This window comes from Oreochromis niloticus, linkage group LG1, assembly GCF_001858045.2.
Source record: "Oreochromis niloticus isolate F11D_XX linkage group LG1, O_niloticus_UMD_NMBU, whole genome shotgun sequence".
Taxonomy (NCBI): domain Eukaryota; kingdom Metazoa; phylum Chordata; class Actinopteri; order Cichliformes; family Cichlidae; genus Oreochromis; species Oreochromis niloticus.
Window position 1 is genome coordinate 30,167,380 of NC_031965.2, and position 54,566 is coordinate 30,221,945.

General features: G+C 37.5%; 3 protein-coding genes and 1 long non-coding RNA gene across 5 annotated transcripts; 2 read left to right on the plus strand and 2 right to left on the minus strand.

The window, feature by feature from the left end:
* The first annotated feature begins 3,809 nt into the window (after nt 1–3,809).
* On the plus strand, nt 3,810–8,095 carry LOC100710716 (ribonuclease P protein subunit p25-like). Its single transcript, XM_025907508.1, has 2 exons — nt 3,810–4,162; nt 4,460–8,095. The coding sequence occupies exon 2, from the start codon at nt 4,652–4,654 to the stop codon at nt 5,480–5,482; it is 831 nt and encodes a 276-aa protein (XP_025763293.1). The 5' UTR covers nt 3,810–4,162; nt 4,460–4,651; the 3' UTR covers nt 5,483–8,095.
* Nucleotides 8,096–12,963: 4,868 nt separating this feature from the next.
* LOC109202560 (uncharacterized) lies at nt 12,964–14,840 on the minus strand. Its single transcript, XR_002062484.2, has 2 exons — nt 14,761–14,840; nt 12,964–13,058 (listed from the first exon to the last, which is right to left on the minus strand). It is a non-coding gene; the product is annotated as an uncharacterized LOC109202560 (long non-coding RNA).
* A 463-nt stretch (nt 14,841–15,303) lies between these two features.
* Nucleotides 15,304–24,165, plus strand: dpep2 (dipeptidase 2). Its single transcript, XM_013275573.3, has 11 exons — nt 15,304–15,438; nt 15,871–16,054; nt 16,153–16,279; nt 16,393–16,522; nt 17,955–18,105; nt 18,588–18,657; nt 19,270–19,446; nt 20,473–20,557; nt 20,649–20,724; nt 21,762–21,897; nt 22,006–24,165. The coding sequence occupies exons 2-11, from the start codon at nt 15,888–15,890 to the stop codon at nt 22,207–22,209; spliced, it is 1,323 nt and encodes a 440-aa protein (XP_013131027.1). The 5' UTR covers nt 15,304–15,438; nt 15,871–15,887; the 3' UTR covers nt 22,210–24,165.
* slc12a4 (solute carrier family 12 member 4) lies at nt 23,840–41,452 on the minus strand. Of its 2 annotated transcripts, XM_003437531.5 has the most exons (24): nt 41,169–41,452; nt 33,472–33,569; nt 33,253–33,384; nt 32,766–32,912; nt 32,337–32,391; nt 31,896–32,026; nt 31,495–31,736; nt 31,132–31,346; nt 30,703–30,867; nt 30,137–30,235; nt 29,957–30,014; nt 29,650–29,824; nt 29,208–29,326; nt 28,898–28,996; nt 28,640–28,759; nt 28,347–28,451; nt 27,204–27,372; nt 26,334–26,529; nt 25,895–26,064; nt 25,510–25,641; nt 25,060–25,167; nt 24,745–24,932; nt 24,436–24,569; nt 23,840–24,337 (listed from the first exon to the last, which is right to left on the minus strand). In XM_003437531.5, exons 1-24 carry the CDS (start codon nt 41,302–41,304, stop codon nt 24,246–24,248), a joined length of 3,285 nt encoding a protein of 1,094 aa, XP_003437579.1. In that variant the 5' UTR covers nt 41,305–41,452; the 3' UTR covers nt 23,840–24,245. The 2 variants fall into 2 exon arrangements, with proteins under 2 accessions (XP_003437579.1, XP_025763288.1); XM_025907503.1 differs by lacking the exons at nt 33,472–33,569; nt 41,169–41,452 and adding an exon at nt 33,009–33,074 and having other exon boundaries at nt 33,253–33,376.
* Between the last annotated feature and the right edge of the window lie 13,114 nt (nt 41,453–54,566).

Genomic DNA, 54,566 nt, shown 5'->3' on the forward strand with positions numbered 1-54,566 from the left:
TTTTTAGACAAAAAGAAACACTACCACACATCATCAACCCAAGCAATGTTTGGTACTGATGTTGACGACTCAGGTGCCATTCTTCATACATTGTCCATTCCAAATGTTTTGTATACATGTATACAGTAAGCAGCACTAGAATCCTAAATTAAAATCTACTTCCTCTGAGGCATCTATTTGCGTTTTGCATTAGTTTCAACATGGCCAATTAATTCTTGATATAATTGATCTTTTTTCCATGAAATCCATTAACTTTTACCCGGAGGCCACACAAAACAGAAGTACCAAACACAAGTGCTATTTTCAACTGCTGTTGCCAATTTAAATTGGAGACAGTGCTGTTAATCAAACTGTGGGCAACAGTACACCTAAAAGCATAGAGCAATAGGGTTCAGCTCCACCCAGTTCCATTAAATGTTGGGAAAAAAAGCAGCTGTTTATATCATGGTGGTATTTCAAAAGCATCTAAACATTTATTTGGTGACATGATAGCTTTGCAATGCTGTTTAGTTGATGAAGCTGAAGACACCCCTTTTTTGTTGACAGGCCTCATAAATCAAATGTCGCCATGCCTGCTTTTTGCCTAGCATATGTTATATGTTTGTTCATATTTTAATGCTTTGTTTCTAAACTTGACAATAAGTATATATATATATATATATATATATATATATGTAAACTTCTGTTCATTCCACCGCTGTTTCTATCTTTTTCATGGTCTTCCCTCCAGTCTCTCATGTTCCTCTTTCATAACTGTCTTCAGTGGAAGTTTTCTGCCAGTGTGTGAGACACATCTGCATTGCAGTACCAAGGGGAAAGCGATGACTGGAGTAGAAGAAATGTACATATGAATAGCTTTAGTCCAAGGTGTAAAGAGGAAAAAAGACAGAATAAGGAAGCATGACCTGTCATTTACAAAAATAATGGATGCATGAGAGAAAGGAAAATATCACTTCACACATCATTTGGTATCCCAGTTTACTTTTTTCTCTTCTTTTTTTTTCTTTGACACAAAAACATGCCCATTTAAACGTCCAAAATCTAATACAAACACAACCATTTGCATCTCAAAGTGCTGTCATAGGGAAATCACAGACGGGGTCATCCACCCCCACCTCCCTGCGAGCCTCTGTGCCTCCCTATTATTAATGGCATCATCATTTTTCCTCTACTCACTCTATTTCCCTTCTGATAGTGGGGCCTGCTTCATCGTGTTCTGCCATGTTTCTGTAATTGCTCCAGCAGCCTGCCTTATGCTGAGCATATAGTTTTTGTGTGTGTGTATGTGTGTGCCTGTGTGTCTATCCAGTGGGTGTGTGGCTGTCTGTAAGTGTGTACATATGCATGAGTGTGTGTTGCTCTGTCCCCCCACCAGGGCTGGCTGTGAGTTTGTGGGGCAGAACCAAGCCGCGGGCGAGCTCCACACAGAGTGAAATGACAGCCTCCAGGCCACCATTGGTTGATGACCGTGAAAACACTTGCGGTTAACGTAAAGTGAGCGACCGGCTGTCACAGCGAGACACTGCGCTTATGTGCAGCCCTGACAACAGCACAACAAGCTTCTCTACAACTAGACTCTGCAGTGCTGTAACAAACAACAAAGAGACAGCCCTACAATTTGTAACAGCAACCGACTTAGACACCTGAAGTACATAGGAAAGTGGGAGAATCGCAGGACACAAGCGCTACCATTTGTCACAGTCTTTGTTTATCTTTACTTAAATTCTGTTGGGCAGGAGAAAAAGCTGAGGGTGGTTGTTCAAACGAAGACAGCGAGGCTAGAGTGCAGGGGAGAATTCCTGGACTGTCACAGATGCCAGCCAAGGTCACATAAAGTGAGGAGTAAGTGCTTGGAGAGCTACAGGGGCAGAGGCCAGCTCTGTGGAGGAGGTGTGAAGGAGTGAGTGACCAAGCATGAACATCGCCTCTACCCATCATTAAATGAAGCCACTTAAAGGAAAAATGCTCTGCTCAAAAAGGTCAATACACAACACTTTTGCAAAGCTCTGATGGTTTTATTTAGCCATCCAGAGAAGACGGTTTTTTTTCTTCGATGGAGACGAAAATGTTTTTAATATGTGTCTGAAGACACTGCTCAGAACCCTGCCTTTTTACTCAGAAGCTGAGTTGCTTAATCTATCACATTCCCACCATAAAATGGGTTCCTAAAGCTAAACTGAGAAGCAATAAATGATATGCCAACAACGTGTAGTAAGGAGGGATGATTATAGAGCTGCTTTTATCATCAATTTTAACCTCTCTGTGGTTAAATCAGACTTCTTTTACCCCATGCCCTCTTGCATTTCTTTCGTGCCTCATCTCATTCTCACTGAACATGGACATGTGCGCACACACACAAACACAGTTTATTATGCAGTAACATTACCAGATCCCCTTAGGCAGCTGTGCATCTCTGTATGACTGATGAGGGTAATTTCTCCCAAACAACAGAATGATCACTTTGGTGGTGAGCGCTACAGACCCTCCCTCCTCCCTCCGTCTTCCCTCTCTCCCATCTTTTTTTTTTTTTTTTTTTAGGTTACAAAAAAGGCAAGAAAGATATTTGCTACCGTGCCTCCTGTATTGTCTGGAATGGTTACAAAGATAAACAGCTCTACCACCTTATGGGATTTTTTTTTAAAGTCAATAATCTAATTCCATGGATACAATCAAACTATTGATACTTCAGTGACGATTCATATCCATGTAATAGAAGATACTTTGAAGTTGGATTGGGGGGTGTGGTGGTGGTAGTGTAGGTGGTGGTGGTGGTGAGGGGGTGGGGGTTGGGTGTTCCTTATTTTTTCCTTGATTACCATAGGGATCTAATATAATACACATGCCATTGTGAATTAGCCTCACCATAAAGCCTGTGTGAGTCGCAGTGAGTTTATACTGCCTGTGTACTACTGTGCACCATGGAATACACTGAGCTGAAAGTAGTTAGGACTTGTCTGGCTCTCTCTCTGCCTCATAGGTTCAGCCTCAGTGGGCTGTCTTCACCTATTCTTTCATCTGTCAGTCACACACAAAAACAAATCCACCTGTCGACCGGTAGACTGGGCTGAACAGGGCTATACTACAGATGTCTGGGCTTGACTTAGTGGAAGCGAGCAGGCCAGCGCCCTCCACTGGTGATAAAAAGCCCATTAAGATGCTTATTTCCTCACCTGTCGGGTCCATCACCTCACCTCTACATATAGTAGAGAGTAATGAAGACAGTGATCATTAATACAGCACTCTGAAGATAAAAGTCATGCTTCTATGCATTTTGTGATCTTTGTGTCCTTGATCGCAAGGATTATCCAGGGTTGCGACAATATAACAATCCATGCGTTAAGAGACAGGCATTCTTACCGCACGACCTGATTGCCTCGACAATGAAGCTATTAATGGTGCATTATGTAAATAGTAATGGTCACAAACATCTAATAGGATAAAGGCTAAGTACAGTGCAATTTAATGCTGCTGACTTTCAGTAGCTCTTTGAAGGATGTTTTCAATTATAACAGAGCTAATTTAATTCATTGTTTCGAAGCTGAAAATGCATTTTTAAAGGTTGACTGAGTCTCTATTTCAGAACTCAGGTTTAATCAGTCATGTACATTGAACACTGGAACGTCCTCTAAAGAGATTGACAAAGTTGCCGGGGATCTGCATTCTAGGTTTTAAAGGGACACAGTAGCCGTCTCCCTTCTCTTTTTCCTCAGATGGCAGGCTTCAGTTGTGGAGGGGAGGGTGTTCGTCTAAAAGATGAAAAGACCTGTGCCTTTAAGAGGGCTGTCTCCCCTTTCCCTCATGCTCCCCCTCAGCCACACAGACACTCCTCCTGTGAGCATTTGTGAGGCAGCTTCTGTCCCTTATGTCTCTTTGTGGGGAACAGAACAGACTTCCCAGAGCATCACTGAAGACAAGACAGAACTCTAGGGACGACACCCCAGTTGCAGACATCTGTGTAACCCTGGCCTCATCTACAGTGGATGTCAAAATGAGATCACGGAGAGGAGACACAGACCTACTCAAGCTGGAGTAAAACATCCAGAGGTCCAAAACAGGACGTGGAACTTAAGAGGTGGACATCCCCAGATGTCAATTTTGAGTTGAACGTGACACGACCAGCACATCAAAATCAACAGCGCTGGATTGGATCGCTAAAGAAAAGGTGGAGTCCTAATTTGAGCTTTCAGGTTCTCTTTAGAAAAGTTTTGCTGAAGAATCAACAGAGAACTCTATTTTATTTTTTACTGCTATTCAAGAAGAAAATAACCCACCGTATGAAATACATACAAATTAAAGAAAGTGGATAACTTAGCTTTATATATTGATTTTTTATTCATCTTCAGAACACTTTCCAAACAGTTGTCTGTGGTATGAAATTTAGATGCTCTTTAAAGAACATCTTTAAATGTCCCAGCACTGCTCTTAATTTACCAGCAACACATTTATCTTGTTTCTGCAGCTCTTTCTTGGAGAGCATTAAATAATTTTTTGATAGCGCTCTTGAGGAGGAGGTAATATGAAGTCTTGAAACTTTACAGCTGTTCACTGAAGAGAGAAAGAGAAGTGCCACATGCATAAGAAAATTATGTTAAGCTGTGGGAAAAGTGTGTGCCTGGACTAACAGTACGGTGGATCACTGAGGACTGCACAAATGTTCACAGCGTGTGGTGTGGTCAGTGGCCAGAACCAGTACCTGACCAGAGATGGCATGAAGCCCCACCCAGGACTGGAGTTGAACATACCAATCCAAATGGAGAATGGGGTAACTTCAAGCATGTGCCCTGTTTATCAAAGCCAAGCCTGTAACAATGCTGGACAGCCAGGTGGGGTTAATAATGTTTCTAGGCCAGTCAAACCAGCACCACTCCCAGTCCCTCCTCCTGCACTCAAATTAGGGCAAGAAGGATTCAAAAAAGTGTGCCGAACTGAGGAGGACAGTCCCTGCCCCTTCCCAGGGCTAGCTTCTGGGGTGTTGGAGATGCGCGTTAAGGAAGGAAGCAAGATTCGCAATTTAATGGGATTTGCCATGGCACGGATGCAAGGAGAGAAGGGAGTAAGTGGGGTAAATGTGAGTGGTGGTGGGCTCAGACAAGTGGTTTTTACCGGGTCAGGTCGTGCCGTCACGAAGACCATCACCTGTGCCGAGATCATGAAGCGAAAAGTGGGCTGTTTGCACCAGCTGACCAAACTCCGGTATAAGGTGGTAAAAGAAGTGTGGGAGAGTACTGAAGGAGGGACATCCGAGATGACAGTGCACAGGACTGTGCCCTCCATCAGCATCCTTCTTTCCAAAGATCCTCTGGATCCCCAAGAACCAGGCTACCAGCCTCCAGAGACTCTCAGTGCATTGTGGGAAGAAAGAGAGGGTACCGAACCTGCAACAGCATCCAAGCGATCCCTTGGACCTTTGCCATACACCAGTTTCCCTGACTGTAAGAGAGTGTGTTTAGGGGAAGGAGTCTCAGTCCTTCCTCCTCACTGACTGGCCCAACTGGTGTCACAGTGGAGAGGATTGAATCAGAGGCGTTCATTTGGCACTGCACTCCACTCAAGCACAATGCTGAGACAATCAGAACATTCACTCAGACAGAACAGTGCTTTCTCAGAAGAACTGACTACCAATTCCATCCTCCAGAGGTCAGTTTGACTGGGACCTAAAAGGCTGCCTCTGGACATACAGCATTTACAGGACGTCTTTTGTGGTACGTCCAACATGGTCTCTCACATCCAGAAAACTTTGATGATGTGTGCTACCATGCTAATATATGACATCTAGAAAAAATATTACATCCTATTTCACACTGACAAAAAGCCATGAATTTCATAGGTTCTAGGTTACTGCTTTCAGTAAACTATTAACAACCTGTGGACAAAATCATTTGTTTGCCTTATGTTACAGTCATCTCGGCAACTATTTTCCCCATGCTTTTAAATTTAACCTTTCCGAATATAAAACGTAGATCCGAGTAGACACACACACGTACGCACATGTGCACACACACATACACGCACACACACAACCAAAGCCACTGGTGACATGACAAATGCACAGCATACACATTTTATTTGTCTGAGTATTAACTCTCATGAAAACAAAATTAAATAAATGCTTTTTTTCAGTGGGAATTTTCATTTGTATTTCATCTTTCTTACTCAAACATCATTGAATTTGCAAAGCTGCGATTGAACAGAAAATCACAGTGCGCTGTTCTTTTGATAAGAATAACAGCAGTGAAATTTGTCTGCAGAAAAAGCTGATTTAATGACAAAGCTGTTGATAAGGCGCAGTCCTAAACCAACCCAGCCTGACAGAAATGCCTAGGGCAGAAATACAGGCACAGATTATCATTAAGATAGCAATATAACATCACACAACACAGTGGAGAAAAGGATTAAAACTAGGTTTGACAGAGCTTCACACTACACTGTTCCTGCAAAATATTAAATCAAACCAACTAGCTGCTCTCCTTCCCGTTTCAGCCTATAGGCCTAACCACCCACTATATCAATTGTAGTCTACCTCTTCGGGTATATTCTTACATTTCATAAGCAAAATAATATGCTATAAAATATGGTATAAAAGGAGCTAAGCTTTCAAAGTAACACTATGCACTTGGAGTTGACAGACATAGCAAATAAAATGGCTGTATACTTTTTCCATTTTTTTATGCATTGCCTCCCTGCATTTTCACGCCATTTAGATACCATTTTAGTTGCAAAAGCGGTACCTCTAAGTAATTGCAGAAGCTTAACTGGATGCTGCAGACGCTTTTGGTGCTTGGATCAAAATTCCACCCTCTGCAGACTCCATAGCAGTACGAAAAAACAACAACCGAGGGCATATGTAATGAATTTTATGGATTAAAGATTTCTTTAAAAGTTGTTCTGAGCAACACAAACAAAATAAACCTTCCGGTGAATTAATCAGTCCAAATACTTAAGACCTTTTCCATTTAATCACCCATATGTTCCACGCATAATAACTTAGATAAGTGGAACCTTGTCTTAATGCCGATCTTAATGAAAATCTGCAAATGCAAATGTCGACCCCCTAAAGTAGATTAATCAAAGTGACTCCTAATTGGAGGGGGCATTGTTGGTGGATTTTAAAAGAGGAGAAAAAAAGGAAAGTCAGATCTACGGCATTTGCTTTCAAACTCACTGGACAAAGAAAGAAAAATGCTAGTATTTCATATAGCAGTCATACAGCACTTTAACAGTCTATGACGGACATAGTGATTAACCTCCCTCTCGATCCCATTAAATGAATCAGAGCACAGCAGAGCACCCAAGGTTGAATACAAAATGCTGTGACTGCAATACAGGACATATGTAGCAAACTGTGTGTCCTCAAGACTGCAGGAAGGTTATCATTCCAGGTCATTGTTATCACAGAGTTAACAGCTTTCATCCAAGAGCCTATGGGACAGTCAGTCTACGATCCAGGTTGAACAGATAATGCCACTATAAGTACATTTCAAATCGACCCGCATCTGTTATTAAGCACTAAGAATTCTGGGCCAAGTGTGAAATGCAGTGGGGGTAATTAGGGATAATGGCAAAGCGTACCTGACTGAGAGAACAGATAAAACATCCTGACAAAAGCATCATCCCAGCGCTAAATCCAATGAGGCTGGCATGAAATAGTATGGTGAAGGAGTCAACAAAGTGCATTACAGGAATGTGGACAAGGTTATTCACAAGCTGAGTGTCTGTTTTGCCAGTAATGTTTAGCTGGTGGTTTTCAAGCATGCAGTCAAGGTGAATTTGGAGGAAATACAGGCCTAGGCTTAAATTCTGTTCGTTTAGTTAATGCGCCCCACACACACACATCATACACGGATGCACATGCACCGCATACATATATATTGTTATATATATTGCATTCTCATTTTTTCTGAAGGTCAGAATGTTTTTCTGTGAACAACTCATTAAATACTCACTACATACTTCAATCATAAATGACAAAGGAAAGCATTATTTTAAGGCTGATTACAGTTTTCTGTTATGGTGGACACAACAGTAACCTCCTTTTTGCCAAAGCCAATGACTACATGCACTGAATGTGAATAAATTCATTTTGAAGTTAACATAATGAAAGTGTTGGCACTCCATTTTTTTTCCCTTCTCTGCCGCTGCAGCAGATGAGAGTGAGGTCTCTGGGATGGCGTGGGAGTTCGCTATCTCCCAGCCTCCAGATGGCTCCGTCTTCTCTTATCTAGAAGAATGGGTGCTGCCTCAATTTTTCAACTCGCCTTATCTGGGAATCCTTTAAATTGAATATTTACTGGGCCTATGTTTTCTGCTTGTGTTAGCCCTCTGAAGTCGACATTCCTCTTGCTTGTTGAGACAGGCCAAAAGGTTTTTCTCACTCATACACTCTCTTTGTCTGCCTTGTCAAGTAATGGGCCAGTGATTGATTATGTGATTGCTAGGAAAGAATGGAAGGTTAAGCAGTTAAGCAGAGAGCGCTGGAGACATATTAATGAATGGCCATAGAGGGAATATGTTGAACAATAGAGAAACATACATTACCCAAACATGACATCAGGCACCTCAACTATATGTCAGGGCTAAAGTAGATTAAATTAATCATTTTCCAGACAGTCTATTGTTTTCTGCACAGTGTACACTAGAGGTTAAGAGAACACTTAAGCAGTCATTGAAAACATCTTATTGCCAATTGACTGGCTGTGGTCTATCTGCATAAACAAGCTGTGCCACAGCTACTCCCTGGTAAGTGTCTGGAAATGTCTTTTCAAAACCATTTTGTGAAATGCCTCCATGTTGGATTAATCAGTGCAGCTGAGGATGTAATTGCTGTGCTGAAGTCAAAGCTGTAAGAGCAGATAATGAACACTGACTACAGGGCTGCCAGAATCCAGGGCAAAAGAAATGAGAAGTTTGAAGACCAAAACGTCTTCAACATTTTTTCAAAAGCTGCGACTGAAGATGAAGGCTTGGTGTATTTAAATGTATTTAAACTGATTTTTTTTTTAAATACACGAAAACTAAAACAATCACTCAGAGTTTGGTTTTAGACTTTGTTACAGGAAAATTTAACAAAGTCTAAGATTTTAAGTTTGAAAATCTGGGAAAATTGAGGATTTTCTGGAGCTCTTTTTGCTGTATTCCATAACTGACATGCAGCTGTAAGTGGTATACATTACACTGGTATTCAAATAATTTTCCTATATGAGGGATAGGTTTAGAAATATGAAAAAAATCAACTAATGGCTGCTGCCCTCTAGTGGAGAAGTAAGTTTCAAGTCAACCCGCAGAAAAAAAAAACTTGCTCAAGAGCACCATTATTGATATATCTGACAGACATAAATGGCCCAGTGCACTAGATGATTTCCACAACAAAGCTAAATGGCCACAGAATACAACACCATTATCTGATGAGCTTATTATCTATAATACAGTTTTAAGAATATAACAAAGCATTTACAACAAGCAAATGGGAGCTCTGGGCTATGCTATTTTTTGGATCATTTAATGGCAATCTCAAGGCTGGTATGCTGAAGTCTTGCCTTTTCTCAGAGACAACAACATTTCACCCTTTTATCCTCATTTCCTCCTCTATGCGATAATGAGAGGACTCAATTAGATTAAAGAATTTGAATAAATGAGGTTTCATGGTAACACATTATGCCCCGTATCTTTTCTGAAAGGCCTTGATGAGGAACAAAGAGGCTAGGCTCAGGGACCGATATCTGTGAATTACAGGGGGAAAAAAACAAACAACATTAGCTTTGTACTTTTCCAGTAATGCTCAGAAGAAGATAGAAGAAGGAAATAAACCCTAATGGTAAGCTGGAAACAGTAAGACCCTTTAAATTTTTCCAGGCTTCACCTTTTGATCTCGACTGTGCACATGTACAATATGTTGAAGATGCAGTACTGCAGTTAATATTGTGAGTGAACTGCTCAAAAATACTGGCTATGTTTAGAGATGAAAACATACAATTTATAATTCTTAGCACTCTCTGACTGCATTTAACTGTGAAACTAAATCCTGATTTCCTGTGTGAGAAAAGAAGTACTAAAATGAAATCAGGGTGTTTTTCTTAAAAGACCAAAAAAGAAAAAGAAAAGACCAGGATAATGCGGGCGCAAAATAAAGTGAAAATGCAGTATAATTAGACTGTTACAGTGTCTTTTTCACCATCTTATTTTTTTTAATTCACAGAGGAACAATGAAATTCAACACAAATTCTTACATGGCTTTTTCCCTCTGTGTTTGGCTGAAAATATTTTCTTTGGTTGTTGGTATCGCTGTTTGACACCAATTTAACTTGCACTGCCATTGATTTCTAATATCACAACATTACATGATATTACAGTGACTGCACAGCTTATTGAGTACATAATAGGTTGCATTTCACACAATTTTAGTTAGTATTCTTTGTTTTGTATTTTTCTGTTTTATTTAGTTTATTTTTGCTTGGGAATTGATGGAAACTGCTCCTATCACCCCTCAACTCATCATGGCAGATGGCTGGCATTCCCAGAGAATGGTTCAGGGAGGGGCAGCCTAAGGTTTCTTCTTTCCTACCTCTGTAAAGTCTTTCTGATAGGAAATAATTTGATTATTGAGGTTAATGAATTTTCTCCACATTACAGTAGGGCCTTTACCCTCCTGAATAAAACACTATGAAGCAACCGTTGTTGTAATTTGGATCTGTATAAATAAACCTAAATTGAATTAAACTGAATTGCCGCTACCCAGAAAAACATTTAACATGTCTGCTATTACACTCATGTCTAACCAGTCAAATGAATAATGCAGGAATAAAACATTTTAAATGCCACAATAATGATTTTCAATACATTGCAACATAAATTAAAAGAGTGATCACCTTGTTACATGACTTTCTGAATCTTTGTTTTAAAGATTGCATTTGACACACAGAATTGCCTTTCAGAAACGTCAGAAATCAATAGCAAAAAAGGGTTTACAACATATATTTCTGGTGATCAGAGATATATAAATAAACAAATGAGACCAGTGGAATTTTGTCACTCAACTTATTTTTTTCCCCTCAAGGTCAAAATATTTTTCTGTGACTCCATCTCCACAGAAGATGAGTATAATTATTCAGAAAATCTATTTTCTGACATGATTAACCTAAATGTAGCCCAACCCTTGCACTCATGCTTTCAATGTCATAAAATAAAACAAATGCAGGAATCCGACATGCTAATTAAAAGGATTTGGCTTAAGCTCCCTCATCAAACTGTGAACAAACACTATAAGGTTTTAACAGGATTTCATCAGTTATTTTGCCAATCACATTCCACAGCAAGGTTGACAATATGACTAAATGATTTGGTTATTTGAATTCAAACAGTGTCAGTTGGGGGTCCACTCTGCGCAGTGGGAGGATTGGTAGAGTAATATCAACACGGTTGTGATTACTCCATTGCAACAGTGGGGTGCTCCAATCACAGCCGAATCACTCTACTCATTACAGACTACAAGGCCAAATATCAGTGGGTGGACCACAAAATCAGGCTTTGCATGTTCCCACTGAAATTAATTGAAATTCATTTGTGGCGCCCTGATGCTCCCCATCAACACCAGGCTAATTCACATTTGCACCATTCAACTCAGGTTCATTAAATGCAAGCACATTCCAAGTAAAAAAGCATTACCAAACAGGACTTGCAATCTGGACCTCACCTTTTATGGTGAGGTCCAGATTGTATGGTCAACTGTACGTTATACAGTGTTTTTGAGCATAAATAGATAAACTTACAAAATATAATAATAATAATAAATAATAATAATAATAATCAGTATTATTATTATTATTATTATTATTTTAATCATAATTTGTATAGAAATTGGTAAACAGACCATAGTTTAAAAAAGTGATGTCTTACACACATGCCTAAAGCATCAAGACAAAGACTTCTAAGCACAAATTGAGTTTTCATGTTTACAGATGAAAACATACCATGAAGACAGACCTGGGAACAAATGTTTGGTGGTCCCCAGCCAGCTGGTTTTGATGATCAGGCTGTTTTTACTTTTTCTTTCTTCAGTAAACAGTACATGTATGTAGAACAGTTTCAAAATGAGACATTGTAAGTTACTGAACATGAAATGTAGCCATAACAGCTTCATTAAAATTTTCACTAAATGTAAAAAAAGCAGCCAGTGTTTTTTCATGTTTCAAAGATATTATATTGTAAGTTTTCAGACACAGACACACACACACAGACACACAGACACACACACACACACACACACACACACACACACACAGACACACACACACACCTTGTGTTATCGCTTTCCTTTTCTTTCTTTTAGCGCCTATTAACAATAATGAAGCAGAGCTCAGAGAGCTTTTCAATTATATATATATTTTGGGATATGTTAAATTAGAGAAGGAATAAAAAAATAACAATAATAATAGTAATAATAATAATGAAAGCAAAACAGAAATTTCCCCTGGATATCTTTTTATTCAAATGTGAATAAGAGAAGGCCATCCACTGAGTTCAGGTCATAAGTTCACTGCAACTGCACAAATTTGAGCAACTTTAAAGTTAACTTTAGTGTTTTCATTTCTGGTTGAACCAATTCAGAAATGACCATTTTAATAAAACAACTGCATAGAAACAGATTAAATATCAAGCATTATCTATTTATCTGTGTGACATATACTTACCCCACATGACTCACAATCTACATTAATAGCTCTGTGGGTGCATCACTGGTACAAAACAGGAAGAGATTTCATATCTCCAAAGTGAACCAAGCTAACGCAAAACAAGTAAACTGAAAATGTATCACAATTTCTTCACTAGACTACTCTAAAAATATTTTTCCTCCCTAAAGTAAAGAGCCAAACTTCTATAATCGGTTCAGGCCCTGAATATCATCCCAGGACCCTCATTATATTATTAATAGTAAATATAGGATTACTGTTTGATATAAATGGTCCTTACCTTGAGGTTTTGTGGTGGTGCTTTAATGCAAAACTCCAAATTTGTGTTGCAAATAGTCACTCTCACTCTCTGAGCATGAAAAATCATCCAGCTTCCTGAAAGCAAAATTTGGTTTCAGTTGTCTTAACACTGTAAAGCCTGAAGCTTCTTACAAATTTACAAACATCATGCATGTACATCTTCACAAATATGATACAGTTGGTGTTAAAGGGCTAACATAGACTGTTGTGAACTGAGCCTATTATGATCACAAGGCAGAGTAGGAAATGTGAGTGTGTGTAGGCCCAAATAAGAAAATGAATAATCACTCATTTCAGTCTTAGTGTTTTAAGTTTTAGTTTTCAGGCTTGATGATGCCTCACTCACCACAGGTAATGGGATTAAAGATGCTGTCATTTTCCTTCTACAATTGTGGGGATGCCTGTTCTGAAATAGGCCTGTTACTAATATCCTCTTGTCACCAAATACTTAAGTACTTTTAGTTTTATTTACCACCAAAAAATTCAGATCAAAAATTATTCAACAAAACATATACTTTTTATTTCTTTTTTTACAAATCTTTTAAAATCACTTACTAAAATATTTTGTTGGCTGTTCAGAAACAATGTAACTTTTAACCACTATTGCCTCAACTTAGCTAAACTCGATGATGACCATGGGGTCAGGTTTTTGGGTTTTTTTCCCTCTCCTAGCAACAGGCTTGTCTCAACAGCAGATCTTCTTCTGGCTGCTTCCATTAGGGTTTACCACATTTGTCTCCATCTCATCCCATCTCTAGCATCCTCCTCTGTCTGCATGTCCTCTTTCACTATATCCATGAATCTTCTCTGCGATCTTCCTCGTTTCCTCTTGCCTGACATCTACATATTCTAGTCCAGTATATCTGCTATCCCTCCTCTGCACATGTTCAAACCATCTTAAACAGCCTGAGTTGTCCATCTGATAAACTACTTTCTAATTCTGTCCGTCCTGGTCACCCCCAACAAAAACCTAAACTTCAACTTCTCCAACTCTTTTCGTCAGTTCCACCATCTCCAAACCATACATAACAGCAGGTCTCACTATGTGCTATTCTTTTCACCCCTGATACTCATCTCCACCTGCTCTCTCTTCTTCATCACTCATGTGTACTGTCCATCGCTTTGGCTGGTTGATCCCAGGTATTTAAACTTGTCCAGATTCACTATCTCTACACTTTGCATCTTCACTGTTACACCTGTTACCCTTTCATTTGCACACGTGGTATTTTGTCTTACCTGTACTGACTGTTTTCTTCTTTTCTACAGAGTATACCTCCACCTCTCCAAGTTCTCTTTCATCTGCTACCTAATCTCACTACAGGTCACAATGTTGTGATCGAACATCATAGTCCACAGAGACTCCTGCCTGACCTCATCATCTGCCATCCTGCTTATCACCATTGCAAAGAACAACGGATTCAGAGCCGATTCCCAATGTAATCCATCAGTCTCCTAGCGCACACCGCGCCACTGTCTCGCTGTCCTCATGCATGTCTTGCACCACCCTCACGTTCCTTTCTTGGCACCCTATCTGTTACGTCAGATCCTTAAAATACACAGTACAGCTCATTCTGACCTTCTCAATACTACTCCATCAACACCCTCAAAGCAATCATCGCAAGCAACTGGCAGTATCTCGGCATGAAACTAAACTGCTCGCTGATTGTCACCTCTCTTCTTAACGCAGCTTAATTCAACTTTATCCCTCTGTAGTTACTACAGCTCTGCACATACGCTGTACACTTCTTTTCCCTTCCTTAAGCATTTTCTTACTGACCTGGACTGTGTTAAAGAATCTGGCCAAAAAGTCGACTACCCTCTCCAACCAACGTATTCTTTGCCAAATCAAACACATGGGTCATTAACAATGCGATTTCCTATCTGGCCAGTAGATGGCAACTTCACGTTTTCAGGTTTTATCATGCTTTCAATTCGCATTCGTGAATTTGTAATTCCAAATAAGGCAACGCAGTTTAGCAAATAAATGTATAATTAAAACTGCACATAGTAGTTATGGAACCTATAAATACAACACTATAGAATACGTAAACAAGGAGAAATACAGTTTGTGTAGTTTTCTCACATCTACATTTATTTGTTTGTTTTGCTTTCCCGTTGATAGCAGGTTATACCACCACCAAACTTGGAAGCTGCTACAAGTCAAAAGAGGAGCTGCAGAAGAAAAAGGAGAGAAGAAAGAAGAAAAGCATGATTAGGGTCCTTATAGAGCCCAGTCCTGCAAAATGCAGTTCTTCTACAACATTAAGCGATAAATAATTCATATCAATTAGCAATTTTCCGGTAGTACCTGAATGCACCACAGAGCCAGCTCTCCACCAGTTTTGTAAAGGTTTGTTCTACATTTGTGTGGGGCGGAGAGCTGGAAAGTTGGTACAGTGTGTGTACAGTTGCTAAACAGAGTGGCCATACAGCTCATTTTTCAGCGACCTGGCTGGTAAGTATACTGTTTAAATTTTGCTGTTCCGCGCTATTTATAGTTACAAATGGTTCATTATGAGCATGCACTAATTATCCCGAGCAATGACCTTTTTCATTATTCCGCTTTCAAGCACGCTTAAATGGTACGTTGTTTTTATAGTCTATTTTAATGTGGACTTAAGTTTCAATTTAAAAAAAACAAAACAAAACAGACGATGCCAAAATACTTATTATATTTGTTATCAGAGTTGTAGTTTAATGTATTCCAGAACTCATACATTCGATAAAAAGCAGGAAGTTTATTACGATGATATTTAAAGGTGCCGCTATAATATTTTTGTAACACTCCAAGCTGCGCTGTGATCCTTTCAAAATAAATTACAGATCCAAAATACTCTGTGTGTGCACGTGTTGATCATTCTCATGTTATTCTTCTTTGCCTTATCAGATAACTGTAACGCGTTGATGCGTGTTCTGCGTTCAGATATGTCTTCTTGGAAAAGAGGAAAACGTGCTTCACACAGCTTCTGGAAGCAGTCTATCGAAGCTCTGGTGGTTTTCTCTCTGTGTGTCAAAATATCTGGATGCTCTGACGTAGATGAATTGATGTCCACATATCCACTGATTGATGGGTAAAGTGTGCTTCATACATACAAGATACATAAAAAATCATAAATTAAAATGCCCCTCCATTTTGTGTCACCCACTATCCTGTCTCTCTGTTTGTCAGTCACAATGACCTTGCTCTCCAGCTGAGGATTCGTCACAACAACTGCCTAAGCCAAGTTGACCTTCATAACCTCTCCAAAGTATCCACAGACATATCCCGTTTCAAAGCAGGCCATGTGCAGACACAGGTATTGCAATTTCACAACTGTTCACAGCGCAAGCTGGAAAAAAAAAATCCATCTACATCTGAGATTTATTGGTTAATAAAATGTGTCTTATGTTTTGTGATATGTGGCATCAGATGTTTGCTGTCTACGTACTGTGTGGTGCTCAGCAGAAGGATGCTGTGAGGCTTACTCTGGAACAAATAGATGTGGTGAGACGTATGTGCACAGAGTACCAGGAGTTTGAACTGGTCACATCTGTCCAGGGTATTGTACACTTTTTAATAATAATAATTAACTTTATTTCAATGGCACATTTCTAAACTGAAGTTATAAGGTGTTTTGCAGTATTTACACAAAAAATTGGTTTAAAAACTATTTAAAATGCATTAAAAACCCTTGGTTTTAAGCTTGGACTGTGGAACATGTAGAAGTAATTGATTCTCTGAGCTATTAGACATTAGGACTTCTGAGATAGAAAGTGCAGCTTCACCGTGAAGTGATTTAAAAATAATCACTAAAAATTGGAATCTGTAGTGAATGGGAAGCTAGTGTAAGTCTGCAGGGACTGGAAAGGCATGTTCATCTCACCAAGTGTTGGTGAGTAGTACTGCTGCTGTGTTTTATAGATGGTTCACTCCTTCAAACTTTTAGGCATGTAAACAGTGAGTTGCAGTAATCTAATCAGGAGGAAATGAGGGTGCGGATATAAGGTATGCTCTTATATTATTCATAAGTACTGGTCTGAGTTATGCAACAAATATTTCACAACACAAGACCAGTCTGGGCTTTTGATATTCTGGTTGAAATTAAGTTGTTGATCAGAAATAATCCCCGAAACCTCCTTCAGATGATTTTCGGTCAGTGACTTGTTGTTCAAGATCAGCAGGGCGACTATAAGAATAATGATCAGGACCAGTAAGAAGAACAAGAAATTAAATTTCATCCCATCCTTAATGGCAGTGAGATAGGAATGAATGAAGTCTAGATATTTGTGTTCTCCAGGATTAAATGACTCATTTTAACTGGCAGCCATTGACATAACAATGGTCGGATGCTTGTATATAACTACAAATTACATAATCAAGTGGTAACAAATGTAAACTAAACTAAGTAGGCCCTAGGACTGAGTCGTGGGAGAACCTCGATGAGCTAAAATTAACCACAGTGATTCTAAATACTTTGTTTGATTGGATTAGAACTATTTGGGTGCAGTTCCACCTAGCCCAAGCTCATTTCTGAGTCTGTTGAAGAGAAGGATGAGGTAATATGAACTGTAAAATTTCCAGGGTCCACACTCATTAAAATGTGATTTCTGTAATGTGATGTTTTTCTAAAGCCAGATTGGAATAAATCAGATAAGAACTTCCTACTAACTACTTTCTCAGGAAATTTTGAAACTAGAGGTAATTTGGAGATAGGAAAGTCATTTCCTTAATGTTTTAGATTACTAAATAAATAATCTGATGAATGAAATATATTAAGTAAAATAATAGTATACAGAGTAATAACTCTAAATTCATTGTTTATAAAGTGTTTTGAAATGTAATTTGTTTGTTTGTTTTTAAAAAATACGATGGTTGCGTTAGCTTTCATAGCCATTTCTTTAATCAGATGAAAAGTAGAACTGATAACTGAAGGTAATGATGTCCAATTATGTGTTTGTTTATGTGCTTTGTATGTGTGCCTGTCATTGCAGAGCTAAAAGATTCTAAGGACAATGGTAAGATAGCCTGTTTAATAAGTATCGAAGGAGGCCACTCTATTGACAGCAGCCTTCCTGCCCTGCGGATGTTTTACCAGCTTGGAGTCCGCTCCATGGGTCTCACACATTCTTGTAATACACCCTGGTAATAGGAAAAGACTTTTCAATGACTAACTTTATACAGCACATATTTTACAGTATATCTTGTACTTTGTGCTTAAAAAGTCATATCTCGATCTTTTCTTAAATGTTCATTTAGGTAATAAATTAGGTTTTGAATAGAAATGATATTTTATCAAATATGCAGCATTGGCTCTGTGATGGTCTATTGCTACATAGCAACTTTAAAGCAGGAACTACTAAGCTACATTTAATCTAAGATGTATTTGTTTATAGAATAGGAAAGATAGAAAAGTGAAACATATTTACATTTTCATTTCAACATCCTTTTCTTTTATGCAAATTAACCTGTATATGTCCTCTCTCAGATATCTCACATTGAATATAGCTGTGGGTATCTGAAGCAGTTCCCTTCAGACACCCAAAGTAATTTCAAGTACTTACAAACAGGAGAAGAATAATTTGCAAAACTTGTGACATTAAAATACATATATTGTTTCTGTGCAGGGCTGAATCATCCTCAAATTTTTACCCTGTATATAAGAGAGAGAATAACAGCCTGACATCCTTTGGGAAGGTAATTCTGAGTTTCAGTAACATTAGCCACAGCCGTGTTTCATTATCTCACATTCCACAGAGTAGTATGTCAGTATGCATGCCAGTTTTGCCTGACCCTTTTTAGAAAGCATAAAAACATATGAGTCCTTCCATACTGTATTGAAGAAATAAGAGCAATTCAGTTGTTGACATAAAATTGCATTAACTAAGTAACTATTCTAACTATTATAAAACTATTATTTGTGGTTAACAAACGGAAAACTGCATTATTGCCATTGTTATGTTTGCATTAATAGAGATTGTATAGTTATTGTGCATACTAAATCTTCTCCTGATAGGAGGCTATGGAAAGAGAATCTCTATTAACCCAAACTGGACTTTTGTCATTTAATGACTCCTTGTGTATTATTGGAATATGGTAATATATTATAGGCATCCTATTTAAACATAGAAAACATCTTTATTACTCCTTTTCCATTCAGTTGTCCCTCTCAACAGCAAAGTGCAGGGACACTCTTGATTGTTATCTGTATGAGTGTTTTCTAATAGTTTACATGTAACAACATCCTCTCCTCTGAATAAATGACTTCCTTCCTGATGCTACCAAAATGTTCTTAATTGTGTTTTTGAGGTCGTGGTCGAGGAGATGAACAGACTTGGAATGATAGTGGACCTCTCCCACACCTCATGGAATACATCCTCTGCTGTTCTGAGTCATTCTAAGGCTCCGGTTATTTTTAGCCATTCCTCTTCCTACTCCATATGTAACCACAGCCGCAATGTTCCTGACAATCTGCTACTTGAACTGGTGAGAAATACAACTAAGTAATTCCTTGCCTTCTTAACCGCTTGATTAAACAACTGTCTGATCAGTCACATTGATGATTGGTTCATTTTAATTGTGTCTCTTTATGTGTATATCTAAAGAAGAAAAACTGTCAGACAATTTTTGTAATGGTTAGGTTGTTTGTGTATCAACAGCATAAAACATTTATGAATAGATTTCCACCATTAGAAATTATTCCATTTTCACCCACTAAGTCAGAGTTATTGATTTAAATCCTATGGCTTTATTTGCACAATCAACATTAATGCATTTTTACTCCCTTTATGTCGTTCTGTATTCTCCATGATTTCCTCAGCCATCTTTAGCTCTTGCCATTTCCACTTTACTTGCATACACAAACAGGCACCAGAACTTGATCTCACGGGATGAAATAAGAGTACTATAGTGAGGACCTATTAATGAGAATTTTAAATTGTTTACCCTAACAATGATAGTCATTTTTTTCCCTCTACTTTCAAAAATGCTTATACTGGCTAATGATCAAGAATTCAACCCTGAATGTGATGTTTGACTCTTTCTAAAGCTGTGTATAAGCCTACTGTCAACAGTATCGGGGTAAATTCAGGCTCTTTTTTTAACTGAGAATATTCTTTTCTTCTTTCGATTTATGAATCAAGTTGAAAAATAAATAGTATCAATACTTATCTAATTCGTAGCTATGAGAAAACGTATTTCCTCTTGTTTATTTCTGTGTGATTACTCATACACATAAGCTCAGTAAGTCAGTTAGATAAAGCAATTCTAAAACCCTCTTTACTTCTAGTCATATTGTTTCTCTTTTTGCGATCTGAGTGGCATCTTGATATGCCAGACATAAGCAAACTACTGTATGTATTTAGTGTTTTTGATTTACACTATATTCAAATGAAATGATTAAATTATAACCTTTCTGTAGAGTGTACATATGCATAGATTATTTTAGTCTGTTTGGTGGCATTTAACCCTTTTCTCCATGTCTGGTAATGACACTGTGTGTTTTTGTTTCAGAAAAAGAACCAAGGGTTGATCATGGTGAATCTCCACAACACATTTGTTTCCTGCAGAGATGAGGCTAACATCTCTCATGTGGCTGGTGAGCTGTCCATCTGGAATGGACGTGTTTTAAATCTGGAGTTTGTAATTCTTATATCTCAGTTTATACATTATTCCATTTATTTTTACAGACCATTTTGATTACATTAGGAAGTTGATTGGAGCTGAATCAATAGGAATTGGAGGGGATTATGAAGGTGCTACAAGGTAAGAAATCAATTTGCAATAACCAGATAACACAAATGATTAGCTAAACAGGTCATTTATGTAGTGTGTAGCAAACAGAAAATCCATACAAGTTACCTTAAATCTTCTTTATATTCTATAGTCATGATAAATGAAAAGCTTTTGAGACAAAACAAAGCTAACACTAACAGGCGACATGCTTGTCTGAGGCACTCTCCAGACAGATTATTTCAAAGAGTGTTGTTGAGCCAAATCAATTGTGTGGTTTTTGTTTGCTTGTCATGATATCAGCAATTTAGCTGTCCAGTTGTCAACAGACTGAAGTGGGTTAAAAATCAATAACTTTATACCTCTAATAGACATAAATGGAAGGCCGCTATGCTTTGGTAGATTTTCTGCAAGATGGTGGATATTAGGTTGTTGCTATGCATACAGAGGGGTGACAAATTTAAGGAAAATCAGAATCAGAACTTTTAACCCCTACAGTGAGAGGATGCAGTGACTCTGTTGTGCTGCTGGGTGCAAAGTGCTAACATGTTTGGGTTCACTTGTCCTCTTAAACGGAATTGTCTTAATCAGTATCAGGTTGTTTTGTGACGAAACAAAAGAAAAAAAATCATTATTGAATACTGCAATGAATATAAAAAAGTCATGAATCATACTCCATGGCTTTAACAGTGACCAAATCTCATCATTGCCTTTTAGAGCTTTTGTTCCAGCCTGTTACAGCAAACTTTAAATAAAGGAATATAATAAAGGTTAAAATTCTTCCTGACCCATTGACTTGCAGAGTCGATGCCAAGGCTCTTCTTGCAGAATTTGGCTGCCCAAAATCTTATTAGAACTGTTTTTTCCCCCACACTTGCTTGTATAGACATCTATAAAGCATAAAACAAATCATGTTTCAGTGTTTACTTTTGTAATTACATGTGTGTCAAATGTATGAAGCTAAATGTATTTAGTAACTCCATAAATTTCAGAATGAGGGATTTGTTTCTACAACGGTTCGCCTAAAAATAATAATTTGAGAGTAATTTTGTTTTCATTTTGGTTAAAAGCTTCCCTCATGGGTTAGAGGATGTCTCAAAATACCCTGCCCTAATCCAGGAACTGCTGAGAAGAAACTGGACTGAGAATGAGCTGGCTGGTGTCCTTCGAAATAACTTCTTGCGTGTGTTTGAACAGGTTGAGAGGGTGAGCTAGAGAATACATTTATATAATGAGAATAGGTGGTGAAAGATTCAGGAGTTTAACTATTTTATATGTTGGCATACTCTCTTTCCTCCCTTTATTTTCACCAAGGTCCGTGATCAGTTGAGTTCAAAACTACCAAGTGAGGTCCAGATTCCATTTGAAGAGGCGCACAACCCATGCAGGCTAATCCTTAAACGTCCGGACCCAAGAAGCCCGTCCTCAGATCAGTCCTCTGGAGCAGAAGGTGGATTACCTGCTCTGTTAATCCTTGCCACAGTTCTAATGCTTTCCAGAATATTTTTGATTGAATGAATATTAACAATCTCAGTTCAGCCATATCATTCTTTTGAAGTTGTATAGAAAGGAGTACGTTGTCACAGTGCTACATGTCAGTGGAGATTAGGAGGAAGTTAATGACTTTAATGTCTAACCTCATTTTTGCTATAATTAAAATGCAAACTCCTGTACATACATTAAATCAATTAGATCAGAAGATGTCTGAAAGAGACCTCATGGTCTTTTTTTTTTTTTTTTTTAAATTCACTATTTATTTTGTTATTTAGTTTGCAGAACATTTTTTTCATGATGTCCATAGAAGATTACAAAATATAATAGAATGATAAAACTGATAAATATAACTTTAGAGATTATACTTTGTATCTAGGATTGACTAGTAAGCACCTTTGAAGCTGAGGTTGTCCACTTAAGTTTATAATGTTTCAAGCACTTTAACAAAGTTGTACAGTATATCAGTTTCAAAGCAAATATTTGTTCTATTTACTCTTACAGCATAAGACAATATCATGGTTTACGTCATTCGTGTAGCTTTGTTGCTCACAACCCAATGGCAATAAATTTGATAAGTATCTGCTTTGGTGTGCTCACTTGAGTTGATCTTCGTCTAATCATAGGCTTTGACTTGGTAGTTTTATTGCTTCTTAAAAACGTATAGTTATGAATGAACTAAAATACGACTCTATTAAAGTTCCTATTGAAGTAGTGGATTGTGCCAAAATTACAATAACCAAAAAAAGAGAAACAAAAACAAAAAAACACATATTTAGTTTGCTGCAATTAACAAAGGTTTAAATGGCATAAATAAATTTGAGCCAGGAATGCTGTTCTGACATTGAGTGTTGAGTGTTTAATAATTGCACACTTGTCATACTTTCCATAGACACACCCTCGCCTTTAAAAAAACTATTTAGTCAACACAAAAAATACAGTCGTTCCAGACACTACACCCTGATCTAAAATACTGATTATCTTCAGTTTCTCAGGAAAAACATACACAAAACAAAGTGTAAAAACATATTCAGATTCTAGATTAGATTAATTTAAAGCTGTAATCCTTGTAGAGTTGCAGTCCTAGTTGAATTAGTGATGCCTGTGGTGATATAAACTATCAGGCGCTATGAAACAGGGTGTGTATAAGTAGTCTGAAAATTACAATCCAGTGCAAAAAAAGCAGACTTCCACACTAATAGGTATAGATTTCATACAGATAGCCATTGTTTTATAGAATGGCTTTAGAGTGGCAATTACAGAAAGGTTAACTGTAAATAATATGAGTATAAATGATTTAAAAAAAAAAATTAAACCATAAGGATTCCAACTTTAAATTAAAGCATCTTTTTTATAAACATGTAAGCTTATCAGTATACATGCAACAATTTAAAGGTCATGTTCATGAACACTTTGACTCATGTCTTAAAAAAATACAAATTCTTTCTCATTTTAAAATCTTGCTTTATAATGTCCATCATCCAGATTTACAATCTAGATTGTAAGTCACCTGTACAATACACAAAATATCCGTCGCTTTTTTCGCTACAGTAACATTTTCTTTATTCTCATTGGGGAAATGTTTAGAAAATAAATAAATAAATATTTGTGTTTCCCTAAAATAATCAGAGAACTGTTTCAGAATAATAATCTGGCATCCTATTAATACTGTTCTAACAAAATATGTAGTACTCGGTACATTCCTGCCTATCAAATTGCCAAATATAGCTTTAATATCATGTACAAGAGGTACAGAATCAGTACCTTAAAAAATAGTAACAAATTCCCAAAAGTTTGTTTCTGACAAGTTTAGAAATAAAAGAATATCAATGACAGCTCTCATTTATAAAAGAATGAACAAACAGGATGATATGTATTCAAACGTGTCCCAATATTCTACAAGAATAGAATGAACCTCTTTTTATAATCAAAAGTCCATAAAAAATTATCAAATTTATGCATCTACGCATAATTGTCTGCAAGCAAATTGGTTGCCACCTTTTGAGCAGAGGTGGAATTTATTCTGATGAGGTCAATGCCCTCGTATAGCAGCTCTTATTTAGTCATGAGTAGATAGTAATAACTTCTCGCCCTCCACCTCTCACCAGAAGCACCCTTTCCAAACCTTCAGTCAGCACCTCCAGAAACTCCATGTCTGAGGTACTGTTAAAGAAACTAGACCAATTAAACAAAAACCTACACATTTTGACTACAACCCAAAACAGCATTTTCAATTTCAGTGGCAAAGGATACAGTTCTCATCTCCGTCTGTGTTTCGAGGTGGTCCTGGCATGTTGAGCAGTACTAATCGAGCGTCATGGGATCTGTTTACAATTACTTCGTTCAGCTTCACAGCTGTATGCATTCTCCGCACATTGGACTGATCCCTGGAATGCAGCAATGGAGATAGTTTGATTTGTGCCTCTAAAAAGTTTTCACTCAGACACACAGAGAAGTAATAGATAAAGTTTCAATGTAAGTGCTTTTACTGGTTAAAACTAAAATGGTTTAATCATTCTAGAAGAAGGTGAAGGTAACTTAATCGGACTTAATCGGACTCACGGTTTGAGGCTTATGAGCTCTCTAAAGTTCTCAGGTGCATTGTTTTTGTTCCTCCTCTCAGCCTCACACTTCTCTCGAGTCCATGTCATCTGAACCTTCTCTGGAGGAGCTTCCACAATCTCCTCTTCCTCATCTGAGTACAGACTCCCCATACGCACCAAGGAGTGTCTGTCCTTAACAAGCTGAGCCTGGGGATTCCATAGGAGTCAAATGAGGTTTTATTTTGTCACTCTATTAAGCTGGCTAAACTTGAAAAATGCATACATTTCACAAATATAAATTTCCGGAGTCTAACAAGGTTCAAAACAACCCTACCTCTCTCTGTCTTTCGGCACTGGAAAGCCTCATTTGCCTCAGCATTTGGGACCTCTGCTCCATCATTAATGTTCGTTCATAGGTGTATGCTGAAATGTCACTATCATGCTGAAATGACATTTGGGGAGGGGAAAAAGTAATGTTAATGGATATAGTAAATGCAACATAGAGAGTTTGGAAGTGCAAACAAATTCATTCATGGCGTTCTGTTATCAGAAATATTAAGTTAAGCACTAGTTTGTTCCAGCTTTTCATTTTTCTTCACCTACAGGTTTGTGAGTCTTATAGTAAGCAACGAACTTGATGTTTTCAGTTTAACCTGACATCATACGCAACTGGTTTGAGATTTTTTGTTAAATTACCAAGTCACTAACAGTTTTTCTTTTTTTTATCCAAAGCACAAGTATGCCTTTTCTTTTTTTCAAAATTAGTTGTATAAGTGGGACTCACCATCTCCACCACTTCCACCTCAGCCTCTATTCTCAGCTGATAAAGAAAAGTGGCCAGATCTTTCTTCATCTGGATGCTATTGTCATCCATCTGGGCCACAGTAAAGATGCGCATCTTGCACTTCCTCCAGACCTAAATTACAAATAAAGTCTTGAGATATCACAACGATAATACACTGTGTAATAAATAAATGATTAAAAAAAGAAACCTCAGTTTTAAAGGCAATTCCTAGAACAGCATATATAGTAAAACTTAACAAAGGCGGGTTAAAGAAAAGGAGTTATTTAAATAGATTATTTAATCATGTTGTTGATGAATCAATTAGCTCAGAATTAACATGAATTTTAAAAAAAACCCTCACATATATGTAATGATTTCATCTCACCTTGTGCTGTTTAAGCAAGAAAGGCAGCAGCATTAACATCCCCCCATCATGGACAATCCACCACACATCAATGTTGCCATCTGTGAAACGTTCATGGTTGCTTGGATAGAAGGACACATTTTTGGGCACCATCAGGGCCAGCTGAGCAGCTGTCGTGCAGCGAACCGTGTCTGGGTTTGGATGAAAATGTGCAGGCTAAGATATTTACACAAACACATAATGTAAAGTATACTGGATACAGATAATGCAGACAAATGAATGGCTCACTAGATATATCAATCCAACTGAAACCCATGGTTAAGCATCCGAAATGTATATTTACAAGTTAGACTGGCTTTATTATAGAGGTTTGTAGATTGTCTAAAACATAATCTGGGCAAGCAGCCATCACTGGGAACCCCGCTGAATATGTGATGTTTCATTTTCTTAAGATTCTTACTTATAAAAGTCTTCCAGGCTCGAGGGTCCTCACTCTGTCTCCAGCCATATGGCCATCCCATCACCACAGTGTTGTGCTTCATACCACCCAGACCACATGACTGGATCAAGTGGACAATGCCCTCCCGTACCTTAGATGCAACCACAACCTGGCAGAAACCTTTGACCCGCTCAGTTTCCATTATATTCTTGATAGCCTGGGGAAAAAAAACAAACATGTAGAGAGACTGAATAGTAGTTCTTTATAAAAGAAAAAAAAGTTTTACATTGGTAAACTACACATAGCAGACCTACATAATAATCACTGAAGAAAATACATAATTAGTTATAGAAATGGAATTACAGAGAATGATAATGAAGCTATTCATCAGATAAATTAAATGCTTGTGTTTGCCTCCCTGCACTGTATCCACAGCATCCATCCTAATGAAAAATATATGAATAACCTCAGCATTTAGTGAACAGAAGATGAGTTGTTTCAGTATTTTCTTGCAACATAGCAACAGAAAACTTGGTTCTGTTGTTATATTCTCTGGGGGAGTCATACCAGTCATATCACATTAGGAAAAATCTTACAGCACTGCCCCTTATTTTGTCTGAAATGGCTCATTGGTCGTTAGACCGCTAACAACAAGCAGTTTGCTGCCATACCCTTTGAATAACATCACAAAGGCATTAAAAAATAATAATAAAGCAATCACCGCAGAAGAAATGTGACATAAATTTCACAATTCACGCTGAAGCATTTCTATGCTTCATTGTGTTTTTCACATTACAAAGGCTGTTCATTTGTAACAATCAGCCGCATTCTCAGCAGCACAGTATAATAGAAAACAATAGAGTGCTCCATGCATCCCTTTCAAGCGTCTACCTGCTCAGCTGCTTGCATTTCTCCATAGCTGTCCAGGAAGTTACCGTGGATAACAGAGCCCACAATGGTCAAGCCTTTTCCTGCTTTCAGCTGCGAGGCAAAGGTGAGCAGTCGGGGATATTTTACATGGAGGTCCTCATCTAGTTTCAACAGCACCAACAGTTGAGGTCTGCAATGCGGAAAGTCATAGATTATGTGAGGCAAAATGCATCCTCTCCATTTGCATGTACAAAGTAGTAAATAGCAAATGGAGAAATTCTGATTCAGTGCTGCAACTCTAATCAAAATAAGGACATCACGAATACGCTCATGACTATGAACTATGACTCAACATCAGCAAGGAATGATGAAAGAGTGGGCTGTGACTTTGTACTTATTAATTACAAACTGTAGGATTGTTGTTCAACTACTGAACCACCAGTTTTCCAGTTGTTTAGACCCATATCATATTTGTTTCAGTATGAATTAGGTCCTATTGAAATACTGAACTCTTAGAACTGATTTCCATATTGACCAGAATTATTCAAAATATTACATGAATACCAAAAGTTAGCCCAGTTACCTACATATTTTTGACTTTGCTTATTAGGCTATCATCTTTACATTTAATCTAACTATTGCCTTTATTGAACTGTTTTCTGCAGATAGTGACTTTTTTTTTCCTTTTCAGTGTGACAGGAAGTGCAGACTTAATGTGGTAATATCAGTGTGGCAAGCTAACTTAGCATGACTGCTTGGCAGTTTCAGTATCAACTAAAAACAAGGGGGAAAAAAATAAGCTCTGACCAAAACTTCCATAACACTGGTTGTGCATATACTTTAAACATAACAGTTACTCATTGTGTGTTCAACATGTTAAACATCTGGCAGTAAATTTCACCTCATACTTTTTATGTTCTTGCGGTATACAGAATATGTTGTGCTGTTACAAGGAACCAGTACCAATGTCAGCTATTTGTTTGTGGTCAGTGGATTGCAGGATGTTTGATGCTGCTTTGTTTATTGCGTGTACATTCTTCTCATGAGTAAACACAAATGTGGAAACTTTTATGTCCCAGCATGCAGCTTGTTCCTCGAAAATGGGATCCAAATGTCAGTATCTAAAGAGAAACAGTCAACGCTGGTGTTGAGGCGTAGCTATACCTCCAGTTCTTTGTGTGTGGTGGTCCAGCCTCTAGTCTTAATAGGGCATAGCGTGCAGCGCTAAGAGAGAGTCCTCTTATGCCATCTCCCCACTCCTTCTCTGCTCTGTTTTTTTTTATGAGAGGAAAAAAATCATAGTAATGCGAGACAGATGAAATAATTAGTTGTCAAACAATAATCACTACTTATATGCAAAGGTCACATGGAAAAACAACCACAACAACAAACCACATGAGAATTTGTAGTTGTAGGATAGCAACGTCAAAGCAGTGTAAAGTGGATTCCAGACGTACCCCTGGTACTCAATGTACTTATAGATCATCCCAGCAATGCCCATGGCCACAATGGCATAGTACCAGGAGGAGATGAACATCAGAGCCAGACACATACTCATGCCCAGGAATGACAGAGCCCTGTTAGTACGATACATAAAAGCTGAAATTATGTTTTTGCATGGCAACGTAGGTGCCACTGGTTCTCATGTGTTACCAATAAAACTATATGCAAAACTGGTAAAATGCTAAACATAAATATACAACACCTTTACTTACCAGTGGTAATATTTGAACCTTGGCCTCCAGTTGGGTGTGCGTAAAAGAGTTTGCACTGCACAGGCTAAGTTCACAAAGAGATAGCACATCAAGAAGAACCTGTTAAAAGGGACACAAAATAAAACATGTAAAGTAGATATAGTAGTGCACCACAGAGAGGAAATATGATGCCTGAGATAAGTAAAGTGATAAAAGATTTTAACAAAAAGATAAAAAATATATTTGATGGTTCTGGTGAAAGAGAAAGGCCTGTTTGTGGAATATATGCTCAGTATTTTACAATAGCATAATATCATATATGTGAGCTTACATGGAAAGGATAGGAGCCACCATGTCCAGAGAGGCAATAAGGATCCCCAGCTCAGCGATAAGCCCAGTCAGCAACAGAGCCCACGTAGGCTCCCCATTTGTCTTACCATGACCAAACACCTAAAAAAAAAAAAAAAATTCAAATCATTCGCATAAAGCAATGCAAATGTCTTCTTGCTTCATACTGTTTTATATTCAAACAATCCTGTAAGTAAGATATTACCTGATGCAAATAAGTATTGGGAAGTTATCCCAATTATTCAAATATTTGAGGGGGAAAACAAAAGAAAAACCCCAAAAGAAGGAAAAAAATGAAAATTGGATTAACCTATTTTTTGATTATACTGTATATGTACAGAAGCTATTTCTGTTTTGCAGAGTTACTTTAATTTTTTCCCGTACAGAAATAGCTGTTGAACCACATCAGAGCTGTGCTGTCCTACCCTCAGGAAGGGAATGATGTTGTCCTTTGCAATGGCTTGTAGAAGTCGTGGAGCTCCTGTGAGAGACTGCAGGCCCGCCCCAACAGTAGAGAAGAAAGAGCCAATAACAATGACCCATGGAGATGGCCAGGCAAGAGTTCCTACCACCAAATTTTTTTTAACTGCATCCCCAAACCTGCAAGTACAAGCTGATTGAATAAATGTCTAACTATTATATGTATATTTATTTATTTTCAACTGTGAAACCTTACCATTTGCAGAAAGTGTCGTAATAGTAAAGTGATAATAATTGCAAAAATAAACTTACTTGTCCCTAAGGACTACTCCTTCAATGCATGAGCCAAACAGGACCACAGAACTAAAATCTGATTACCATAAGTTAAGGATCTCAAAGTAAAACCAATGTGTATTGCATACCTGCTTTTCAGTCATCTTTAAATTGCAAAAATAAAGATAGTGAGTTTGTATTCGCCAGAAGTGAGGATACAAACAAGTGAAGTGGTGGTAATGGCTAAGATAGTTCCCACAGGGATAGACTTCTGAGCATCTTTGAGATCACCAGATCTGTTGGAGCCTGCCATGATACCTGCAATAAGAATGGACCACAGATAAAAACAACACACATTTAAAAACTGTTAAACAATGCCCCCTACTGTCTGTAGGAAGCATTGTACCATCTCCACACAATTTGACTATGCATGTGTTTACTTTAGAAATGAGAACATGAAAGGTAGCATAAAATGCATATTAATGCTTTAGACTATAGGTCTAAAGAACTTTCATATAATCACACACTCAAGCTATATCACGGCTAAAGCACTTCTGGATGGATGCAAACTGCATTTCGTTGCCCTGTACCTGTGACATGTGCAATGACAATAAAGTTGAATTCTATTCTATTCTATTCTATTCTATTGTCACAACCATGTCATGTTTGATGAATGTAATGTTTAAAAATGGGTTTTTACCTATCCAGTAGGCTAAAGTTAGTGTCATAAAAGCTTTATATCTTATTCTTAAAGTTAGATTGTCAGCTTTATCATATCGTCCTACCTGTGGCAGATGGAAAGAAGATCCCCACCAGAAGTGTGAATGATGTAGCAATATCTGCTGACACATACATGCCAAAGTTCTCCAGAGCCCCATGGGCATTCACAGACTGTAGCCCCGCCTTCTCTAAGAGCTCTCCTTTCTCTAGGTAGTTTCCCCACATGTTGTCTATAACATGAAAAAAAAAGAGAGATTTGTGTTTAGATGGAACTTAAAATTGGATTTTCATGATCTTCAACGCCTCAGTGCCATTGAAAAAGAAAACTTCCCGATATCACATTTATCTCTTTGTAACGTTAGACTACAGGAGATTACATTAAGAAAACACTGGGGCAGCTTATTTTCTACTAACTTGTATAGTTCATGCCACCTCAAGGGCAGCCTACTCTTAAAATGCAGCATACCAAATACTAATACCTTGTCAATTTTTACCTCTAATAATTCCGCTGCCAAGTCCAGGGATGCCCTGTATCTCTGTCACATTGTTCTGGTTAAAGTAGTCATCACAATGAGCACTGCTCGTGTTCCCTGGTAGGCAAAACTTATCCCACAGCTGGCTGGGCACTGTGATGTTGCCCTTTGTTATAGTTTTAGCACAGACGTCAAAGCGATCTCTGACCAAAGTCCTGTTGCCCAACATGCAGATCCTACAACAAGAACATGGACAAAAGATGAAAATATCAACGCTATACATCAGTATAACATAAAACATATCAGCTGCATTAGTATAACTACATATTAAACTCATACTAATTTTGCACGTCCTGTTAAGACGTTTATTTTACTATGACTTACGGGAATTCGGGTGGATGCGTCACAGATTTGATTGCCCCAGCATAAATAGCGACAATTGAGATAATCACACAGGCCAGAAAAAGAGAGGCCAACTTGTTGACATATTTGACTCCTACAAAAACGACCACAGCCATCAGGCTGAGGCATAAAGAGCCATAAACTCTCATGTTGTTCAGCATGGCACTGTCACTCCTATGGGGCTCTGTGTCATGAAAGATGGCTGCCTGGGGAACCAGATATTTCTAGAAAGGAAAACAAATACAATAAAAATCATAGCAGGATATAAACCCTATACCGTATAAAACCCATGCTATGCAATTAATAAACCATATCTAAACCTATATTTTAGTATACAAATGTGAGCTTGAATGCAACAGGAGAATATCATTTGGCAAACTGACCAAGAAGATTTCGATGGCGCCCAGTATGTACATGGCAGAAGCAAAGGTAGTGCCCAAGTAGAAGCACAGCCCCACAGCTCCTCCAAATTCAGGACCAAGTGAGCGTGAGATCATGAAGTAAGCTCCCCCAGCTATACACAAAAGACATCAACACAAAAATTCACTGGAAATATCTCTCATTTTCTTTTTCTTTTTTGGGGGGGGAACTACACTAAGAGCACATTAAATTTCTTCCTACCACAAATGGAAGAATGCGCACTGAAAAATTCCTCTTTGCCACTTCAGAGCACCCAGCAGATTATATAGCAAATGCCAATGTGCAATTTTAATTAATTGGCAAAATAATCTACACATATTTAAAACTGATAAAAAATAATATAGAATAAAATTAAAGAAACCTTTACAGTGAACTGAAGAGAATAAAGAAGTTCTAAGTGTTACCTGGAACAACTCCATTAGTAGCAATGGCACTCATAGATATGGCTGTCAGCATAGTCTAAAAAACAAAAGAGAAAAGAAAATAAACATATGCAGACACCACGGCAACTTCTCTTTCTTGGGTATAATGTTAACATCTGAAGATCAAACTGATAGCTAAAGAAAAATCCTGGTATTCATCTAGTCCTACAAACATCAGCATATGGAACTTAGAACATGCACAGTATTTGTTGAGACAAGCCAGTGGGGGCATGGTGAGCAGAGAAAACAGTTTAGTTTTGAATAATTGCTGCAGTTTTACGTAATCCAACATCTGAATTTGATTGACTGGTTTAGCAACAAAACATTGGCTAATGTCCCACATCGGTGGGAGAACTAAGCAGGTTTTATTTTGTGTGTATATCTGGGTATAGTGTGCTTGTGCATACTAACACATGAACAGCACATAAGGACAATCAAGAGGGACTGTACGATGCCAGCCATCCCAACAATCCATGTCAGTCGGAGAAAGAGAATAACGCCAAAGATGTTCTGGAGACACGGTAAGTAGACTCCCATCATAGTGCCCATGTTGGGAGACTGAGAGGGGGGGAGAAAGAGAGAGAGAGAGAGAAGAGTATTGAGCATGACATTTCAGGAAACAAGTGTATTGATCATTAGTATTGATTGATGTACTTTTTAAAGGTCATTCAATCATGTTATCAGCTCGTTGCATGTATCCAGGTCTCACACAGCCACAGTCTAAATGCAAAGTGTAGAAAGGCATTAGCAATCAATCAGCAAGCCTTAATAACATGGGCAGAGTGGCAGGGAGAGAGCCACCAGTAGAGTAAAATGTTTCCAAACCTCAAAAGACAGAGTGTACAGATTTTTAAAACAGTGAAGCACAGTGTTCCCTTGCTTTGCCCTGACTACTGACCTTGGGGGTCTTCCTACGTGACGCCTCAGCACTCTCCTCCTCTTCATGCTCTTTGGCGCCCTGGGTGATGTTGGTGTAGTTGACCAAGCGGCTGAGCAGAGAGGAAACCTTCGGCCGGATGTCCAGCTCGTCCTGAAAGAAGATAGGACATGAAGTTAATCTCATCAGAAATTTTAATCTATAATCTGACAGAAATTCTGCAAAGTAAAAATAATAAACCTCAAACAATGCCAGGTTCCTGTCATGAAACTCATTCTTCTTGCTAGCAGCATCAGAACTGTTAAGGAACGGACTATCTTCTTTATGGTTGCCATGTCCTGTTAGAGAAAGGGATAGAAAAGTAACAAAGATGTGGAAAACCAGCAGTTTAGTTTAGGCCTACCAAATGTTTTTCTTGACAGTAAATATGACAAACATTATTCTCATTTACATAAGCAAAGCTAATGACTGATTCACTAATATGAGGTATGATTCCCAAAATGTTTGTAAAGGCTGAAACAATATTGTAGCATCATTACAGCATCTTGTGATGGTAAAGTCAAGAGCTTCTTTAACAAAAAATAAATGAAAGCTATATATAAAATGGACAAAAGACAGTGACGCAGTGAGTCTCAAATACCATAAAAAGTCATTGATGGATTTACACCAAAACAGACATCAATGCTTCAAAGAAAGAACACCTGATGGATTTTTTTTATTAATAATTATCTAGACTATATAAAATATGTGACATTATTACAGAGGGAAAACATTATCAACATTATTGCTTCTACAGGAGCAAAACAATGAAAACAAAAAGAAACAAATAGTAATTCAATTTTTGATTCCATAGCAATTCTTCTTCGCATTTAACTGTCACTGCTAATTTTAATTGAAACATCTTAACACCTTCACATAGCAGTAATCTTTAGAAAGACAATTCATGCAGTAAAATTGCAATGAAAGGCCAAAAGCAGCACAAAATGACAAAGTCCAGGTGATAAATAGGATTATAATTAGATTTCACTCTCATTAATTTTTGCGTTTGAGGAAGAGAATCAAACAGAGACAAGCACAGAGCCTGGGGCAATTACTGCACGCAAAGCAGCTCTGCTAACTTTATCGCACACACACACACACATTCACACTCATAGGCATAAACACATCTCATTACCTAGAAAGTACCTAACCTTGGATTATTGGAGCATGTAAACTTTAACAGCAGCATCTTAAAACACAAATGAATCCTGCAACAAAAACCCAGCCAACGTACCAAGTGGACATGAAATAGAAAAGTATTCTCAACTGTGCAGAAAATACCTGCAAGTGAGTTGGCTGAACTTCCATGCTGGTCCTTACTCACCTGTGTTCTGCGTCCCACTGCTGCTAACAGCGCTATCAGCGAGCATACTTATGCACTGTTTGTGCAGTGTGCAGCAGCGTATACTATGTTCTGCTATCCAGGACACTCGGTCACCCAGGGTGAATACTCATTCAGGGGCCTAATCTAACACATGGTGTACAGTGAGGAGGGGTAAGAGGTGGGGAGTGGAGAAAACAGGGATAATTTACTGACTCACACACACCACATACACACATATGTAAGACACAAGCCTTTCCCACAGGAATATAAAGGCTGGCTAAAGAGCAGTCTTATATTTTCTGCATTTCTAAATTGTGCTCATGGCCATTTCAGATATATCTGTATGCAAAAATCACATTTCAGTGGGAATTTCTTTCTCCAAGTCAGTGCTCCAGGGCTGCAGCAAAAAACAACACCATAGAGAAGATAAGTATACAAAAACCTGTTATTCACAACCATCCATTGCAAATTCTTAGTAACAAGATGTAATACGAAACTTGACCTTTCTCTTTACAAATGAAACCTTGATCTGTGAAAGTTTAAGGCCAAATTCATGTCAAATCCATATCTACACAGCTGGAACACAAGGATGACTAGAGGGCAATAAGAGGGAAAAAACTATCTCAATACTGCTCTCTAGTGTTGTCTCAATGTTTGGTTTGCCATGAGATGTTCAGTTGCTTCCTGGCAAGAACTGTGACTCGGTCATGCTGAATGCTCTACATAATAACCAAAGAGCTAAAACTTCAAATAGTTAAGTGTGCAACTCTTTCCTTTTTGGGCAGGCAACATAAATCTGACTTTAACAGTGAGCCAAGGAGACGTAGGGGTTTCTTGTTAATAACCTCACATTAAATGTCTAATCTAAAAGATTAAAGATTAACTGGCCTGTTATGAAGGCAAACTGTAGTCCTGCTGTGAGCACAGAACAGCAGAGGCTTTACTGCATGTGCTAACTTGTCATCTGTGTTCCCTGCAAAACAGCTCACAGCTACAGCTAGAAGATCGAAAACTTCACTGTAGGAATAACACAGTTTATAGAAGTGTCTCTAAGAAAAGACCTATATAGAAAAGTCTATCATCTATCTACGAAAGAATGTGTAAATAGATAAAAAACAACAAAACAACAAAAAATCTATTTACCAGCAGTGATAGCAAAGCTGATACAGTTTTGACGTTTTGAGTTCCACTATAGAAAAACCATCACGGGACAGTCAGTACAACAGTGACACAACCACTCCAAAAATTTTAGACATCTGTAGTTCAGACTACAATGAAGGCCGAGTTCTAAAGATAGATGTAGTGCATCTCATTGGTACAGTGTCATATTAGTAGACTACTAGCTACAGGCTTCACAGCTGATATGATCCCATTGCAAAATTGTTCTTAAGTACTTGAACTCATTATTTCAGTGATGACAGGTCAAGTTTTGTATGAAAATTGTGGCGACTGAAAGTGATGGTGGCTCTAATGTTTGCAAAAGTCAGCATAAGGTGTGTAACTTTATCATTTTGTTTTGCATGTTAAGAACATCCAGTTAGGACCATTTGACTAACGTATAATTGTATTCATTTGAAAATCATACTATGTTATATGACTGAAAGTGGTAATATCCATGTATAGATTACCAAAACAACAGAAATTATCTGGCTACTTCCACTTTAACAATTTAGCTCACGTCAAACACAACATGCAATAAAATCTGTCTATTGTGTATTAGCATTTCAAAGTTCTAAACAAAACCAACGTTCAAGTTTATTTATGATGTTATACACTCATCAAAACTCTCACAAAACATGTTCAAGATATCTCACATTTCTCACACAATAATATTATTATTATTATTTTTACTAACACTATTATTAAGACATAGTGATAGTGATATACAAAATGAACATATTCCATTAAATACTGTTATAAAACAAAAGAAATAATAAATATGAGTATTCCATTACTAATATTCCTCAGGGTTAGTTTTACATTGACAAGTTAAAATACAGGGTGAAGGGTTAAGAGGGTTGAGAGAGAGAGAGAGTGTCTAGCAACGTTTATCTACTTTGTAAAGCTGATTAGACATGGAAAACAATATTGTGGTCTATTAGCTTCTAAGGATTTGAAAAAGCCTCTTTGCTAAACTTCCTCTTTAATAAATATTTAAGACTTAACACTTGGCGAGAGACTGAAGTCCTAGCTTAGTCCATGAAGTAAGTTGGCAATGATATTGTACTAATGACAACTGAACACACCATCTGCAAACAGCTCACTCTCTCTCCCTCCACGTGCGTGTGTGTGTGTTTGCTTTTATATAACAAATTTATACAAAGCAAATATTGATGTCTCTATTCTACAGGGTTGGGCAAGGAGGATACAAATGCTGTGTGGCAGCAATACAAATAGTTAAAAGGCAAACTTGTTCTCTGTTGTGCACCAAGTATGTTGTCTCACTACACATGATGGCACGTATGGCGTGCGTACTACACAAGTCTTCCACACTGGTGCAAGAAGTCACTGTTGGTGGCTCCCTTGCCACAAGAGGTCCCCATAGCAGGTAGATCCACATGTTTGATTTGGCAGAGTTTTACAGATTCCCTGACAAAACCTCAAAGGGCATTTGTATCTCCAGCTGGAATCAAACTAGCAACCTTTTACTTGTGAATGCATTAACCATTACCTCATTAGAGGCAATATAAGGGCAAAATAACAGGTCTACATGGTCTGCATAAATGCTTAAACTTAAAGTAATATCAACCATAAACTCAAGGACACAAGATTTTTCAGCAGAACATTTTTAGTCAGCTTTCTTCTTGCTAGTGTCTTGCTACCATCATTTTCCAAAATAAGCAATGCAAGCTCCCCTAAGAGTTTGAAAGATATCGTAACTCAGTCAACCAGTTCTGGTCCAAATGTGCCCATTGTAGGGAGTTTTTAAACTGGACAAAAGCTGGCACACGCACTCTGACCAGGTTGTGATCAAATAGCCAGATGTACACCATTTTTATTTATGCAACAGTAGTTCTTCTATGCAATCAAATGACACAGGCCAGCCTTTTGCGCATCACTGAGCCTCTGGTATCAAGGACCCTACTGCAGGGTGTCGAAAATTCCACTTTCCTCATTGTCTTAGCGTTTGGCAAGAAATCATGTAAGCAAGCAATGCTGTTACAGCAAAGTTTGTTGTAATGACTGTATTTCATGGGGAGTACAATCTGACCAGAGCAGAGGAATGTTAACCTGCTGAGACTTACAGCCAAACATATTAGCACTGATGTGTGCTAATGATGAGAAAAGGGTGGTTGCTCAGTCTGATTACCTCAGGGGGTTGTAAAAGGTTTATCATACAATGGATTTCCAAAAACATACCAATAAAATAAATGGGTATGCCAGTGTGTCTGAAGTATTTGATAAACAAATTAACTGTAAAATGTAGTTTGCACAGCGAAAACATCTGCTGTGTCTTTACGAAGTAGTTTAAAGTTGTGTTTTCTGTAAGTAAAGTGAATACTTGTGTTTTCTGTGAAAGGTCACACAATCTCCCTAGAATGCTAAACAGCATGCTGCAATGGGGTAAAAGAACAAGCTACTAAATATATATTTCTTAGTACCTTCAGTACTTGCACAACAATTACAAAAGGTTTGGTTTTTGTTTTTAATCTGAACAGACGTGCCATTTGGTCCCTCGTAAACCACCCCAACACAGCTACTAGTAAACCCAGGACACAGTTGCATTCAGTCCTATTAGATCCTCAACATGAGCCAGGGAGGTGGAACATTCGGAGGTGGGGGTTCAAGCTACACAGCACTGTTGTCACTTTCATGCGAACCAGCAGATAGAACAAAGATGCCTGACGACTGGATGGCAAGATAGCTGCATCGCATGAAGTTGTGAATAACTGCATGCTCGGAAAGGTGTGTGTGTGTGTGTGATATTGTGTTTTAACTCTGTCACTAGCTCTATATTTCCACTCCATCCAAGTATGTTTATCTTTTGTATCGGAGTGCCACATATAGTCAGGTGAAAAAGAAAACCTTTCAGAGAATTCTATGCAATTTCTCTAAGAAAAATTAACACCCTTAATGATTCCATAGACAGGACAGACATTAATAGAGAGTAAGTAGCAGCCAGGCGCTCTTTATTAAATGATCATTAGCAAGCATGAGCACCTCTTTAAAAGGCAACATTTTGACAGTATGCCGACCTGAAGCATTCAGGTGTGGTTTAACAATGCCACAATCTTCCCAGGAGTGAACATCCTATTCCACTCACTCAAAGTTCAATCCGTGGAATTCTCAGAGAAATTCCCCCCCAAAAAATCCAGGGACTACATCTCAGAGGCTACAGGCCTCAGTTGTCATGCTAAATGTCAAGTTCAAGGAAGTGCAATCAGAAAAAGACTGAACTGAAAGACTTGTTTGGAATAGTTTCCAAAAACCAAAAAAGTACATGTCAGCACAGTTTAGGTGCTCTTCTTCATCTGAATAAAACTACAAGACTTTCCTTTGGACAGTCTACCTTTCGACTGACTAATGTTTGGTCCATATTACATCATGCAGCAGGACAATTATCTCAAGCACATCAGCATATTGACAACAGAATTGTTGGAAAAAAACAAAAGCATGTAGGTGTTGCAATGCCCCAGTCAAAGTCCAGACCTCAGCTTGATTACAATACTGTGACTTGGCCTTAAGAGAGGTGTACGTAAACAAACTTACACAAACTACAATGACCTAAAGCAATATTTTAAAGCATAGTGGGCAAAGAATCATAGAATCCAAAACCCACAGCAGAAAAATTCTGCTATTTCAGGGTCTCAACGACAGCAACATAATGAGCGCACAGTTTGTCCTGTCCTGTAAGCTGAACAGAGCTGAATTCAGAGCCTTAAACAGACTTTGCACTGTGTCACTTCCTCCATGCTGCATTCGTCATACTGTAGCAGACATATACAGCATGCAACACTGCCAGGCACACCACTCCCAGGATGAAATCATCAGATTATGCACCCTTTTTTAAACTGTTTACCACAGACTACTTTCCAGTTATTTCTTCTGTCTAAATATGGATGAATGGAAAGATAATATGGAGAAGAACTGAATATGTATGTAGCTAAAATTACTTCATATTATACATATTCCAATCTTATTTACTAAAACACATTCTCATTAATACTTAGGTATGGTATGATCCTTTAAAAAACAAACATGTTAAAGAAAAGAAATGCTATAAAACCTCAGTCAACTTGAGTAGCTAAAAAGAGTTTAATTTCTACATCTGATTAATTGAATAACAATAGCACATTTTGCTGTTCTAATCCTTTAATTGTTTCACATCCTTTTTCTTCTCATCCTGTTTGGCATAGTCATCCATGCTGCCTTCTGAAATTTTTAATGGTTGTTGCTTTTTTTCGTACTTCAGGAGAATTATGACAGCAGAAAGACAAGGTTAAATAGCAAAAGCCTTGTGGGAAGCACAAAAAACTTCAGTTATATCAAGACAACTTGTGCCATTTTTTCAACTCTAATGGGCGGCCTCCATATGTTCTAGAAGTATACAAGCCAGGAGCTGCATCAACATGTGCCGAGATTTCTTCTTGTTTTGCTTCAAATATCAGTCAACTGGAGACTTTGGCTCACTGAAGCATGTGTAATTTCATCTGCATCATGGAAAATGTTTTACCCACACATGCACTCCCACATTTATGGACAAACACACTGCAGAACATTTTTAAAAACTAAACAGTGGCTGCACTAGAATAAATAAACTAACACAGTCACATAGTAAGAAATGTACGGTGCTACTTGTGGTTTGTGCAGCCTTCTGGGCCTTTAATAAAGGCAGGGTGCTTCATTTTGAAGGCCACACCCCATGTGTCTCTTTTATTTAAAACAAAAGAAAAAAAAAAAAGGTTCCACTGTTAGTTCCTGCTCTTAACTGGCAATGCTCTCACATAATCCTACCAAAGGCTACAAACTCAGAGCTTCTCTCTGTCTTTTCTTTCAGAGTATGGTTCCACTCTTTCTATCCTGATCCAGTGAAGAAAACAGCTTAGACAGAAAAGTGGGGAGGGAGGAATCTGCTTGTGTTTTGTTTAGCAGCCGATCTATGAAAGAAAATACTCCTCTGGTACAAAAAGAGCTCCATCTTTTGTGCGAGGACGCACTTGAGGCCTTTCTTGTTGCCGGAGTACAGGCCCCACTCACACACCACCATCCCTTTTGTTTCTTCCCACCACAGTTGTCACCCCTTTCATTGCTTCCCTTTGTTACTCATCTGTCCCTGAGTTTATTTTAAAAGACTTGCTCATAGAAAAAACAGCTCCAATTTGATAAATGTTTCTCTAATTATACCCTAATATCAAAAACAGACTGCTGGAATACTGCTTTCTGGCAATGGAGAATTGCCATGGTAACCATTCAACCAGCTGTTCAGAAGGCTCTCTCGGGAGGAAACAAATTTCAACAAATATCGTGTCCAGCTAATGAATTATCACTTTAGGGACACACTTCTTTGAACTATAAAACTTAAAAAGTCCCTCTGTGCAAAAGTTGAGAACTGCGTAAAAGTTATTAGACTTACCATCAGAGCTGACAGTATCTTGATGATCAGGGTAGTCCTGTCCAGTATCCCTGTAATCAACCCAGTTAATCCCCTCTAAGCTTTCGTAGCTGGCCTGAACTTGATCTTTCACTGGTACGACTGTGAAGTGAGGCATGTTTTCATCACTCTTTTCGGTGTCTCTAGCTCAAACACAACTTAGAGGGCTAGCAGTTGGGCAGCTTCAGCTCAACTCCCACTAATGGCAGCTACATTCCACTACACTGCGCTCACTTCCTCTGAAGGGTATTATCATACTCCCCGCCCACAGGCCAGCCTTCCCTGATTTTTTTCTTCTTCTTCTTCTTCTTTTTGGTTTTGGCGTGAACTGTAAGGTTCAACTGTAAGGGGTGGGTGCGTTTAGAAAGACACTCATCTCTGTGCCCCAAACTCCAAATAAGAGTAATAATCTTTTGGGCACAGCTGTTGTTAAAGAGTTACCGAGTCATACATAGGGTGAGAGAGTGCAGCCCCCCCCTTCTGGTCTCCGTGTAGCTATCATAATGACATCTAACAGAGTGGTCCTTGTCTGTTCAAGGTTCACACAGGCAATCCTCTGTGTAAGCAAGCTTTTCCTAAAACACACAGACACCAACGTGGCAGTCTGGAAAATAATCAATGTTGGTGAAGTGGAACCACAGGCCGAAAAAGACGTGGAAAGGACAGGAAAAAAGAATTTATCAGTATAAGATGGAAGGAAAAAAATCGGCTATCGCCCCATGGTCAACAGGGGGACAGCTTTTCAACATTTAAGGGAGATGTTTTAAAAACTAACATTTATAAAATAACCAATTAACTGAGTGAAATAATTATTAACTGAGTGAAATTAATTGTATGTTAATGGAATATGATGGTCTGCAGCTGTTGAAGCTGCGAGGGTAGCCTCTGCAGTGAACTGCAGTAGCATCAGAAGGAGAAGTAAAGTTTACCCTCCTCTTTCCAGGAATAGAAGCTAGTCTGCAACTATAAAACCATAAAAACCGAGAGATCAAAGACACTCTAGAAAGGCTGTTATTAGAGTTCCTTTTTAAGATGACTTTTTTTCACATCTTGCTGCTACTGCAGCACAGGCTTTGATTGCTGAAGCTTTGTTATTTGTTTTCTCTCATACTTTTCATTTTCTTTGTTATAAAAACTATTAAAGATTATAAGACAATTTTATGCAAATGAGCTCAAGTTTTGATGACAGTCACATACCTCATACAAAAGGGGAAAATGTTTATTGCATCTATGGATTTGTGTACTGTACAGTTAGACACAAGTTTTTGTTCAATGGCATTGTTTATATGAATGAAAAGGCAAACTGAGAGCTCTGACATCACAGAAATCTGACCCAGTGCAAATGTACATTACTTAACCCTTGTCAAGACTATAGTGTCTATTTTTTGAAACTAAAAATAGAACATACAGTAAATATAATGCTTTACGGTATACTGCAAAAAATTCTTTTCTAAAAAGGTTTAGAGTTTAATTAGGAGCAGTCAGTTCCCAAATGGCATACATTGTTTCTCAATTAATGTAACTCCAAATCAATTAATATAAAGGTTTAGAATATGAAAGTGTATTAAAAAAAAAAATCTAATCTGAATCTATACCTCTTAGCTCATATGAGGTGACTGTCATGATTATAAGTAGACTGAAGATGGCCTCCTTTAAAGATGTTTTCAGTATATCTGATTTACATTAAAATCACCCTGGGAACACATAGTGCTTCACCTTGCAAGCAGTACTTTACAGTCAATATCATTCTCCTATAGGAAGATTTGTTAGTCAGTTTATGCACATCATCAACCCCCAAAATATATGCAGGCATTACTTCTAAAAATGATAAGCAGCTATAAATGCATTGAAGCATTTGTAAATCTGTTAATTGTAACCTGCACACATGTATATCCAAATTATTATTTAAAAAAATACTGATCAAATTTCTCCTCAGCTCATAGTAGAAGTTGTTTATAGCTTCTTCTTCTTCTTCTTCCTGACCAGTTTTCTGACTTGAAAAAGTAATACACACAAGATTTTGTCCATATAAGGTTATTTCCTAACTCATGCAGTGCTGTGTACAAGTAAAGGTCAGTGAGCAATGGGCACTGACACAAGAATGATTACTCATTCTTGTGGAAAGATGTCTTAGCAGGATTGCCAGGTTCCATGAAATGTGAGAGCCAGCTTGTTTACAGCATAGAAGATAACTTGGGAATTGGTACTGTGAGGTACTGCAACTGAAAGTACAGTTATAAAACTTTCTAAAATATAATTTATTATATTTTCCACTGCCCTAAGGCATACCAGTAGACTCAGTGTACTGAGTCTGTCCAGTACAGTATCTCATCCTTGAAGGAACAATGCCTTGCTGAGGTCAGAATTAGGAGAGGTATGTAGATAACTTTGCTTAAATATCCTTAATATTAAGTGTACTTTGACAATCAGTTTGCAGAGTAGAATTAACTTCTGTTTCCTAACACCCTTTCTCCTATAATGCAACAGCTTTGTACATGAACATGTGTGATACCATATGATGTTAAGTTATATATTACCAGAATGATATGATCACAACTCACACTCCATCTTTTGACCTTTCTTCCTGTTGCAGGAACAACATGTACGTACATTAACTAAGTTGTGATTATGGTTAACATCCGCTAGATGGCAGCGTTTGAACACTAATTCATTCTGGTCTTTTCAGGCTATAGCACAGATCTAAATGTAAATGATTAACCTTTAGTTGTCATACATTTAATACACATCAATTTATATTTATTTCAAGATCGTCTCCCAGCATTTATCTTTCCACGAGATGGGATAAAAAAGCAAAACAGACACAATAAGAAACACAGTCTCAACTCAATTCAATAATCCATACAACAGAAAAAAATGGCAGTAAGTACTAATTATCCATTTTGAAATATAGTGTTGGAGTTACCTTTTTGTTTACATTGTGAGAGTAATAAGTTCTAGAAACCTAAGAGTAGTCCAAACATGCAAATGATGCTGGGGATTTTAAATTACAGAACGATTTGTGTAACACAGTCTCTACTGGAATATTAGTATTAAATCCTTTTTCTGAGCAATGCAGGAATCAGTCATGCAAAAGGTGCAGGAATGATGTCACATATTGGAAACCTTTAGGTTTACTTGTCAGGTTTTATCACAGCCAGTTTTTCCCATGATTCTACCTTCCAAAATTTCTTGAGAAAAAGAAAGCATTTTAAAGCCAAATGTCTGAACAAAGGGAATTCTCTGCATTTGTAACAAATGATTCTTTAATGGCTAACTGTAATTGATTTTGAAAGCAAAGCACCCCTTGTCTTTCTACCAATGACACTGATTACAATTTTCTAATACTGGGCCTGTTGGGACTTAAGTCAATCCAATTACCTTTGGCTGCCATGATTAGCTTGACGTGGCTGCAGGGTCCTTCCACTTTGTCTCCAGCACTGAAAATCTGGATCTGCGGACAATGAATGTCATGAGGCCTGGCTGGGATTGTGACTAAATACTGGCATAATCTTCAAAGCACATATGCCTGTCTTCTAATTGACAGCAATTTGTGATGATTTCAGTCAGTTTGGCTCTGCAGAAGATCCTGCTCCTATGTGGAAATAAGATTGTAACAAAAAAACAAAATAACAAAAGTGAAGCATTTGGTTCAAAACTCACTGGGTTTAGAGGAGGAGAAGCCACCCATCGAATCACAGCTTGTTTTCTTTTCATATATATATGTGCATAATCAAAATGAAAGGGTAAATGCCTACAACAACAACAACAACAACAATAACAGTGATAATAATAATATTGATAAGTACAAGTAACTTGGTCAGGAACATCATGCATTTAGCTGCCTGCTGACCTGAGATCAATTACATACAATACAATATATTTAAAAATAGACTCAAAGCCTTTTGTACTCAAGCCTACTCTAGGTGTTATGTTTTTTATAGTTTTATTTTGTTGTTTTGTAATATTTTGATATAATATGATGCCATTACTTTAATATTATAATTGATTACATTGCCATTGCCTTAAGGCATTTTGTACAAACATGTGTTGTTATATTTTTATGTTTTGTGTTAAGCACATTGAGTTTTTATGTAATGAAATATGTAAAAAAAAATTGCCATTGTAATTGTCATATCAGACTTGCAACATGTATTATTCTTTTAAATTGTCAATATTCATTCTTGTTTAATACAACATTCTATTTTTTATGAATGACGGGGCCATTTGGAGTCAAAAAGAGCATAACAATTAGTATGTTTTACAATGTGACTGCTTTTGGTTGGTTACTACTGTATGAGTAGTTGTTGTTGCTTTTTTGTCTGTTCAGTGAACTGAAAAATTCCCAACAGCACAATTCTGGAGGATTATTACTAAAAGAGCAAGTTTGTCTGTTACAAAAACAAACATATAAAAAACGATCAACTATTTTTGTTGTTTTGGCTACAGCCACATTCATACATATACATATCTGTACAGCACTTTTATTCTGTTTTCCAGCTATCACAAGTTCAGCATTTTGCTTAATGACACTTTGACATACAGAGTGGAGGAGCAGGGGTCTGATTCCCAAACCTTGGTAGACAACCCGCTCTGCCTCCTGGCATCAAGCACTCATTTCCATTAGTATGAAACTGACACTTCTTTGTCTGGTTCAGTTATCATATATAGTTTCTGGTAAATTATGTAGGAATTAAATGTTCATATTAAACAATTCAAATTTTTATTAGGAGACACAGCGCAGAACTACCATATAATGTTACTTCCTTAACACATAATATGGCATTGAATGAAAGTGTTGTATTAAATGTTTAGAAATTACAGCCATTTTTAAACACCCTCTGTATTCAAACTCAAACATAACTGGACAATTGATCAGCAGTTTCATGGCCTGTCTAATGACAAGGCGAGCAGAAAATCTCTTAGTTGATTTTGAGCATTAAAATAACATATGGAAGCTCTTCATTGGTGCTCTCAATAAGGGGAGCAAAGAATCCCTGAAACATCACTTTCAGGCCTGTTGGTGAATGATCATGTAAAGTGTTAAGTGTTGAGGAAAAACACAAACAAAAAAACAGCTATGCACTTCAGGAACACTGTCAATCAGGTAAGCATGGCATTGTTAACATCTACAATCTGGAGGCACCCGTATAAATGTAAATACACAGATTATATAACAAGGTGCAAACCACTGGTTACAAAACTGATCTGGCAGTGCTCCCCAGTGCCGGTGTATAATGATTCAAAGCATATTGCAAAAGCAAACCAGGAGTTTCTCAAGACAAAGAAACTGAACGTTCTTCATTTTCACCTGATCTCAACACAACAAAACATGCGTTCAGTCGTTAAATGCAAAACAGCTTGCAGAAAAACCCTCAAACAAGCATGGCAATCAATAACTGAAAATAATTTTCAAATGGAGTTTCAAATATTATAATCCGTTTATTTAAATTTATATTCGTTTGTACCGTTTGAGCCTCTGAAATGAGGCAGTATATATATAAATGTCTTTCATTCCAGAACAGTTATTGCAATGCTTTTTTATACCACTTGAAGTAAAGTCTACACTTCAGTCACATCTTATTGTTTCATTTAAATTTCACTGGGGTGATATGACACAAAATTAGAAAAACTGTGTCTCAATGACAAGACACTAGTTCTATCTGAATATTGGTTTCAAGACAGCTGGAGTACCTGGAAAAGAGCAAAAGGAGACAATCTGAGGTAGAGGTGTATATGTTTTTGTTTTTTTATGTATAGAGTTGGAAAATGTTTTTCTCACACCTGACTATCTACTCCAGCCACATTCCTGATAGAGTGATGAAGAGGTCAGAGGACACAAAGCAAATAGGGGAAAGAACCAGTGTTCCCTTCCCCTGAGTCATATACACATTTATATGTTCCAGGATATTTGTATTTCCCTTTATGTGCCACCTTGTTTCTTTGTAACTTCTGTGGATTGCATCTTCCAGATGCCCTGGATGAGACTATAAATGTGTCTGACGAGAAAACATCTCAGATAATTGAGCCTAATGTCTCACCTCACGTACACCTAATGCACATGCTTAGTCTTATCGCAAGGAAAGGGTGGCAAAGCAGGACACCACACACCTATATATTATAGACAGTGCCCAATCAAATTTGTAAAGGATATTTTAGTGTCAGATAAAAGTTACTGCAAAAGCGTCATATAAGTAGAAATAAATGTACTTTTCACCTTTTAAAAAAGTTAACAGTTGTATCTATACAAACAGGGTATTTTAATAGCTTATTATTTTTGTTTAGCATACATTGCAAGGTGTTTACATGATAATTCTGTTTAGTTTTTAGAGTTTATGTATCTTACGAAAGATTGGGGCTTAACGATTAAATTTTTGTCCAGGACAGATACACACACACACACACATACACCATAACACACACCATCCTCCCAGGAAATGTATTGCTGATGGGTATGATAACATGAGGACCATATTCCTTCTTTGACAGATTGCAGACTAGGAATCAACTCAAACAGGATTTCAAATGAGAGAATAAAGGAGACACAGTGAGTGGGAGAGATAAAATGGAGAACATAAAGAAGCAGAAAACAGAATGTAGAAGAGAGAGGAAGAAAACCGAAAAAGAGCCATGGACTGGAGATCTGGAGTGATAGAGACATTAAGCCTGGGTTAGGTGAAAACAAACATTCTGGTCTCAATCACGACAGGACGTTTTTGTTTTTCCTCTTCTTTTCTGCTTTGTCATTGTACACATCCTTTGCACGTCATTCAGTTTCTGAACTGCTAAACACTGTGTAATGGTAAAGAACATTGGCCAGCAAAGGCTGCCAGAGCTTCTCAAGCTGCTTCTAGGTTTGGAATTCTTCTCCTTCTTCTTCTTTTTTCATGCACTTATTTTTACCAAATTACCCTTCCATCTATTTACACAGCATTCCTTTCCACGAATACACACTGTTACACTTTGTTCTGCTTCGAAGAGTTTAACTCTTGGCAAATTACATAACAATTTACCACTCCATTAGATGCAGCCTTCCCTAGGTAACTTACCCTGTCTTTGCAACATTTAATTTTCCAGTAAGTATTAAGCCAGATATCAGCTTTTTGATAGCAACTGAGCTATTTTTGACTACTTAAGTACAGTAAGACTTTCGGATAACCAAATCTACACCAGCTGGCTTAACAAGGTCCATGTCAAGTGTTAGGGGACCAGGATATACTAATGAGAAATGATCTAATGGAACAAGCTATACATAGACAAGGACTAACAATTGATGGAATAGTACTGTGCTGACCAACCCAACCCAAGGACAGAATTATGGAACACATGTGGGAATTATGAACTAGCAGAAAGCCAACATCTACCCTGACCAAGAAGCACCTGGTAGCTTATTACAATAACTTTAATAGAAGACAGTTACTATCGAAGCTGGAGATCCAGAGGCTACAGCATTGTGGGAACAATACTGAAAAGTATGGACATAATGACCCAACACTGGTAGAAAAGAGCAATGTAACTGAACTAGATGATGCTCAGCCACCTCCAATCACAGATGCATCTACTGAGCTGATGATGGAGATTCTAGCCAAACTCCCTCAGCTCACTGACAAAGTCCCATCAGCGAAGATGCTTGCAAATGTGAACACTGCTCTGTGCACAATCCCCACAACCCGTATCACTGAATCCAGTGAGTGCATATACAACACTACCACAGTAATACTAGAATCACTTGGGTATAATTTCAAGGATGCATGCAGAAGAAGGCCACCACAGAGAAGAAGCTTAAACAACAAAATCAGGGAATCCTGGAAGGATGTTAGCTGGTTAACTAAGATACAGAAGAGCATCATGGCACTCATGTGTTACAAAGTACACCAGTCCATCAGTTACTTAAGTATTACTTAAGTTACTTAAATACTTTCTTAAGTACTTTCTATCTCTATCTTATAGAGTGTTTTGTGGATTTACTAAGGTGCTGAAATATTAAGTATTGCTGAAATTTGCTGAAAACGTTAAGTTTTCAGTGTACTGGTCATATACCAATTCACATGCAGTTACTATAGTAACATACATAATGTTGCAAAGATAAGTAAGTGTAACTTTACCCGAAATGTGTTTGTCTAAGTTTATCGCTTGCTTTCATTGTTAATTTGATTCCTTTAAAAAAAAAAAAACATCTGGGGCTAGTTGAGTTTAGATTGGCATAAAATGCCAGTCACTGGTGCAAAAGTCCTTAGCAAATGTAAACTATATTGTACAAACATACTTACACACTCACATGCCTGAATGAATCCATTTGTGTACACTCCTGCCACATTTACATCCAACGTAAATATGCACACAAACAAACAGAGCTGCGCTGTTGCCCCTTGAGGAGAACCTCATACTATATTATGTTAAGTCACATGCAAAGGGTATATTGCAATCACTCTTTTTATTATTATTTACACCAGTTAATCTTTTCAAAGGCAAAATCATGAAAAACTCAAGTGGGAGAAACATTTTATGGGTCTTGCGCCACTTCTATGTTTCTGGCTCATATGTGAAATTAGATACGCCCAATTAAATTTCAAGACAAGACAAAAGAGCCTCTTGAAGCCATGTCCTAAACCCAGTGCAACCTAAGTCGAAGAATTTCATCTTGAGACATCATTTGGTTCAGTTTTGGATTTAAATCAATGTCATATGTGAGGAGTCTTTGCCAAAGATCTTGTTGATGTTAAATTGCAAAGCTTAGGTTTTCCATGTTTCCATGTTTTCTTTATTTAGCCATGATATTTTAGGCTTGAATATTTTGATATACGTTCATATCTGAACACATCTCAATCCCAATATTATTACCTGATGAGCATGTTTTTTATTCCTAGATTACTTTTTCTGGCTGATTGACCATAGCCATCTAAAATTTATTAAGGACAGTCTTAATTGACTTTGATGCTGCTTTTTTGTGAAAATCATGAATTTACATCAAGTCGTGCTTCCAAATCACTGAATTCGGTGTAGCTGAAATATGACTTTTTTGTAACCACATTCCACATATCAGGACACAGGAGGTGATGTAACTTGTTTGTGCCAAATAGATGTGCCAGATGTCAAATAAGGTCCAGGCCTTAAGACCACCACATGGTTGCAGGAAATGCCTTGGCCTAATCTTTGCTGCTTGGATCATTAATAAATTTTGAGTTACTTCATCAGTTTTGTAAAACGCCTTCTCTCTGGTCTTTTGTTCCTGGTTTGATTCACTTACATTTCTTTGTAAAGCGAATGCAGATATTTTGTGAAATACTCATAGGATCAGTGTGAATGTAGTATGAATATAAACTGAAATTTGAGCTCAGTATTACTGAGCCCAGACTTCAACCTCACTTTGCAGGTCTGAAAAGATCTCATGTAAAATAAACTTGCTGAAACTGTCATTTTTAAGTGATCATATGTTGTCTGTATGTCTATAACATTAACATCAATTTAGGAACAGTAATAGGAATGCACATACCTTTAGTGAAAATTCAAGAACAAACAAAGAACAAATAATGGTTAAATTGCATGTAAATGTCATAAAATACAGACAAAGAAATATACCGAATGGAAAGAACTGTTTCCTGTCCCATAGGTGCAGACCAGTGTACCTCAGTTTAAGTGATTTTCCATCTTATGTTCAAAAGTTACTTCATGTGTAGACCAACACTGTGCCTATTTTTAAACATGAACTCCCAGAAGGATTTATATCAGATTTTTTATGGTCTGGATGTCTGGAAGTATGTGCACATGCTTGTCTGCTTGTGTACAGTATGTGTATGTTTCTTTGCTATTGAGATTTTTTTTAATTAAAACAATGCATATACTTGGAAGAAAGTTAATTTGTTGTTCTCAAGGTATACAGAAAGTATGGATGACTTTAAGAGCTACTTAACCCAAGGCAAACCACCCAAAAATCCAATTTTAAGCTGAAAGCTATTTGTCTTCTATTTGATAACTTGTTTATGAAGGCCACAGATCGGTTATGAATTAACATTCTATTAGATAGAATATATATTCTATTGAACATGTACTCTTTTGTTGGTTTTAAATCTGGACTATCAGAAATGTTTACTGTACCAGGAGTTTTGAAAAGTAACTATATGTAACCATATCTTAAGTGGGAATCAGATTTTGATGTTTATTAGATTTATGTCTCCTTTTTCTTGGAAGACAGGAAACAGGCACTACTCATTTTAATGGAAATTTTTGCTTCTAAGAATAATAAAGATGGATGGACTTAAACTACAAAAGTGGAGGAGAGGGTCACATAAATTTTAGAGTTATCTCAGTCTTTGGAAAGCAATTTGGATATAGTCCAGGTTTTTTTTTTTTTTTTTTTTGGTACAAAGCTGATGGGGGGGGGGGGGGGGGCAAGAAATAAACAGGAAATACATCACCCAGAGAAGTGTGCCTTGGGAGGAGAGGAGTTTCCTGAGGTATGCTGTCCATTGTGCTATGCCCATGGTTGCTCTGTGATTTCTGAATCTCCAAGTCAGCTGTGTGGTTAAAGACTTCCAAGCACTTAAGTGACTATTATTGTCTGTCTTTTTTGTTACACACACAATATTACAAGTGTTGGACAGAACTAAAAAAACAATTAATGTAATAATCAAACTTGGCACCCAGTAATGGAAAATACCTAATGGGGCATTCTTTTCATTAAAAAAAAGAAACAAAACAAAATAAAAAAAAAAATGTCACATGCTAAAGAACCGGGAAATGTTGTTAAAGCTCAAACAGTAAAAGATTATTTTTCTCACAGTTGGAGGTCATGATGGAAAAGTTCATTGCTCGGTGAGTTTCCTTTATATTTCCAAGAAAAACAAGGCATTTGTGCTGCACTAAGGAGAGGAACTGATGTCTGGCATTCTGTTTAACCTTCAACGTCCACAGTAACTGTTAACCTAAGACTTTATCCATCAACACATATGAGATTTTCTTCAAACTGTATGCACCAAACATGTGTGAACAAAGAAGAACTCTTAACTTTAAATAAGTTTGTGCATGATTGCCAAGCTAATGTGAAACAAAAAAGAGTTGACATTATTAACACTATCTGAAATCTGACATATTACTGTTTCTGTATTATTATTAATTTAATATTAGCAGAGAAGCACACTTCTTAGCTGTAGAAAACAAAGGTTTTATCATCTGAACCAATGATCTTATAGTGTTTTTGTAGCAGCACAGTCAATGCTCTACTTGTGTCTCCCCTTTGAGCTGTCTCCAGGAAACAGAACACTTTCCCTCCAACCAAAAAAGGATTTTACTGCTCAGTCATATGGATTATTTCAAGACAATTGGATTGTGAACATAGAACAAGTCCTCTGTTTAAAGAGCTGGATTAAAAAATGACCCTCCTTTGCTCAAATCCTATTAGTGCTGTACACAGCTGACAATTAAGAAGCAGTCTATGTTGGTCTGGCCTGACTTCTATTAGCTTAACAAATTTGATGAAAGTTTGTGGTTTTGACCTTTTTGCTGCATTAAAGTAGAACTAAAACTATTTAAGCCCATCATCAAAAAATGATCAACTATAAAATGTTAATCATTAAATGATGTGGTTCTGAAGCAGAAAACAGTATTTTCTTAGTCAGAGAAATTTAGTAATTTCCATTTTGCAAGTATGTTTTCCATTAATCACTACAGTCAAACAAATCCTTGAGAAATACTGTGCATTTTACAGTTTAAATTTATTTACTGCTGGACTGCTCAAAGAAAGCAACAATCCTTATCTATTTATTTAATCTTATCAAAAGCAAAACATATGCATGATCATTTAGGGCTACGTAATACTTAACCTGCTAAATGTGTTTGTGAAGTAATTTTTGTTAACATAAACATTGCCATACTGTTTATGCTATTGAATCATCACTGTTAGCCTAAGTATACTGCAAAAGCCTTTTGTTTTGTTGTTGTTGTTGTTGTTGTTGTTGTTGGGGGGTGGGGGGGGGGGGGGTGTTTTTTACTACAACCCCTAATTCATTAATCTATTAAAAATTCCTTTCCAGTTTTTTTTATATCATTGAAATAATAATAGGAAAACAAAGCAGCTTTTGCATAGTTTTGTTACTGAAAAGGCCTTTATTAAATATAATCAGACGGCATGTCAAAGAAAAGCATTTTGACTTTAAAGATCCTTTAAATGAAACAAAATATTTTGCAACTCCATTTTAACCTTTTGATGTTCCTTTAATCTTTTTATTCTAGATGTTTAATGTCTCGTCTGGTTATGGAAATATAGAAATGTATCCCAGGGCATGTCGGTATGCTGTGCAGACAACAGGTGGGTTGCATTCAGACTTCATGCTAATGTAAGGTAAAACAGACTCTTGCAGTTCTTAGCCAGAGAGATCAGTGAAAGACTGCTTTTCAGCCTGATGTTAACGGGCCTGAGTTCTAGCTTACGCACAGTGCTGTGTCGCTTGTTTAAAATAATACTTAAAGAAAAAAAAACTTTCCAATTTTTATTTTAAAAATCTGCATTCTACTAGAACTTTTCTATGAGCACTTTTTACACAACTCATTTACACAGTGAAGCTAAGCCTTTTAAAATCTGCATGTGTCATCTGCATGCAGCTGGTGATCTCCTGAAGAGCAATATATTCAAGCTAGTGAAAAGATGAATCACTGTTTGATGAACAGTCACTTCAAAATGGAGAGTGAGGTTAGTATCATCTTTTCTCTTGGTACCACACAAATCAAACCAAACAATATAAACAAACAAACAAACAAAAACTCACCATGGATATTATGTAATGGATATTAATTTGGGATCATAAATTGCCCTTTGAAGGTTTTGGTTTCTTTGCTTTTATTCAAAATGCACTATTTAGGACGGTACCTACGTTTGCACCTCTGTTGCTGCGTTCTCATTCCTGCCACCTGCCTCCATGACTAGTTGGAACAGTGGCACCCCAGTGCTGTGATCCAATTCAATTCAACTTAAATTCAATTCAGTTCAGTTTTATTTATATAGTGCCAAATCACAGCAACAGTTGCTTCAAGGCAATTTATATTGTAAGGTAAAGACCTTACAACAATACAAAGAAAACAGAGAAAATCTAATCCAGATGGCATCACTGTACCTGCTATAAACACAGCTACACAGCTAAGAACTATCCGGGGTGGTTATTTTGTCATATATTCAACTTAACACACTTAGCACTGTTTCTATTTGTTCTGCGTTCACTTATCAGCGTTGTTAATAGTTTGTAACAAGTTTTGTGTTTGTAAAATTTGCAATCATTTGTTTGTTCTTTGTGATTGGACTTGCACATGTCAGTAGTAGTTTCTTTATGTAATGAACTGCAGTTACTTTTAGCTTTGCTGCAATATGTGAACCTTGCACCTCGAGACTAGGTC

Excerpts from the sequence above, each read along its gene's own strand:
- LOC100710716 (XM_025907508.1), top strand. The coding sequence starts at position 4,652 with ATGTTCACAGCGTGTGGTGTGGTCAGTGGCCAGAACCAGTACCTGACC.
- dpep2 (XM_013275573.3), top strand. The coding sequence starts at position 15,888 with ATGCGTGTTCTGCGTTCAGATATGTCTTCTTGGAAAAGAGGAAAACGT. Across the intron at positions 16,280-16,392 it reads CAGGCCATGTGCAGACACAG|ATGTTTGCTGTCTACGTACT; the intron begins GTATTGCAATTT and ends ATGTGGCATCAG. Across the intron at positions 19,447-20,472 it reads ACAATCTGCTACTTGAACTG|AAAAAGAACCAAGGGTTGAT; the intron begins GTGAGAAATACA and ends TTTTTGTTTCAG.
- slc12a4 (XM_003437531.5), bottom strand. The coding sequence starts at position 41,304 with ATGCCTCACTTCACAGTCGTACCAGTGAAAGATCAAGTTCAGGCCAGC. Across the intron at positions 32,392-32,765 it reads TCCTTATGTGCTGTTCATGT|ACTATGCTGACAGCCATATC; the intron begins GTTAGTATGCAC and ends TTTGTTTTTTAG. Across the intron at positions 30,015-30,136 it reads TACCACCACTTCACTTGTTT|ATTTTAGTTCTGTGGTCCTG; the intron begins GTATCCTCACTT and ends TATGGTAATCAG.